The 60303-nt window shown below is 45.3% G+C and overlaps 2 protein-coding genes across 2 annotated transcripts; both read left to right on the top strand.

Annotated features, from left to right (window-relative positions):
• Positions 1 to 4347: 4347 nt before the first annotated feature.
• CHIC1 (cysteine rich hydrophobic domain 1) lies at positions 4348 to 28934 on the top strand. The gene is made up of 6 exons (XM_075435328.1): positions 4348 to 4519; positions 11545 to 11599; positions 18385 to 18540; positions 21287 to 21343; positions 21583 to 21642; positions 22446 to 28934. The coding sequence occupies exons 1-6, from the start codon at positions 4356 to 4358 to the stop codon at positions 22494 to 22496; spliced, it is 543 nt and encodes a 180-aa protein (XP_075291443.1). The 5' UTR covers positions 4348 to 4355; the 3' UTR covers positions 22497 to 28934.
• Positions 28935 to 30560: 1626 nt separating this feature from the next.
• LOC104338521 (uncharacterized) lies at positions 30561 to 57929 on the top strand. The gene is made up of 16 exons (XM_075435256.1): positions 30561 to 30953; positions 31602 to 31641; positions 34622 to 34706; positions 35975 to 36081; positions 37143 to 37201; positions 38255 to 38365; positions 40963 to 41093; positions 41867 to 41991; positions 43901 to 44006; positions 45404 to 45602; positions 47518 to 47544; positions 49503 to 49560; positions 50271 to 50326; positions 51681 to 51879; positions 53872 to 54030; positions 56432 to 57929. The coding sequence occupies exons 1-16, from the start codon at positions 30860 to 30862 to the stop codon at positions 56562 to 56564; spliced, it is 1689 nt and encodes a 562-aa protein (XP_075291371.1). The 5' UTR covers positions 30561 to 30859; the 3' UTR covers positions 56565 to 57929.
• The last annotated feature ends 2374 nt before the right edge of the window (positions 57930 to 60303 follow it).

The raw sequence follows: 60303 nt of genomic DNA, 5'->3' as shown, positions 1-60303 counted from the left end.
TAGTGCTTTTATTTAATACTGTGCTTTGTTTTAAACCCTGTTTTTCCTGCACTCTTTTTTCATGTTTCATGATCTACATAAGAACACTTTTTATATCAAGAAAGGAAGCGGTTTGTGTGGAACAACATTGCCAGAGACCACAATTTCTCCACAAATCATTCAGGTTTTATGACATAATTGTTTCATCTAATAAATGGCATCCTAAAAATATACTGTAAATGAGGCATCAAATACTTCCTCCTGTGAAGCCATAAAGTCTGATAAATCACACTGAAAAAATTCCCTATAGTATTTGCATCTGGAACTTAATACTAAGCAGGCATTCTTCAAATACAGATATGGCTTACAAAAGGTATTTTTCTAAAATTGTCTATTTTTACTCCAGATAGTCATAATTCCTGCTAGGAGAGAACCCACACAAAAAGACAAAAAGTCTACTGAAACTTCAGCTGAACTTTAACTTCAACCTATTAATCAAAAAGGGTAAGATGTTAAATATGAAGCTAGTATAGCAAAGTATCTTTTTCAATTAAAGAGACTTCCTTTCTTGTTTTTTAATACCTCAGACAGTCATTATAAAGAAGTCATGCAGTATACTGTGCCAAAACTCTACACTCCACTTTATGCTTCAGTTCAGGAAATTATTTTACCACCTGTTTGAGCGCCTACCAGAATTCATGCCTTAATTCCACTAAATGCTCACTTCTGTCACAATGTCCATTTAAATGTCTGTAACATTAGCTTATTTATTAAATTACAACACAAGTTGCATTAAAATGTAGGCTTTTCAATTAAACATGCATGATACCGCTGCTGGATCTCTCACTGTTCGCCATACCTCTCCCTACCACCTGCATCTCATCGTTGTCACACCCAATGTTAAAGCTGTAAATCTTCGCAGGCAAGTACACGGTTTCTTTATTTCACTTCATAGGACGCGTACTGCTTGTCTCTCATTTTGTTTCATCCTTCTCAAAGTTTCAACAGCTTTTTATTTGAACAAAACTGAACACATGCATGGAACATGAAGCGGGCTTGGCTTTATAGCATCCAAGGCAGGTCCTAAGCACTTTAAAAAAACAAATCTATCACAAATCCTCTTAGAAAGCTTGATCCACCTCCCAAGTCAGTGCAGAAGCACTTATCCCAGTGAAAGCTGGATCATGCCAGTAGGACAGAGTGTCATGACCACGTGAAAGCCCAGGCTACACCCCTCACAAGTTGCCTCTTTCAGTCTCGTTTATTCACATAAGCAGGCTGTGGACTGTTCCTTAGCCACTTGTAATTGTCCATTCCCCTGGTTTACCTTTCTCCCTTACGTATCCAACTGTTATGCAGAGCAATATGCATAAATTGCCAGACAAGGTTGAAATAGGGTTAACTCCCTCACCCTCCCTAGCTCTGTGCAGCACGAAGCCAGGTCTGCCAAAAGACAGTGAGACATCTCAGTGGCAAACTTTGTCACCCTGCTATTCCAAATTATTTGGAATCATGTTGAACATCACTTAAGGCTGTTGGCCTTCATTAGTTATCTCTCCCTGTTACGAGGACTGTCTTTACCATTATCTTTTGTTTGTTATCATTTAACTGGTCATTAAGCTATTCTTCATTTCAAAACAGATTAGTTCCAGCAGTGAGACATTTTTATGGAAAAATACTCTGAAATCCAAACACTTTCTATCAATGGAATCACCATCAGTGTCATTTTAGTTTCATAACGACACATGCATCCTTTAGCAGGCAGGGACAGGATCTCTCAATTCATAACATTACAGAGATGCTTTTACAAGTGGTCAAGAAATTTTTGCTATTTCTTTCAACATTAAGAAATCCTTGCTACTGATGTACTCACAGTTCCATTAATGGCAGTATTGCAACGCTATAGTCTAGACGAAATGGTGATGATAATCAAGAAGTACAGATACCAATAGTTAGTTAAACACAGAAAAAGGTGCCAAATATCTTTACAACCATGCCTTAATCTATTTAAGACAACGCATTTAACATCTATCTGGGTAGGAGTTCGAAACCCTACCTGTGACTCCAATTATTCCTCCTTGTAAAAACTCATTTGTCAGCTTAAAATATTCTAAGAAATAGAAATACACCAGCAAGGTTTATGAAAATCAGTGGTCATACAAAGCTTTGAGAAAACAAGAAGTAGTGCAGCACTGTGAAGAAGATAAAGCAATTACGTTTTCGCTATTTTATTTAGCATTCTGCAGGGACAGTACTGGAAAATGCTTCCATAATAAACTAAGAACATGTTCCATGGACTGCTCTGAAATAGGCCCAGAGATGTCTGACTTCTGCTCAGCAACAGCACACAGCCTTGAGCCCAAGAGCTTGCGCTTAGCTCCTTCTCATAGCAAATGCTGGCCAAAAGGACAGCAGGTTACATCCCCTGTAGTTTTATTTTAAATATAATTACTTTTCTCATGGGCAGTTCACCAAAGCTGCCAAGAACTAACATAATCTCAACTAAATATTGAAGTCTACAATATAAATGCATGGCATCAGACCTATCATTTCTTAAGTGTTCTCAGTTATAAAGTTTTATCTTTTCGACTTCCACACCAGTTAAAGCAGACATCCTGAATTATAACTAAGAGTAAAATAAAGGCCAGTACCTTATTATTAACCCCATATATAACTTTATTTCAGTGGTTTCAAGACTTTCTTTCCATGGGTTATGAATGGCAATCATGTATATAAAAATGAAGATGAGTGGAAAAAAAAATTAGATACTCAGTTATAGAATTATTTTCACTTTTTTTACATGTTTCTAAATAGGGCATCTTTTTACCTTTTGGCCAATGGCAGTGAGATATATTCTGTCCCACGCTTACTTTCTCTGCAATTTATCGACAATATTCACTACTAAACAAGAAAAAAATATTTTGTCAAAAATGGGAGAAAAGAGAACACGTATTTTAATTCCATTTTATGACCAACATCTTGTCCCTTAGTGGTGATTTTTTTCCCAAGTCATTAGAGAGTAATTTACCTGCAACTCCACAAAAGATGGATAACGTGCTGAAGTAAGAGTACATGGCACCAATAAAACCGTAGCTCACACAATTTTTCTTTTGGAAGCAGCAAAAACTTTCACAATCAAGTCATCGGCATTTTGCTGCAGTCTAGAAAGTCCTGAAAAACAGCAAAGATGATTTATGAGGAAAGTCTTGTCCTAAAAACACCAGACATGGATGAAGACCCATTCTTCCTACTTTCAGAGGCAGTGAGCTCCCTTCCTCACAGTAGCTGTGGGCCAGGAATTCAGAGCTGGCCACGTACCAGACCCAACACATCCCTTTATGGCAGCTACGCTAATATTAAAAAGAAAAACCAAAGAACCCACAAACCCTCTTGGAATTTTAATTCCGGTCCAAATACTGCAATTATGATCATCAATACTTTTTTGGCTTACATTCCACTTGCAGTAGGTGACTTGTGAAGTGCTTAAACTTACCTCAGTAGTAATTTACACCTGTACGGGGGCAGGGGGGTGGGGGCAGGGCATTCCTCTGCTCTCAACCATTCTGAAAGATTTTTCTTCCCCAATGTTAGTAGTCCTCCCACGTGGATTTTCTTTAACCACCCCATCACCCTGCAAAGAACTCAACTCCATTCCCCAACCGACCAACAAAACCCCAGGCAACCATCCCAAAGCTTCGGGAAAACTCAGCAGCCAGCAGCCCCGTGGTGAAGGCCACCCCCTCCTCCCTCACCTCCACCTCGGCCACCTCGCGAGCTGCGCGAGTAAAACCCACGCAAACGGGCGACGAAAAAAGGCGAGGGGCAGAGAGGAAAGCATCCACCCGGCTGTTTATTAAAAACGCCACAGAACCGCACCCGGGAAAGGGGTAAAACCGAGAGGAGCAGCAGCAGCACCACCTCCTCCCCTCAGCACCTCAGCAGCCCCCTCCCGCCGGCTGGTGGCTGTCCCCCCCCCCCAACCTGAGGCGCGGCGGCGGCCTCCTATGGCGGGGCACCGCCCCCCCAGCGACGGCGGCGGCAGGGGACACCCGCGTCCCTTCAGCAGCCGCTCCCGCCGCGGGAGGGCGGGGGAAAGGCGGCGGCGGGGGAAAGGCGGCGGCGGGGGAAAGGCGGCGGCGGGAGGGCGGCCCGGCGCTGCCCCGCGGGGCGAGCCCGACGCAGCGTCCCTCGTGCCACCCGCCCCCCCCTTCCCGCCGCGGCGTGCTCTCCCGGCCGCGCGCGCGCACAAGCCGCCTCGGGCTGCACTGCGCCTGCGCGCCGGCCTCCCACCGCCCGCTGAACGCGCGGGGCTCCACCCCCCCCCCGGTGCGCAGTGCGCAGGCGCGGGGTGAGGCGGTGCGAGGGGAGGGGTTGAGATGAGCGTACTACTCCCCAATATGGCGGACTTCGACACTATCTATGAGCTGGAGGAGGAGGAGGAGGAGGAGGAGTCCGAGCCTGTGGTGCGGAGCCAGGAGCTGCCCCGGCCCCGCGATGCGCCGGATCCCGTCGCGGTACGGGGCGCCGGGCACATCACCGTGTAAGGAGTGGGGGGGCTGGCGGCGGGCAGGAGGCAGCGTGACAGGCCGGTGTGGTGTGGCGGGGGCGGGCGGGAGCACCCGGCTGCTGCCGAGGACGCGGTTCCCCACCGGGAAGGGGGGGGGATGACGCGAGGAGGGCTGAGCCCGGTCCCTTTCTGCCCCTAGCCGCTCTTCCCCGCGGAGGCGAGCTGCCCGCCTCGCCGTGATCTGCCCCCCCCCCCCCCCCCGTCACCCCTTCTGTGAGAGGAGTCTTGCTTTTAACGTCTTAAAACGGGAAACTCCGTGTTTCCCAGTAGCTCGGGGCAAGCCCAAGTCGCGAACGACCAACTGGAGTTCAGCTGGGTGCCGGAGCAGCAGCCGCTCAGCCTTGGCAGTCCTGGCTGTGCTGCTTTTTTCCAAACAAGCTGGTAGATCAAAAGTCAACAGCCCGGGGGGCGAGGACGAGCGGTCTGCTCGGGCGGGCTCGCTGTGACCCTGCTGTGTCCCAGCGGAGCCCTGCAGCCCTCGCACTGTGCTGCAGGGGAGGCACGTGGCCCTGCTCCAGACCAAGTTGTGAGTTTGGTTTAGGTTAGGTGGCTTTTTCATCGTTAGAACGTGACGTGAGCCAGAACGTTGGCTGCTCGTTCAAACAGTTGGAACAGGAGATGAGCGAACGGCGTGATCTTACACGTAATGCTTACTCGTAGGGATTTTCTTAATATTGCTACTCTTGCAAGCGGAGGAATTAATATAACGAAGTACATCTGTAACAGGTTGTTATGGATGACGAGGAGGGAGGTATTGAAATTTCTGTGTCGTGGAGATCCACCAAGCTTTTGTTGCTTTGGGTCTGTCTTTGGATTGCATAAAAGAATGCCCGTTTCTCTCTGTAAATAGGTGCAGTGTGATCTAGCTATCTGCAGCAAAAACACTAGTGGGGAAGGCTCTCTCATCCTAAGAGAACTAATGTTGGATTTGGTACTATGTCCGTCATGTAAGTCAAAATCAGGTTTGCGTTGAGCTAGTGCCAGTGGATAGCTGCTCTGCTGCACCGCAGTGTACTTGCTTGTGTTGATGGATTTTCTTTCTGTCCTGACCCCGAATAGCATGCGGCCCGACTAAAGGAGGGATGTAACACAAGCGAAATGATCAGAATAGCACACACCAATCTTATTAGTTATGTGGTTTTAAGCACTAAACTGGAAACAATCTTGCACATCTATTTGCTTTGTCTGCTGTGATGCTTTTTGTGTATTAGTGATGTTCCTTAAAGTTCCTTCTTGGCCCCAGCATCTTTTGGGGATGGGCAGGAGCATCTCCAAGAACTCTGTTGACTAGTGATGTCTACATCAAAAGAAAGCGATTATCGTAAGTGACGTGGAAATCATGAGCTAGCATACATGCCCTTGCAACTACCTGAACGGAGTTCCCATCCACCTTCTTTTCCCTTTCTTCCACTCCTCACAGCTTTCTTCCTGTAACGAGTATACCTTCCTGAATGGTAGAAGGCAGCCTTTATCAGTTCATAATGTATTTTTAAATCTCCCTATGTTAGTAAAACCAGTTAGTGGATGTTATCAATAAAATCAGATAAATACTGGACACTATAGTATGTAATCCTAACGTCCTTGTTAAATGGGAAATACTTTGCTTCCTAGAGTTTCTGGTTAGTATATATCAGCTCTGAAATTCTGTCACTTTTTGATCACAGAGGTGCTGCTGCTTTTGAAATTACTTGGCTTCAGAAGCAGCCTGCTCTAGTTACGGAAGTGAGATACATCATCCAGTAAAACTTGTGTTTGTTTTCTGAACCTGACTGGAAAATTGCTCATAGAAATTTGTGTCCTGACAAGTCAGACACTCTATTTGGGGGAAAAAAGAAAAAGAAAATAAGTTATTTTTAAAAAGTTAGTGTTTTCCTTGGATTTTAGTTTCAGATGCCTTCTGTTCCTTATCTGACACTGGCTGCCTTGGATACTTTTGGTGTATAGAGAAGGGATAATTCTCTAGTTCCAGGGTTGTCATCTGGTCCAGCTTTTCATGTACGCTCCTCTTGTAAAACTCCCAAGTAGATTAAAACTCTGTATTAGTTTCTTGCATGAGAGTTTTTATTCTTATAACCTTGTCAATGAGCTGCTGACGCTAACAGAGTTCTACTGCAGTATCGAACAGTACTAAATACAAATTCTAGGAATCTTCTGAGGGTTTTTAGCAGGATCTTGCTTTTTCCACTGACTGTTTTGCTAACCCTTTTACCCCTGTGCATGGTAAGAGTGATCATGTGAAGTGTATTTGTTTTATTTTACTCACAGAAAGAGAATGTGTGTGAAAGCGGTTAGCAAAATTTATGCTCATCTTGTTCAATGCTTTTTCACTCTAGAATATTCTTACTTTGAAAAAATTAACTATCATTCATATTTATTGTTTTCAGAAAGCTTTTGAATTTTAGCACAGAGAAATGACTAGGACCTAGTAAATGCTTTTTGTTTGCTTCTGAAATTCCATTTTAGTGAGTTACAAGCCCATTGTTCGCTGTTTCTTGCACAGTCAGTGTGACTCTGGTTGGTGTATCCAAATATCTCAATACAATTTTAGTGAAGACTGAGTCATATGCCTCTCAAAGCAATGGTGATAACTTTCAAAAACAGAGCAGTAAACAACCTCTAACTTGATAATAAGTTTTTATTTATCTGATGGAATTTTTCTATATCATGAAGTCCATGTGGATGGACAGTAAAAGCCATTAAGGGTATTTCTGCGCTTAGTGTGCCGCTTGTGATTCCTGCTTCAGTCTGCAAACCTGCTTTTGGATACAAGTTAACTTTTGTTACTCCATTGTTTTCTTAGGAGTGCCCCAGGGATCCACAGTCCAGGTGCTACTGAAAAGCGTATTGTCATCAGTTAGGGAAGGCAGGGAAGAACCAGGTGCTGTCCCTAGTGATAAGATGACATTTGATTATTATCTGATATTACTCCACCTTCTGCATATTTAAAATAGCAGATTCCACATATTTGGAATAGCAAATGACCTCAGCCTTCCACTAGTTATCAAAAACTTTGTTTTCCAAAAGGTCATCTGTGGGTAAGGACACTCTTCAGTTCCAGATTCTGTTGGCTTCATAGGGAAAGGTCCTAGACGAGGGAGGGAAGTGCCAAGTGTTAAAGGAGAACTCAGTTCAGGGCTCTTGATGAACGTCTTTATTCTCTAATGTTGGACAAAGCTAAGATGATTCCTTATAAAGAATAGTATGTAGAATCTGAGTTCATCTGTTCAAGATGGGCTAAACTTAACCTGGTTTAGGTGTGGGGAAAGGAGCTGTGCTGAAAGGAGGTTGCAGAGCCCCATCATACGGGAGTTGACTAAACAGGTTTAGCTTGTGTAGTCCCGTAAGGCTCATTACTATCTATAAATACAGTAGTGGCATAAACAAGAATGAAGGACTATTTAAGTCAAAAGGGGGAAAAAAAAGCAAAGCACCCGTAAATATGTCTGTTCTTGATATGAGAAAGTGTTTTCCAAAACCTTCCCTCTTCAGTTCTGGGGACAGGAGACCGTACTTCCTTGTGCTTTGCGAACTAATGGAAAGAATGTCATAATGGGATACCTTTTGCAGCTGGCGTTTGCAACTGATGATTGAGGGTGTTCCTTTCAGACTTTAATTCATGTGTGATTTATGAATGTATCTTACTACAGCTCTGTATGAGAAGTTGCATTCTGTCCACTTTACAAATGAGAGAAAATGAGATGACAGGGCTTGTCTGCTGCCATACATTAAAACAGGGAGAAAGACAGAGAGAACTAGAAAGTGAGGTCATCCTGGTTCTGTTCCAGTGTTGTTGCCTATGGGCAGCAGTGCTTTGATTTCAGAGAGGTTTGTCATCCGGCGAGAAAATCACAGCTGAGGTATAGGGGTGATTTACCTGAATTTCTGAATGATAGCCTTTGGGCAGCTTACAGTGAGGACGTGGAGAACTAGCCCGGAAGGAAGTTGCCACCAACTGATGTTTTAAATGATTTCCAGGACAGGTACTGGAACTCATTTTACATAGTGATTTTTAAATGTACTGAATTTTAAAAGACTTCATAGGCCAAGTCATGCTAGATTATTAGTCTGCTGTAGAAGGTCTAATGAAGTCTTAATCAAGACTTTCCGTCTTTTTTAGATTAAATATACTAGTAACCCTTCAGTACTCTTACAAAGTTGCTTACAAAGCTGTAGAACTGTACAACATTCTGCTTTAACAGAATGCTTTGGTTCTTGAATCCCCCCGCCCCATCTAAGAGGAGTTTTATGTTTCTGAGCTATGTGGTAAATCATCACGAGGACAGTCTGTAAAACTTCTAGAGACACTTTAGTAAAACTGTGCTAAAGGCCATCAGTGATGCTGACTAAACGTGGTATTCTAGTGTAGCACAGTCCTATTTTCAGTATAGTCAAAACCTGTTGTATTCTTTTAGCCATTTGCAGCTGTCAAAGAGTGGCATTTCGAATGTGTTATAGCTGAATGGAATGTTTTGGCAACTGATAAAACTTTCGGGTTTTAAATATGTGTCATGACATCAGCCTTCAAATTTAACATAATAAAATGTATTGCGGTATTGTATTCTTAACAGATTTAAATCAGCATTGATTTCTGTTATTCTTTATGGAAATGGGGGATGCAATGAGAAATTTTAATGAGTATGTGTGACCAGTGAGATAAAAACCACCACTTATGGCTTTGGAAGTTTTTGAACTATGAATTGAAGGTCAGAATAGTGTTCTGGGGAAATGCCACTACGCGTTTGCATTTTTTTTCCCTTTTGCTGTTTCCTGGACATATGCTGCTGGCCGCTGTAAGAGTTGTGTTCTGGGCTGGGTGGACCTTTGGCATCATTTAGTGGAGTTGGTCTGTTACACAGGTAGAGTAAATAATTCTGCAGTATTGCCTGGACTTTCCAGTAGTTCGTTTATTATGTTGTCTGGTTGCTGCAACTTGGTGAGCATTCCAGGTAGTTTTGTTGCTGATACACAGAAAAGTCTGTATTCCACAAAACAGGCTTATGTATGTGATTCATATCCTTAGTCTTCTCTGGATTTTTTTAAAGACTGAAAAGACTACCTTATTGCTTCTCAAGCTTCCTTAAAAATACAGTATAACAAAACTTGGATTTCAGCTTAAAAAGAAAAGCTGCAAAATGTGGAGGCTGACTTGCCAGATTAGATTCGCAGAGAATGGAAATGTGCTATATTCCTTATCTTTGTGCTTGCCTAAAATCTTATTGTTTTTACTGCTTTTGGAGCACTGATTTAACATCATGGCTCCCCGGTTCACTGGAATTTGCAGTAGGCCATGCTGTGCTGATGTTCAGTTCACTCACGTTCACTTCCAGAAACTTTTCAGTGAAAATACGTTGAATGAAACAGACACGAGTAGGTGGCAGTTGGTCACAGAGCTTTGAAGAGCACAAGAGACGAAGGTGGAGAAATACTTCAATTAAGATCCACGCGTTGGGGTTTTCTTTAATGTTTTACACAACTAGTGCTCCAACATGCTGCACTTTACAAGAGTCAAGGCTAAAATTAGCCAGTGAAGAACTTGATTGGATTTCACCAGTATTGTTGACAAACATTTTAATTAGCTTACTGGATTTCTAAAGACAGCACAAGTTCTTTTATTATAGTTCTCTCTTCTTAAAGGTTTATTTTACATTTTTGTGTGCTTCTAAGCAAGTTATATTGCCAAGTTCAGAACATCTGAATTACTACACGGTGCGCATAAGTAGGTGTGTGTTAGAGAATGCTGGGGGACTGATCGCCCTTCAGCAGTACTAGTTTTTGTACAAGTGACCAGTAAGGAGTACTTTAGGTGTCAGTTTGACTCGGAGCAAATCCTCTCTCTCCAGAAGGTTTGTTTCTACAATAAATGCTACAATACCAGATGTATTCATGCTCCTCTTTTGGCTGTGATCATTTCGGGTTTTTTCTTCTTTTTTTTTTTTTTTTTTTTAACAAAATTACTCAGGAGGTAATTTAGCAGAGCTGACAATGAACTTGATGTACAGTATATTTAACTTTACAAACTTAACATTAAGCTCTGCTCAAACACAAAGGTTGTAGCTGAGATGTCAGCTGCTGTTGTATTTTGTTAAATTACTGAACGGCAAAGGTTAAAGCTTTCAAGTGAGGTAGAGAGGATGGGGCATCAGAGTTCTTGTTCTGTAGAAGCCAGCAGATTTAGCGGCAGAGCTTAGTTAACTTCTTGCTTACTTACATGCTTTAAATACAATGAAAAAGTCAAGTCATCCTGCACTGTTGGCATCCTGCTGATCTACACCACCAGCTTCTTGGAAATTTCAGTTGGTTCAGTGGTTTTGGAGCTAGTGGTAATGCAGGTTTAGCACCAAAGTCTAGCTCCCTGTGGGTTTCACTGGTTATAAAGAAGACTTACCTCTTGCTCAATAAAAAGAACACTTCAATGAAGAATAGCCACAGTGATACCTACAACTTATTTTCTTGAAGTTGGGAGTTGTTTTAACACTGTTCTCTGTGTAGGCTTTTACATGTTTTGCATGAGATAGTTTAACCCAGCCCAGAGCAATTTTTTAAAACTATATGGTTATGAATTTCTAATATGATGAATGGCTTCCTTATAACTAGCTTGATGTGTTGCATGTGAATAAACTGCATGAGTAAGAAAATTAGCAGTAAAAGGATTATTGAACCTAGTAAAACTGAAATTTAATAGCTGGAGCTTTTTTTCTTAAAGCAAATGTTGAAACTTAATGCCATCCAATCGTAAAAAATTTTTGTGCTTTTAGCAATTTGAAGGTATTGAAGTAAGGAAACAAGCTATATTGCTCTGTCTTACAAATGACCTTATGAATGATACACGAGACTTGATATAAACTTAGATTGAAAGCTCGTGAAATGATGTAAATGTAAGGGCAAAAGAATTTAATAGTGGGGGTTTTTTTTAAGTACAAAATCTATTAATTTTTTTTATTAAGGGAATCAAAGTAAGTTAGGTGGAATATATTTTGTTTGTCTCTTTTGTTTTCAAGGTTTGGCTTGAGCAACAAGTTTGATACAGAATTTCCTTCTGTTCTGACAGGGAAGGTAAGTGTGAGATTAAACTGTTCTTTTCAATGGAAAGATGCAGTGCGTCCAGTGGTTTCTGTGTTACAGATACGTGCTCATGACTCCACCGTGCAGGCCAGCATTGCACTGAAGCCTGTTGAATTAACTCTGTCCGGTATGAACTCACTGGCTGATGAGCAGTCCCTGCGGTGTGCTTAGAAACAAGAAAAAATGATCTGCAGCGATTGCTGTCGTTACTGATGTTCCAGAGACAGCAGAGCTCAGCATGGCGGCATACTGCTTGCATGCAGGCGATCTGCATGAGAGCAAGACTCACTTAACCTTGCTTTATAGATATCGGGAGTTTGCGCTACCTCCTGTGTGAATTCAATTATTGCAAATACTAAGCCTCGCTTTTTAATATATCTGTCAAGCCTTGAGTTTATATTTAGACAGATCTCTGGAAGAGAATCTGTTTTATCTGAAACTTTAAGGAACAAAACATTATAGTGATAAATATACAATTTAAGTAGGTTTTCAGTACATTTTCAGAAATATAATACTTGCTTAGTTCTGAAAATCAGTGGTGACAAGTCTTGTTTTCTCTGGAGTCCTGTCATCTTACTAATTGCAAGTTTAATAAATATCCATTTGTAGGTATTAATTAATGAGATCTTGTAGCAAACTTATTGGTTATGATCCTACATTATTTTCTTTTTTTAGACTTTTAAATTCTTATTTCTTTTTCTCTTGGATTTTCTTCTTTCTGCTGTTTCACTTTTTAGTGCTTTTCATTTGCTTCATTTTATATTGCCTTTGTGTATCTTTTCCAGAATTCGTGAGGAAAAAAATTATTTGGTTCTTCCTCCTTTCTCTAATGTCATACCATACAACTAGGCTGCCTCTGCAGCCTCTTGCAGTAGCTGTTGAGTCATATGGACAGTGTACTAAACTGCAGCTGGATGGCGGCTCTTGGTTCTGCCAAGTCCATCTAGGGTTTTTCTCCTTCATTTTCACCCTAGAGTATAATGCATGAAATACTTGTGTTGAATTTGTCCAGCTTTTTTGACAGCAGTACAATTGAAAAGCAGGTTGCTGTTTGGAGTTTTTGATTGTTAAAAGTCAGCCTGGGAACCCTGGCCTTGCTTCAGAATCTCACTGAGCTCAAAAGGAGGAGTCCGTACTGATTCCACAGTGTCTGATGTGAGGGCCAGTTGCGTTTCATTGCCTTGCATGTCTAAGGCTTATTCTTCTCTGTGAAGCTCTTTCTGATCACTGAAAAGCCACAGAATACCTTTTGGAAATAATAGTTGTTCTGTTCTTTTAGTCAAGTTGTGATTAGTTGTAAATAAGCCTGTAGAAAATACCTAGCAGGATGTGTTAAAACCTAATTTGATTGTATCATTTCATCTCTTCTTGTCTCTCTCAAATAACTGCTGTGTATTAGAAGTAACAAATCTGAGCCTCCGTAGCTACACATTTTAGTATAGGCATTAATGTCTGTCACATTTTCTGCTTGATTGTCCTCCTCTTGTTAAATGGTGAACAAAAGTTCAGTTGACTGCTTGGACGTAACTCAGCAGCCAGAGGAAAGAGGAAGTTCTTTTCTTCTACTTGGCATTTACCCTGCTAGCTCTGTGGATCTAATCAGTGACAGCGTAAGCCACGTGAGCAGGGATTTGCCCTATACGGGTATGCTTTTTCTGTTGAGAATCCTGATATCCTGTTATCTTTTTCTGCTGTGTGGATTTGAGGGGCTTTCTGAGTAAGAACACCTTGAAAATAAATTAGTTCCTTTTTGTGAGGGGAAAACACCGATCAAATTCTTACTGCCTGCCACACGCTGCCATGAAAGACATTAAAAACCGCAGTTGTGGGTTTTTTGGTTTTTAATACTTTCATGAATTGCAAGAAATGAATAATCTGCTTCTTCCACTGGTTGCGGCAGTCAATCACCTTTATTCCTCCTGCAAATGAAAGCTCAGTCAGTTTTTTCCAGTAAGTAGGTTTTCTTCAAATGCCCTGATAAATAATTCACAGTAATAAGTGTTGTAGTCAATTGATACACCACTTTTAAGATCTTTTACTGTTCTTAAAACACAAAGTTTGACTTTTTATGAAATCACAATTTATGAGTTGCATTGTGACTGTTTATATTAACAGTTTGTGATTAAAATGTTTACTGTGAACTTGCATTAGTACACAGTATGAGGCAATGTCATACTTTATTCAGAATGTCTGTGTAACATTATGTTTAATGGCTTTGTTGTCCACTGTGAATTGATAGTAGTAATATATCCCACCTGCTAATGGAGTGTCAAAGATGAAGCTGTTAGGTGGGGTTGGTAGATTTCTCTATGGTATTGTTTTTCTTTTTAATAAATACAGATGAAGATCTAGGTTTTCAAACACAGGATGAAATCTTTCCAATGCATGATAAAAATCCTAAATAAATAGAACTAGCTACACCTTTCTCCCGGAAGCACTAACTTTTTGGATTTATGATGCTGTGTAGTCTTAGGAATTTACTTAAGCTTCCTGACCCTCAGTTTGCCCATCTACAGAATGATGATAGTAAACCTTCTGCTAATTTTCTTTTTGTGAAATCTGAAATACCTTTCCTTCTTCGCCCATCTCCCCTACCTCCTCATCTCCTGGTTTTTACAGAGTCTGGGTAGTTACTGTAAATTAGTCTAGAGCTAAGATGCGTGTAATTACATCGTAAATATTGAAATCAGACACATTTCGTGCTTTTTGGGGAAAGGTGAATGTGTATATTTGAGGATAAAACACAGACAGTAAAACAATAAGGGAAAGGAAGATACCAGGTAGGTCAGAGGCTGGGCCTAGCTAATTCAGCTAGATTAAGTTAATATTTATCTTGCAGGATGAGATGCAAGCTTCAGTTGGTTTACAAATACTGAGCTAGGCTTTCAAACAGTGCATGCTTTTCAATGGAATATTTTAAGAAAAGATTCAACTACACTTAATACAGAGGCATTATTTAATTTTCAGTAATATGATTGGACTTTGGCCTAAATTTAAATTCTAGCTATATTTAAATTCTGTATGCTACAATTTTATAGGATTATTAATTCTTTTAAAAGAAACCTTTAAAAGCTTTTAACAAAATACTCTTCGTGATCTATAGCACAATAGCACACACTGCTCCAGGTGACAAGAAAATGATGGAGGCAGTGAACCTTAAGGAAGAAAGTGGAGTTTCCTGCCCTGATCTTAACACAATAAGGGTCCTACACAGAGATTACTGTGCGAGGCAGGGAAATGTAAGCCATAAAATGTGGTCTTGGTATTGTGATCCCATTGCAACATGTGATTGATAGGGTTTGTGATCACGATGACTGAAGGAGAAAGATCAGGCCTGCTGGGCTTTACTTGCTGTCTTCCTGTGTTTGTAGATTCTCTTGCATCCTGTTGTAAAATATTATGACACCCCCTCCTTTCCTTTTATGTTTTTTTTTGTTTTTTTTACCCTCCCTTAAAGACCTAAAAGGAACTAGTGTCTCTTTACAAGGTGTACCGCACAGCCAGGAGCTATGTACTTATCTCATTCTTTTCAAGACCCAGACAGAAACTCTCCAAGAGATTTCCAAAATTACTCAAAAACTAGACTTCGTAGGGAGCTTTCTCTGTGCAGGAGGCACTGTGAATTCTCTGTTTGTTTAAAATACGTTAGTCGTTTCATATTAACCTTTCAATATCTTTACCTGTAAGAAAGGCAAGATTTAAAATTATCGCAGAAAATCAACACAATTCCTTATTGACTGCTTCATTTGGATATAATTTTATTATTAAGTTAGAACAGTTGTTTTATTTACAGATATTTCATTCTTTGTCACTGTGTAACAAAGTTTAACTGTTATTGAGCTGTAAACTGAGTGCAACAAAACTATGTTTTGCTTCTGTTTTTCACAGAACGAGACTTGCCTTGGTCACTGGTTGCTTTCAAATGAAGATGTGTTATTGACTGACAAATATTTACTGTGATTACCTTTCATTTTTCAAAGGGAGAAATACATCTAATAGTTTGGGTTAGCCCATACTCTCTTAAGTAATTTCATCTTATGTTACAACTAGGAAATTCACCTTTATGTGAAAGTATGTGGTGCATTAGCAGGTAGTAGTGGTGCTTTTGTAATACTATATCCAAGTAAACCTCATACCAACGTTTCTGAAGTAGGAATTTGCTCTGTTTCTTGGTGGCATCCAAAGTTGTTTCTAGTTTAGCCATCTGCAGTGCTGTGTTCCGCAGGAAGGGGAGTACTCAACCTTGTTGTTCTAAAATATCATCAAACTGTTACCCTGATGTGTACAGTGACTCCCTGAAAAGTAGCACAGAAGTAGGGAATTTGACCATCCCAGTGCTTACTTGCTGTCCCAGATTTTTTTGCCAGCTGGGATCTAAGAATCTGGTTGATTTCTTTTCATGTTGGATGCTGTCACTAATGATAAGGTTTCTCATGTTAAACTGGATTCTAGACTGTGCGATTCCATTGTCTTTGGTAGATCTATACAGCTGTACTTTGGGGTTGGGCTGTGTTGTTGTCAAGGTCCAGTAAACTTTACATCTAATAGAAAAGGAAACGTTCTCTTTTCGTAGTGGAATTCACTGCAAAAGTACTAATGGGGACAAGAAAAAAAAAACCTACTTATTTTTATTTTTCAAATAAACAGAATTGTACGAATTTTAAGAGACTTATCAAAGAAAGTGCCATTTGTGTACATCTACATGTTAAGAACATGTAAACTTCCTGAAGAGCTGAGAATGCTGATCTGTTAAAGGACATAACCGCAGTTTACTTTGAAGCACGTCTGAGTGCAGAGGCTGTGCAATGTAACTGGTACTGCGTGCAAGCACCCCGCTTGTACTTTACCGTAAAACCTGCTCCCACATTGAAGATGAAATGGTCTTGCTGACGTACATCTGAGACTTGGGGTATCCTAAATATGAGAGCCAGCATTGCCAAAGAGATCTGTAAAACCTTCTGTTCAGGTACATGCAAGTGCAGGCTACTTTTCCACGTTACAATGTCATTTTTGTTCCATTCATTGAAAATGTCCCAATATATGGGATTTCTGGTGGTTTTTACCATTTTCTTTCTTTCCCCTTTTTTTTTTTTTCCAACTAAGATGTCTTTTGTAGAATATATTTAAGTGTTGATTTTCCAGTCACTGTTGTGAAATATATGTAAATGTTGATGTTCAGTCAGTGCAAAGAAAATTTTTTTTACTAGCTCCATTTGTGTATGTAAGAAGCATTATAAGTCTAATATGGCGGAGGGGGTCTGTATAATTGCAGAAGAAATACTTTCTGTGTACTTATTTATTCCAGCTATAAAATAATCACAATGTTAAATTATGTTCTTGTATTGCTGACTGTAGGCCTGGCTTGTGTACAAACCCAGATGACCTCTGACTCTGTACCGCATGGTGATCTGAATGGCCAGGAAACAGATGTTGTATTTATTTACTCCCTTTCCTGCAGTGTTTTAATGAATTTACCTCTTGTGAATAGGCGGAGGCAGCAGGATCAGGTCCTCTCCGTTTCCTGTCCCGTAGTTTTGCTCCTGTGGTGAAAGGAGTCTTTGTCATTAAATTAATGCTGCTGCTGTTGTTGCCCTTGTTTGCAGAGTCAGATGAGCAGAGTTGGGCTGGCGTGGTTGGAAGGGTTATGTCGTAGTTGCACAGCTTTGTATACAGACTAAATCTAAGGGTTTTTTTCTTCAACATGGCAAGTAGTTAGGAAATTTTTTTTTTTTAATTTATTATTTTTTTTATTTTTATTTTTTTGAGTAGTTGTGCCTGACTAGTCCAGTGTGAAGGTGGATCTGATTATCCTGCTTTGTGTGTTCGAATGCTGGATTGTGTTACAGTTAAGAGTGCCATCTTGGAGTCAATACCACTAATCTATACTTGACTTGTCAGATATAAGTTATTTAGGTTCTGTAGAGAGATGAGGGATTTGGGCTATGTAAATAGGTAAGTGCTCTCACTCTTGTAAGAAACATGCTGCTATCAGAGAAAGGAGCTTATTTCTAATAGAAACTGTGGGTTTCCACCGTGACTGCAGTGGCAATATATAGAAAATACTATTTTGAGTAAGCTCTGCTGAATATTCCTTAATTTAAATAAATTGTTTTTCAACAGCTACGCTTTATTGATAGCCCTGTACAAGATGCATTTCTCTGCCTTGAATATAATCCTGTATATGTCTTTGCGGGCTTCCCTATTTTAAGACGCAGCCACAAGTGACGTTGTGGCCTCATGTTGGTATGGACCATTTTAGGAATTTGTTTGTGGACAGAGGTCCACCTTCACCCAGGCACAGTGTAGACTTGCATTGGTATGAAATTAATTTGGACAATGTTATCCTTTTTTTCCATGTGATGTGTTTTTACTGCAAAGCTGCCCTGCATTCTCTCAGAAACCAGATATCTGTCATTCTTCCATTTTTTTGGTCAGCGTAGCCAGTGCATATGTTGCACAGCTGTGTCCCACTTCTGGTTTTGTTTGAGGCCACTGTGTCATCAGGACAATTGATTTATTAATGGTGCAACAAATGAGGATGAGGGTGTTCATCTAAGCAGTGTTTAACTTTTTAGCGCAAGTTTTTGCAAAGCGTAACACCATAAATTGTTTCAGGAAAGTGACTTTTCGTGCTCACTGGGTGACCAGTGTTTCAGAAGATAGGGTCATAATGTGTGATGGTATTACGTTTCATTTACCTTTTAATCTGTAGAGGCAATTTTTGAGAAAATACACCTGTAATGGCTTTCCACTGAAGTTCAGCACTTCTGTTGCAGGTTGCCCCAGAAGAATTCAAGACCAGCATCAGTCGTGTGAATGCCTGTTTAAGAAAGAATCTCCCTGTCAACATAAAATGGCTGCTTTGTGGCTGTCTGTGCTGCTGCTGCACACTGGGCTGTAGCCTGTGGCCTGTAGTCTGTCTGAACAAAAGAGTAAGTACGTGTTTTGGGCTTCTTTATCTATTTTGCAATTACTGGTAACACTAAATAATATTTAATAGTATCATCCCCATTTCAAAACTCCTTTTTTTTGTCTCACTTGCATTCAAAAGGTTATTCTGTTTTCCATTCCTTAGAAAATAAAAAAAAAAAATTGTTAATGAAGTAAATGATACCAAATTATCAATTGCATTAATAGTCTTAGGAGTAGCTAATCCCGTCTCAGTTCAAACAACAGGATGGAGTACCTGTTCAGTGATAACCTGAATTTCCAGGATTACTGAAGGTCTAAGAATTGAATTAAATGAGTGCAGAACTGGACATTGACCTTCAAAGATTGCCTGAACCAGAGTGAAAATTACTTTTCACCCCCTCACCCGCCCGAATAAATATTTTTTTAAATTAAAAATCACTTTTTTGTATGTAATAGCTACCATAACATTTCTGAGCTGTAGTTTATTTGATGTGTTTTACTGTGCTGTTTGTATTAAGAGCAAGCATAGATTTGTTTTCTATTCAGGAAGTTTAAAGACTTCCCTTTACTTGTTAATTTATTTATTTTCAACAAAAAGTTGACATTTCTTGTAATGAGGTGCAAAGTAATAATTCTGAAAAGTGCTTTAGGAATATCAAGTAAGCATGATCCTGATTGCCTCTGTGGTTTGCATTTAGAACTGATTTATCACAGCAGTAAATGTCTAGGAAATACGTAAATTGATCTAGCGTAATGATAACTCTTTGCAGCTACATAGTTTGTAAGACTTCTAGCCATAAAATGTTATTATCCACAAATGTAAATAGTTTGTAGGTGCACCAGGAAAAAACCTCTCACACTTGTCAATTTAATTATAGAAAAAGATTTCAAGTAGAAATCTGTTTAAAAGTAATACTTCTGCCTTCTGGGAGTTTGTGATCTTCAATAAAACAAGTTGAAAGCAAAACCAAGAGATAGTCATCGCTTTTCAGAGACAATATGACAGAAGCGTTTTGCCAAACTTTCCAGCTTGCTCCAGAAGACCACAGTTGCATTGACTGGCATTGAGTCTTTGGTTTAAAAAAAAAAAAATGAAATGCACTAACGGCATAGTGACTTGTTGAACTGCTGATCGCTGAAGCCTGTATCACTAAAAAGTTACAGGACTTGGTTTAGCTCATTTTAACTACCTTTATAAATGTTCTTATTGTAGAGGAATATGACTAAGATACACAGATGGAATATTTGCAATTTTAAAACCATATTTAATATTCTTATGCCAGTGAAAATCTAAATAAATGCCCATGTGATGTTGCAGTGCTAATGTAATTCTCCAAGGTACAAATAATAGGTGCCAAGTAGGAGTAGGGAAGATCATGTTACTTCTCTGGGGGTGTGTGTGTGTATAGGCTAGAGCGATTTGATCATCAACAGTCACAAGTATAAAATGGTTCTTAATTTTCTCTTGTGTCGGGCTGAACCCAGCCAGCAACTAAGCACCCACCAGCCACTTGCTTACTCAAACCCCCCCAAGCAGGACAGGGGAGAGAGTCAGAAGGTCAAAAATAAGAAAAAGTCACATGCTGAGATGAAGACAGTTGAATAAGTGATGGAGGAAAAGGGAAGAAAACCCAAGTGATGCAACGGCAAATCACTCGCCGCCTCCCAGCAGCAGCCTGATGCGCAGCCTGGCTCTGGGCAATGGGCTGCTTTGGAAAGAAGAGCCCCCGGTTTTATTGCTGGGCATGGAGTGTCCCTTTGGTCAGTGCTGTTCAGCTGAAGCACTGACGTGGTATCAACACTATTTTAGTCATAGATCTAAAACACAGCACCATACAAGCTGCTGTGAGGAAAACTAACTCCAGCCCAGCCAGTCCCCATGCACTCACCTAGCAACAAAAGGCATTATGGGATCCAAAGGCTGGAATATGAAACGAAGGCAGTTGAAACGGGAGACAATGTGTACGTTTTAATTCCAAGGATAGCTTTGTCACTGGAAAAACTTACAAAGAAGTGGTGGGTTCTCCACCATTAAGTCTTTGACTCAGGATTGGATAGCTTTGTATCTTTTTTTAATGAGTGGTGTAGCTCACCTACCATTATTAGCTTTAGGAAAGAAATTGGTGGATGGAATTCTGTGGCATACCGTGCAGGAACTAGAGTAGATCATCTTTTTGTGACCTTAAAAATCACTGAAACTCCAAAAATCTTCTCCTAACCCACAACTGTGGAAGGAGCAGAACAGGAAGGTCTGACTTTGGTATCTGCGAGTTGAAAATACAGGCACGGTTTGTGAGCTGGAGTCCTGTGGTATTGAGATTTTTTTCAGGATTCAGAGAACAATTACATGAGTAAAATCTGGAAATTACAGGTATGTAGATTATGTGTTGTCAGGAGACCGCCTGTGGTGAGCGCAGTATTTGGCCAAGAGAATGTGGGAGATGCTGTTTTATTGGCTTGGCTATGGTGGGCAAAAATACTAAATTCAAAAGGATCTCTTACTAAAAGTAAATTAATCCCGGGAAAGTTGCAGTCCTGAATTAACAAACATGGGTGGGTTTTTTTTCTGAAGAAGATCTTCAGAAATTAATGTCGAGGAGTGGGGAGTAGAAGTGGTAGGACTTCCATTTATAGTTTTTCTTCTGCTCAGTTCTACTTTTATAAAACTAACTTGTTTTAAATTAAGCCAGAAATGCAGTAGTAAGATTCTTCTGTGTGAGGCTGGCTACCGAACCATTTATAATACAGTTTTGACTTACTTTTTAGACTAGAAGATCAATTCAGAAGTTATTAGAATGGGAAAACAACAGACTATATCATAAGGTAAGAAGTTAGAGAGCTTGTTTTCTTCAGCTTTAAGAATAGTAAGTTGTTTTTTCTTTTGCGCAACTGACATGTAGGAATTTTACAGTCTTGTTATAATTCCATACTTTATACTGATCTTAAAGCTGTGTCTGAAGTGTTCCAGAGCCTAATAATTTGATAGTGCTAATACTTGGTACGTTGCTTATCAAGACAACGCTCTGTGGTACGCATTAATCCTTTGATGATTATTTTCTTAGCTTGGTTTGCACTGGAAGCTGAGTAAAAGGAAATGCGAAACTAGCAATATGATGGAATATGTAAGTATTACTTCTGTTACTTACTTGGTATTCAACATACCTATGATTTTATAGAGAAAAATCCTTAACTTACTAGACTGTCACCTATCCAAAAAAATCTCTCAGTAAAACGTGCCGTCGTGTTTGATGCACACCCGTGAAGGCCACTTTTAACAAGTGCTGCCATGGCGTATATCGAGAAACTGCCACCACCGAACATGTTTTCTCTTCATAACAATTCTGTGTGTGCACTGCAGGTGCACTTGGTTTGGTCTGTAATTAGTAGTGAGGCAGACCACTGGGACTTTGTCCACTGGTGTGACTCCCACACCACTCCGTAGTTCTTTAATGCTTATCCACCTTTTCCATTGGTATTCATAATTACTTTGATTCAAATTCTTTGTGCAGAAATACTGCATTTTTATAGTAGTGTTGGTTTTTTTGGCTGGATCTTGTTTTTTCTTTTTTGCTAGCTCTGAATTTCATAAAGTTTTAACCAAGACGGACAGTCCATTTAAGAAAGCAGAATTCGAAATATTTCTGTGGTCGTACTGTTCCCCCATCCACTTTCATGCATAGCCGTGAAGATTGTGTAGGCTTAAAGAAAGAGATAGTCACCCCAAAAAAGTCAAGTGTCCAAAAGCCCTGTGTTTCAAAATGACTGAAACCTCTGCTTTGTTATTCTGGGAAACATTCCCTCCTTACAGAAGATCTCAGATATGTTTAGTCTTGTGTACAAGCTAATGTTGCATGGAAAGTGTGCTGAAGGTTTGAACCTTTTGGTTACTGTGTTCTGTTCTTGTCTTTTCTCTCTTCTCCAACAGGTAATATTAATAGAGTTCTTACCAAAATATCCCATATTCCGACCTGACTGAGGAACAGCATTTGATCTTTCACGTTACCTGTCATTTTCTACCCTTAGTGCCTTGTAGATGGTTTTGGAAAGAAGATGGTCTACTTTGCTGTGACTTAAAAATGTTCTTTAGTAGAGTATCTTCCTGGCTATGTTACTTTCTTTTGTTAAGAAAAGAACAATTTGCACATTTTTTTTATGTTAAACGAGGCTTCTATGTTGCACTCTGAATTTTTAACATTAACTGATATAGTTGCCACTAGGGATCTAACATCAGTGCTGCTTAAACTTGTTCTGAGCATGCTGCCTTATTAATTTCTATGTTTGCTGTCCTCAAACATGCAACCTAATGCCATGTCATACTCTATTTCATTCTAAGCATCGCGATCCTAGAAACCCTCAGTAGAAATGTCCAGGTAAGCGTCTAGTAGTAATGATTTTAGTATAACTTGCTTGCATAGGACTTGCAATCAACAGCACTGGTTTTGTCCTGCACTTTGCAAAATCATCATTTACATTATGGGGTTAATTATTTTACCCACTACGCATTTGTAAATATTGACTCTTTGCATAATGTAAAGTGTGGTATGCCAAGGTTTACAGAATGTAATATAGCTCTTATTCTATTGCCAACAGTCCGACGTCATTTTATTCATGGCAGTGGCTAGTATCCCTCTGATTGTATAGACCATTCACAGGCTGCTTTTATGGTAAAGCCATAATGAGTTTGTACATACGATCAGATGTGTAGGGCTCAGTTGCACTTTGTTTAGTAAATGGATGAAAAATGCATAGCATTTCTGTCCTTTTTTTTTTTTTTTTAAAGCATTTCAGGTGTTGTTTGTAGCACCTGAAATAGGAAGCTTAAATACTGTTCACCTGTGAAAAAGTTGCGTTTGTGGGGTAGATGGTGGCTGCTATTAGCAAAATACCCTAAAGCCTCTGTTTAAGTTAGGAATATATGTATGTCAAGTTTTGTTTTTTTTTTTTTTAAGTAAGGAAAAAAATGTTTCATAATTGGAGACCTTCGTTACTAAGGAGAAAACTTTGGAACGGCCAAATCAAAGCTGAAGTAACACTTCCATTATTTTTGTAGTGTGATAGTACTTCAACATTGTAACAGTTAACTGACACGGCATCCCTTCCGGTGGAGAGAAATTTTATCTAGATCGGAGTATTGTTTCAAAATACGCAGCTAGGAGGAAGCAGATCAGCTGAAGGGGTTCATGCATACGTTTTGGTGTTCAGGCAGTCTGAAGAACCACAAATGCCTTGTGGAATTTGCCAGTATTTTTGGATTCTTTCCTGTTTGCCTGATCTCAGGAAGGGAAGGAATTGTAGAAAAACTTCCTGTAATGGCTGACCTAAGCAAGACCACTTGATAGCAGTAAGCAAATGAAAACCAATGCAAGTTCCCTCCCTTTCCTAAGTAGAAACAAGAAAGCGGAGAAGAAACAGCAGACGACCGAGTATCTGCAGGTTGTGATGAGTACCATTGTAAGTGTCCAGGCATCTCTTTGCAGCAGCTTGACTCCTTGCAACATCATCCCAAGCTGCTTTTTAGTTTCAGGATGACTTGGGATTTCCTCCGAATGTATTTGCATCTTATCAGTATGCAATATTGTATTAAAATACAGTATTTGCAAGACCATTGCATTCTAATAACTGTAGTAGGTCAGATTTCTTGTACGCAGCATTTACTGAAGGCCAGTTTCATGCAAGTTGTGACTTCGAATCAGATTTTGTGCTGTTCTTACTGTACAGCTGAGGAGTGTCAGGCTCCAGCGCTGGCAGTACATTTCCATATCACAGGCTGATGCTTCGGATTCTGACATCAGTACACTTGGTGCAGTGTTATCGTTTGACTGGTAGATTGGTGACAACTAACTCTTTAACTGCATTTGTAACGTAATGGATAAAAAACTACTGTGTTCTTTGAATTTAATTTGCAGCTCAGATTTCTATCACAGAACCAAGCAAAGTGTTCTCTCCAATTTATTTTTTTTAGGATGAGTGTTAAATGGAAGCAGAGAAAATATTTAGTGGCAGAACAATGCAGTGTAAACCAAAACTGAAATAGCACACATATTTCTATGTATTTCCTTTACAAATAAGTTTCTGGAGTAAATAAAGGGAGCTTAGCTTAATTAACAGAACAATGGAAGTTTCTTTCTGTTATGCCAGAACTTTGTTAGTAATTTTCATTTTTTGTGTGAGAAACTCAAGAAATCTCAGCAGGTTCTTATTTTCTTCTTTATGTGACTATATTTTGAAAATGTTCTTTTCCAACTGAGAGAACAGGCAAGCCTAAGGACAGTTATAGTACCTGCCAGCGGTGAGTGCTGAGCAGTCTTCAGTCTTGCTGCTAGAAGAAATCCTCCTCAGTCTGTGCTGAATTCATCGCACTCCGTTCAAAATTTCTCAGCCTGATTTGTCTTGTTTCTGTGAAGTGCTGTGTCGAGCTGAGAGACCACCCTGAGCTGCAGGAGCCCCCAGTCCCTCTGGGCTGCTCCCTGGCTACCCCGTGCTGCCACCTGCCCAGAGATCCAAGACGGGAGAAGATCTCCATTCTGCTTTCCAACCCTCATCCCTTTGTCCCCATCCCGAGGGCCTGGCCACGTCCAGTGCCCCAGCCTGCTCTGCCAGCAGCAGATGGTCTGCCCCTGGGTCTCTCCTAGGCACCGCGAGGGACTTAAGCACAGAATATTAGTCTTTAAAGTTTACATTTTAAGTATGTAAATTCTTTACATTTTACTTTGTTCGTAATTGTTAATTGTATAGTCTTCAAACCATGAAAGGGTCTCTTCTTTTTGTGTTTTCATAGACATTTAAATATGTGGCCATAAAGCAACTAGTAAAGAGCATGAGAGCCAAACCTGCCATTTACAGTAAGCTCCATGTTTTAGTAAGTAGATAAATTTGTATTAAAATGCAAAACCAGCACACAGTGTTATATTTGCATCTGAAAGACACAGGTTCCGTAGCTCGTTTAAAGATGAAGGCAGCTGTAAGTACTGCTGTGAACTCTGTGCACTTCTGTTCTGCCAACAGGTTCTTTTTTGCCTGGACTATCCTTTGCTTTAACACAAAAACATTCAGTGGGTGATTATATCTTACAGGACCAAAAATCTCATTTTTGACAATAAGAAGTCAGCATGAATTGGTAGACCTGTTTATGGAGGATACTTGTTAATTGGAGAAAGAATTTGTAGCAATATAATGGAGATTAATTTTAGCAAAGTGTAGTGGAAGTGGTAAAGAAAGTGCCTTGACTGGTTCCAGCGACAGAGAAAGCATTGTGTGGAGAGTAAGGAGAAAAGGGAACTAGTAACCATCAGTAGTGTGAGTTTGCAGCAGGTTTTTGAAAGCAGTTACTGTCTACCAAATCAGTGTTTAGTTTTTCATATAGACATGTTGACACTAACTTTCCTTTCTAGTTCTTAATCTAGGAAATACTTGGGTTTGTATCTAGTAAGTTTTTGTATCTAAGGAGTATTGAAATATTAAAGAATACTGGCAGAGCATCAAAGCTCTTACCTACTGATTCCCCACCTGCATCTGTGAAGTTGCTTTACCGTGGGAGGGGAGAAAAAAAGTGTTCCAAGACATGCACAGACAAGTCTAGGAAGTGTGGATTCAATTGTAGATGAGTGACTTTAAAACAGAAAACATTTTTGCTAAATCTGGTGTGGTCTTGATAAATAAAAAAGAAGTTCCTGTGCTTTCCTTATAGGTACAAAACTCCATATGCAAAAACATAAATATATGTTTATTATTGTCCCACTATGACAGTTTACTACAGTTGCTTGTCAACACGCTACCATTGGAGCAATAAAAATGTCAAGCTATTAATATTCAATGTAAATAATTTATCATTTTAGTAAGTAATGTTATGTGATTCTTCTGCCCTTTTTTTTTTGTTTTCTGCGCTTGGTGTTCTTACGGTGTTGTTACATTACTTGTACTGCTTAAGAAAAGTGGGTTTGTTTAAGCTGTATGAAACTTTGTGTTCTTAACATTTTTATTCTGTTTACAAGTGAATGGCCACTTTTTTAATAGGACCTCACATCTTGAGTTTTCTTTTTTTTAATTAAAACAAAATTCTAACTGAGCTCGCTTTCTACAGTTTACTGCACTGGCTTGTGCCATTAAAAGAAGCTGGAAGTCAGACATGCTTAATCACTTTGAGACATTTTTCTTTAATTAAATTTAAAGATGAAAACCTTTTGACTAGTGCAGTGTGTTTACAGAAGAAAAATCGTTTGTGCGTCTCCCTGTAGGCGTGTGCTGGTCAGCTGCGAAGGGAAGGGCAACAGCGGGCACTTTCCTTTAAATGGCTGATACGGCCAGATCCGGTGCTTGCGTTGGGACTTCAAGTATGGCTTGGCTGGTTTAAAGAACAAGGCTTGGGAAGCTTAGGAAGGCTTGCCAAAAAAGAAAAAACTGCGGAATTATCATCACATTTAGTCTTCCAGATAATTCGTTTGGTTGGCTTACAGACCCTCTGTTGTAAGGACTTCTTGTAGGAGTCTCTCGCTGCAGCGTTCCTCTCCGAAAAGTGGAGGGTTTTCTCCTGTGCTGTCGTAGTTGCCCCTCAAAGGGAGCCAAACCTGAGCATGGACAGTGTGCGTTAGCGAAATAAATCATTGGGTTACACAGACAGGCTCTTGTGTGTGTTGACAGGCTGGCGTTGTAGCTGTGAAAGCAGGACTTTAAGCCTTCGGCTCATCCCTGCGGGAAAAATACTGCATTCCTGCAGCGGGCACGTGTGGTGGTTTTGTTGAAAGCTGGTGTCCTCAGTTGTTTTGGACAAATACAGGAGCAGCCAGGCTGACGTGCTGCTTCAGCGTGGAACGGTTACTGAATACTGTTGGAGAAATTTAGAGAATGTTGGGGTGGTGTTAGGCCAGGTACGGGAACGTCAGGCTGAGTCATGAAGTCAGTCCCCTGTTAGGGTTTATGAGATGTAATTTCCTAGACTATTGCAAATGTCAGTTTTAGAATATTTGGGATTTGGCCCTGACTTCTGCTACTGGAAGGCAGTTTTAGAACTGTTTGGTAGTGAAATAATGTCTTCGCTGGTGTATTTATAATGATCTACGTCTGTCATGTCAGAGTTGTTCTTCAGCATAAATAGCTGAAGTGTTCCACTGAGTTTATTTTTCTAGTTAAGCTTACAGAGACTTAAACCCTTTAGTCTTCGTTTGCTAGACAAAAGGAAATGTTAGTCTCCTCTCAAAAAGCAAAGTTCTCCGTTTCTGATCTTCCTATTGCATTTGCTTGCATTTATTGCAGTTTGAATTAATTTTCCTTGGATAGGGGTGACCAGAAACAATCGGATATTGCAGATGATGGCTTGTGGCCAAGGCACCAGGTATTTCAATGTAGATAGTTCCCTCTGCCGTGAAAAGAGTGTGGTCCATTAAATGTAAAGGATCCCATTTGTCTCCTTAATGGCTGTATCGTGTTTCTGATTCATAGCCATTCTGTGATAAACTGGGGACTCTTTCTCTTCCATCACTTCTAGTTTATACGAGCACCCAACAGACAGTCTCATTACTGGTGCCATCAGCCCAGACTCATCATGTGACACTTTGGGCTGTTGAACTTCTCCGTACTTACGTTACAGTAGTCCTCCCAGCCCTCCAGCTCTTCTTGTATAGTGCTCCCATTCCTCCTGTAAAAAAAACAAAACAAAAAAACCCCAAAACAAAACAACAAAAAACCCCCAGCTTTGTCACTGACTGATTCCATCTGCAAAGTTAACAAAAAATCTTTTCACTAAAAAGATTCGTTCCAAGATTGATGCCTGAATTCTGCTTGTAATTTTCTAAAAGCTCTTCTACTTAGTTCCTTACCCGATGTAAATTTTTCTATTATTTCTCTGACTGAACCACTAATTTCCTTGTTGTAGTTTATGTGGTAGACTTCACCTATTTGGACTTTGCTGATTTACACCTGTTTATTTTGTAAACACGTGAACAGGGCAGATTTGGGTCTAGGCTAAACTACTGAATTTTCTGTGTTTTCTCTAATCACTGGATCTGTTCAGAGGATTATCTTTTTAATATATATGCATTTTATTTCACATTCTTTATATAAACCATATGATCCATAGTAGCCTTCTTTGAACAGTAAATTAAAATTTCTGCAGGAAATAGATTTATACATCTAAGTTCACTGATAACAAATACGAGCTGAGGTTTCTGCAAAGAAAAAATCCACTTCTTAAGAACGCTCCGGGTTACATGAATATCCAAAATTGTAATAAAATTGGGAGGAGGAATTACAGTAGCTCTTAGACTAAAAAGAATTTAAAAATAAATTAAAAGGCATATATTAAACAAAAGGTAATGACTGATCTGTATTTAGTGTTAATTATGGGATGTGCAAGACTAAATGAGTAATTGAAAATTACTGGTTCTCCAGACAATATCTACAGGGATATACTTGGACTTGGATGACAAATCTAATTAAATCTAATTTAATTCCTATTGGGTTTGCGTTTTTGGTTTTTTTAGATAATTCTCAAGTGTTTGTAAGGTTCACGTGCTATTTTGGGACCATCTGAGGAAAAAAACCCAACAATCTGTTCATAGGCAACAAGAGTTGTTGGCCACTGCTGGGGCTCTCGGTAGGAGAGGCAGTTTTCCACCTCTGCGCGAGTTAATCCGAGACACCCGGTGGTGTACGACCAGGGGATCTCGGGGGTCACCTCTCAGTATACTTTGGGGGTCTGGTGGAACAGTTGTCTAGCTCCTGTTCTGGCTGCTGTTCAGGGTTTCTTTCCACCCGTAGCACAAAGCAGAGGACGATGAGGAAGAACGGATCATAGCCAGACTTGAACCCCAAAGAGAAGAGACGCTTCCGAGGTAACTTCTGATGCAGGATTTTTTTTGTCGCCGTTGAGTGCGTAGAAGAGGTAACTTGCTTTATGATTCTCTGTAATTTTTGGTGGTGTTGAGTAGTGCTGAACACTGCATTGCTGTAAGTTTCCATGTAGTACTGGTGGAATTCAGAGCTTTGTGAGAGGGTGGTACAGCTACTCTGAAGCAGAAGCTACCAGGTGGCTTTGAAAGGCAGAAGAACAAGCAGGCGCTGCATCTTGGTGTGAAACGTGAAATTCTCTCATGAGCTGCATAGCCGGAAGTCGGTCGCGTAAATCCCGCCCAAGAAGCACCGAACTCTTTCACAGCATTGCCAGCTGTCCTGCACACACCGCTCCAGCGACAGAGCAGCTGTTGGGGCTCATGAAATGAACACCGAGAGCAGCCGCCTTTGCCTGCAGCCACTTCCAAAAACCTCTCAGGGAGCTCTGCCGCACTCCTCCAGCCCGGCGGGGAGCACCCAGCCTGCGTGCCTGGGGCACAAGGGCCGCAATGGCTCTTCGTGGTCTTCGCTCCAACACCTCGAGCTTGTTTCAGTCACACAAACTCTCCAGAGTCTTTAATCTTACCAGACTCGTTCAGAAAGGTTGAAGAAAATTTTAGTATTTTAGAAAAAATGTGGTGCTCGGCCCCACGTGGGAATCATAGAACGGTGGGGGTTGGCAGGGCCCTCTGTGAGTCACCCAGTCCAACCCCCTGGCGAAGCAGGGTCACCCAGAGCAGGCTGCACAGCACCGCGTCCAGGCCGGTCTGGAATATCTCCAGAGAAGGAGACTCCACAGCCTCCCTGGGCAGCCTGGGCCAGGGCTCCGTCACCCTCAGAGGGAAGAAGTTCTTCCTCGGGTTCAGCTGGAGCTTCCTCTGCTTCAGTTTGTGCCCGTTGCCCCTTGAAGCGGTCGCTAACCCAAGCCTGTGAGGGCCGAGCCCTGCGGAGCACCCAGAGCTGTGTACGGCGCGGAGGTGGGAGACCCCCGGTGGATCCCGGCGCGGCTCACCTGCCGCCGGGGGAGGGGAGGCCCGAACCGGAGCGGCAGACACAGCCCCGCGGCTCCCGGGCTGTGCCCGCCGCGGCCCCGCCCGCGCAGCGCAGCATTCCCGCCCTTCCCGCCGCGCTCGGCGCATGCGCCCCCGCGCCCCCGCGCATGCGCGCCGCCGGCCCGTCCTGCGCCGCGGCGGTGGCCCGGGGCCCGGTGCGCGGCGCCTTTTGTGGCGGCGGCGCTGAGGGGCCCGGCGGCGGCCCCGCTCCCGCGCCCGGGGGGCCTCGCCCTCCTCCGCGCCTCCCTCTGCCCCCTCCCCGCCCGCAGGAGCCAAGGAGCGAGCGATGGCGCCGCGCTAGCCAGGCGTCCTCGGCGCGGCCCGACCGCCGCGGATGCGCGCCTCGCCTCAGGCCCCGGCGGGAGCCTAGCGGGGCCCCGGCGGCAGCCGCCTCTTCTCCTCCTCCTCCTCCGCCGCCGCCTCCTCCGCCTGCTGCTCCCCTCAGCCCCGCGGCGCGGCAGCCATGGCCACTGAGCTGGAGCCGCCGGCGGCCGGCGCCGTGCCGGGCGCGGCTCCGCTGGAGGCGGAGGAGGACGAGGAGCACTGGCTCTACGGGGGTAGGTACCGCCGCCCCGGCCCCGCCTCACGGCCGGCCCCGGCGCGGAGCCGGGCAGCGGGCCCTGGGCGGGAGGGACCGGCAGCGCCCGGAGCCGCCTTCCCGCTGGGGCCGGGGCTCGGCTGCGGCGGGCGCGGGGTGGCGGGGGCCCGCTCCGGGCAGCGGCGGGGTTCGCCTGGCAGCCCCCGGTGCCGACCGGAGCGATGCTGCCAGCCCCGGGGACGGGCGGGTGCGGGGAAGGAGCGCGGGACTTTGTTTAAAACAGACACCTCTGTCCTGCCCGTAGACCTTCCAACCGAATGCCTTTATGTTCCTCCTTCCTTGGCGTGTCGGAAGTCCCCATGGAGACCTTCCCAGCTGCCTTGGGTTCCCCGTGTGGGCTTGGCCCGTCTCCCGCTCTGGGGCTTGGGACGTGCGTTTGGAGTTCTGCTCGGTGCCCGTGCTGCGAGGCCTCGCTTCTGCCCGCTTCTGTGTTGATTTGGTTTGGTTTTTATTTCAGTGGTTCCATTTGTAGTTGAACTTTGTTGAAAAGAGAACATTTGGGTTATAACACCTCGGCACTACTCTGTATTTTTGTAGCTGTGATGCATTTTTTGCTTAAACTTAGCTTTTTCTTCCTTGAATGATTTTTCTGTTACTGTATTTGCAGATGACACCACTGGTAAGCAAGAAGATGGACCAATTTCTGGGTGAGTCCGGAGACTGTTTGTTCGTTATAACAACACACGCCGCAAAGACCAAGCTGCGTCCAGCACAGCTTCGCGACTGTGTTCGACCCGTGCCGTGGCCAGAACCAGCAGCCTGCCCGGCTCCCGTCCCCGGGGTCCTGCCCGGCCGCCGCAGCATCTGTGGGTTGGGAAGGCCAACTGGATCAGTCGACTGATTTCACTTAAAACTAACTTCTAGCCCTTTTTTCCCACTCCCCGGTTAGTTTTAAATCGGATCTGTTTTCCAGTTTAATTCCCTGGGGAAAATGGTACCTTGAGGACTGGCCGTTGTGCCGGCCTGGCTTTGGTAAAACTGTGGCCTGGAAAAGCTAAAAACCTTGAGCCTGGGTCGAAATCTTGACGTGGTCAAATCAGCACATTATAGGAGATCTGTGAAGGACGTGGCTTGGGTAGGGCGTTCAGATAAAAGCGTTGGGGACAACTCAGTGATCAGTTTTGTTTTCTGTGTATGGAAAGTGTTGTCTGTCCTTTGTCACAGCTCCTACGGATTTGTAGCCGTGTGTTTTGCAGAGTTCTCTCTTGGCAGAAATAATATCTGTTTGCCATTTTTAAATGCAACACAGTTTTTGGAAGGCCTGATCTCCACTGGACTTCCGTGCACTCAGCGCCTTCAGAAGTTCAGTTTAATATTTATTGTCTTTTAAGGTCGTTGTGAATTCAGTATCTGGAATTTGAGGTTGTTACGGATACTGTCTTACTGCTGTAGTAAGTGTCCTCTGCTTAGGGAACATGGAAACTTGTTCAAAACCAAGTTTTTGGCAGTCTTGGTGAATTGTTCCCTAAAAACATCCCATGAGCTTTGTGAGAAGGAGGAACTTTAGGCAGAGATTTGCTGCTAACTTGTGTAAATCCATTGTTCCTTGTCACTTTCCTCTGAATGTAATTTTACTTTACAAACAGGATTAAAAATCTGAATTTCCAGCAGCTGTCTGAAATAACCACAAGATGCGTGAAGGAGAAGTGTTAGTGGTCACACTAGCGCTCCTCTTTTTTTTTCATTTTTCCTTTTTTTCCCTTCTCCCCCCCCCCCCCCCCCCCATTTTTTTGTTGCACAATGAGAATCTTCCTAAATGAAGAGCTGTGGGGTGTTTTAAGAAAAATGGCTCTTTGTTTGCTGTGTTGTCGATGGCTGCAGCTCCAGGGGTACGTGGCTGGCTTGTCCGGGGTGTTTGTCTCTACCCGTGAAGCAGCAGTCGGTGCAGTGCGGGATGCAGTGTCCGTTACCGCTCCGTAGCCTAAGGGATGCGTTAAATACCAGCAGTCCGAGCAGGGTGCCGTTACCCCAGCGAGGCACAGGGTTATGTTGGCATTTTGGGGAAGCTGAAGAGCTGCACTGTGTTTTTGGGTGCCGATGGTGGCTGTGGACCTGTCAGGTGGTTCATTCCCGGGAAGCAGACAGGTTAGGGAATGACTGTTGCTTAGCTAATGTTTATTTGAACTCCCGATTCATAAATTTTAATGCACACCCACAGATACTTCATGTGACTTGAAGCTGAAGGTAATACTTGTCACTCTTCCTGCATTCAGTCGTCTTGGATTCTTAAGCACATTCTGGGGTTGAGGTCAATGTTACGAGCTGCTTGGTTTGGCAAACAAAAGGCGAAAGGTTCTGGAGGCACCTGTGAGATTTTCTCCAGTGGTATACCTCTTGTGGTCCCTGTGGACTAGCCTGTGCCTGCAGCTTTGAAATACTTCTAGGGGCTGAGTTTCCCTGAGACGTTTCGGGTACTTTTTATAACTTAAAGTGTCTTCAGCTGTCACCACAGGAACTTGGCGAAAATGGGACCTGTGCTTCCTTGGCTAACTGCTGAACCTTCATCCCTTCTTTCTGATCTTGGCTTGATTGTTGAATTTCTTTGTCTATGGGGCTTTTCTAACGTGGGAGCTTCAGCAAAGGCTCAACTTGTTTGTTTGTGGTTTTTTTATGCTCAAATATCTGCTTTCTGAGTTGTGTTAGTGTGATCTTTTGGCTTACTTGTTTGGTGTCTCCTTTCCCGCCCTCCGAAATGGCTTTAATCTGACCAGTGTTTGGATTCTGTTAGGTGTTAGGTTTGTTTCTTTTTGAAGATAATCTTGTGTATGTTGATTGTTCGACATGGGGTTTTAAATTAATAGCAGCGTCTCCACAAAGCACTGGTGGAGCATGGGGTGTCCTGGGCCTGGGCTATTTGAATTTTCTCTTTTGAAAAGCCAGAATTATTTTGAAGTTCTGCTAGGTTTTGCCTATGACATTAGAGAAACGCAATCTCTCTTTGTATTTGAGTTTTGTAACACTTAGCGTACTCTTTTCTAGCGTGTGTACACCAGTGTGACTTCCTTGCTTGGCTAGTGCAATAAGCAGCGTTAAAGTTTGTATAAACTCTTCAACTGGAGGTAAATCAGAGCCTGACTGTTCTTGCATTAGGACTAATTCGTGATGAATGAGAAGATTAGGTGGAGAATTACCTGTCGTCTTTGAATTTTAACTACTCATTAACATAAGCTATTTGTAGAAACAATAAAATCGCATTTTCCTTCATTTCTACGGGACAGATGCCCGTGCTGCTTACTAAACAGATGTATAATTATTAGCATCCTGAAGGACCCGGTGAAGTTTTGCTTATTACGATTTTACTCCTATCAGTTGCGATTGTGCTGAGCGAAAGCTGAAAGCTGTTGCAGCTGCCACACGTGTTAGCTGTGGAGTGGTGCTCGGCTGGGCAGCCGTGCTGCCTGGCAGGCGCTCGTTGGAAGCGCTAAACTGATTCTTTCCAACAAAAGCAAAGCCAAGCAAGGATGATTGATTTTTTGTCGTATAGTTGAGCTAACTGCCAGCAGAATAAACACACTACCTGAATAAAGCCATTGTATGAAAGTCACCTGGACGAGTGCTTTAGAAATGTTTACGGGTGAACCTCTAGACTGGGCTTGTCCATTTTCTTCTGTCTGTCACCTTTACCAGACATGCAGAATCCTCTCATCCTTTGCAAGATGCTCCTCAGGAGAACCGGCCGGTCAGCAACGAAGACCGAGAGATGTCGCAGCATGTACGTGTTCCACTGCAAATGGTAGACGCAGTTATTTTTGTGCTTCTCAGTACTCGTGAATCATAGAATCATAGAAAGTTTTGGGTCGGAAGGGACCCCTAAGGTCATCTAGTCCAACCCCCCCGCAGCGAGCAGGGACACCACTAACTAGATCAGGTTGCTTCTCTCCTCAGCCTGCCTGGTGCAGTGGGTGGTGAACCCCGATCCACGTAGTCTTGTACCCACCAAGGAGGCAGTCGAGGGCCTCTGATGCTGCAGTCTGACAGGAAAAGCAAAATGTGCTGTTACCTCCAGCTCAGTATTTGGTGTGACTTCTCAGGCGTCATTAAAATGTGGGAAACACTGGGATAGAAAGCCCAAAGTGCTTAGAATCAGCTTTGACTCAGGCTCAGGCCTCGTAGAATGCAGTCTAGTGGCTTGGTGCTGAAGGAGCAGGAGGAGGCTTGCTTCTCCACCCCCTCTCCCTCCAGTTTTGTCAACGGATTGATTTTCTGCCACTGTGGTACGTCAAGAGGGCTCACGCAGAGTTCTGTCAAACCTGTGTGCAGTGGAAAAGAAGGGAGGGTTAGGAACACCACCTTCATACCCTTTTGTAGCGGTGAGCTGTTAACTCAGCTCGTGCATCTTGCAGAACTGCACTGCTGGATGCCTGGAAGGCTTCCTTTGCAGTGGTGCTGCACCGGAGTCAAATCGGCAGCGGTAAAGTTAAGTGACTTTTGGGGACTGATTGGGCTAAATGAGCCAAGCTGACCTCCTCAGCAGCTTCTCTCACTGCAGCTTTTGCGGTAGGAATATTTGCTCCAAGGTTGTTAGGTGAAGCCTGGTGATTATATTTTGGTGATTTTTATTTGTGATTGTATACTTTCACCGGGGACCTGTGAAGGGGATGTGTCAGAAAAGCCCTAGCTCTTTGAAAATAGTAAAGGAGAGGAACTGTGAGACATGATGGAATTCTTAGAACCGAGCTAAACCTTCCCTACCTGCAGATGTCTCATCCTGATTCTCACGTAGGGTCACTTCTTCAAAGGCCACAGCAGCCCGCCTCTATGTGGGCACCTGCCCGTTGACGTAGAAAGCTGGTTACTCCCATGGCTTTCGCCTCCAGAGACAGCTTTTATAGCCGTGGAGTGCAGTAGAAAGTGACGTCCTTATGTCAGAGTCGTTGTCTCTAATAGTCCTTCATCATACAAGCTTTGTAAGGTTTGGCTTTACTGTCCCAGGCAGTTTATTAGTGTTAATGATCTCCTGTGTGCTTTTATTGTTGCTAGGCCCTGCCAAGTGGTGAAGATGATGAAGATGACAGCGATAGCGACAGCGATGATGATGACGTGAAAGTTACTATTGGCAACATAAAAACGGGAGCGCCGTCGTACATGTATGTATTGCTGATTGCGGTGTCGGTTTCTGATCTGAGGTGGCCCTAGCGCTTTGATTGGGATTGAAAGTGGGGATGAGAGCTGGTCCGTCTTCTGGGAGACGCGGAAGTAATGGCTACAACGCCGGAATGGGGTTAGAAGCTGGTGGGCAGCCCTGTCCTGCAATTGCTTGTTCGAGAATCCATCTGTAAAATAGGGATGGTAATTCATGGGTCTGCTGTTGGAGAATTAGCCAAATAATTGCTGTGCTTCGGGTGGGAAGTTACATTTAACTCATCATCTGTGAAAACTTCAAGAACCAAAATTTGTGTTGATAAGAATTTGCATAAAGCTGCAAGTTTACTAATTTTCAGCTGTCTGATTTGTCATAATTCAGAAATGGTGAGGCTGGATTTGCAAGCCAGGAAATTATGTCACTGACTTAAAATTCTACCTAATTTGCATTGAATAAAAATTATAAGACAGCATTTTTGCTTGCTGCTAGCAGCCTTCCTCTGAAGGAAGTGACTTACTTGTGCTTTGCAGCGTATTCCAATTTTTCCGCTCTGTGGATGATTTCCTTCTCTCGTTGTGGAGGTGGTTTCAGGCTGATGGATTACTCTGAATAGCAATGCTCCACCCGTTAGCAGCTCACTGGATTTTGCAGACATCCTTTTCGAAACCTGCTGCTTCTGCCTTTCTCTCCTCGTTCTGTGATCTGGGTGCGGCTGTGATTTCCGTGGTGTTCAGTTCCGTTTGAATGCCAGGTCCCTTCCTGGGCAGAATGGGAACTGCCACCTTTTGAAATGACCTTGCCCTTCACGTTCAAGCCAGTCCTCTCGTGTTCTGCTGTTGGTCAGTAAGTACGTTTGCTGCGTTTCTGTAGGGTTGGAGAAACCCGTGGCAAACAAATCTCACTTTTAAGGTGTTGAGACCTCATAATAAATATCGTAGAGGCATGAATAACCCCGAGTGAGCTAAGCACCTTCTGAAGGATGTCAGGGCTTGAATATATTTTGCATGAAAATCTTCAACCAAGTAATTTGTTCAAATACCAACGTAGCGATTCTCTTCCATATAGGGGAACTCCTATGAATCTAAACTTAAAAACGGGTAGAGGCTATGGAGCATCTGCTTCAGGTATTGCTGTTCTTTTTATCCTTCACCTTTTGCAATATTTCACTCATCTGGCACTGACAGCTGGAGCAGCTGCAAATCTTGGTCTCTGTTTGGAAGGATATAAAATTAGTGCATCTTATTTAAACTAGGAGTAGCAAGTGCAGTTCCTGAAGATAAGCGCCGCTAGGACAGTCTGAGGGTCCAGGGAGCGATGGAATGATTTAATTACCCGTCGCTGAGCAAACCGATCATAATTCTCTTTAAACTAGGAAAAAAAAATACATTTATGGTTACTTTTGTAGTAAGAAACCCAGAATATATCTAAACTATGTTGTTGCACTGGGGCCAAACATTCTAAATTGCCTGGAGGAGAACTTGAACTCTGTGGTGAGTGTACTGAGCTACTTGCAGTGTAAGATACTCAAAGAAACAAACTCTGGCTGTGAGTGCATGTTTCTGCAGGTTAAATTCTCCCCACCGTTCAGTTGAGTTTATATTGGGACTTGGATTCTGTCCTTCCTCATACGTGAGACTGTCTTTCATGGGTTTCGTATACTTCCTTCCGTTAATTTCTTTATGCAAATGGCTTATCTTCTGATTGAGAAAATCAGAATAAATTCCCCTGGAAGATTCTGTACCCAACGGATTTTTTGCTGACTCCAGTTAGTATACGGTCTGCTTAAGACTGATTCTGAAAAAGTCTCTTGTTGCAAGAAAATGTGTGTATCTTGGGAGGGAAAAACAAGTATTTTTGCCTGGGGAGAAAAAGAATTTTTTCTCATTTGGGATAAATTTCATGCATGCTCTAAGAATTTACTCTGTTTGTCTGTAGTACCTGTCTGGGTTGAATTTGCTTCTCTACTGTTCAACTGCAAGCGCTGCATAGCCGGGCTGTTTGTTCATAGCGCAAATGAAGTAATTTTTTAATAAAAGTTGCTTGTGGTTACCTACGTGCTGTAAAGCCAGCAGTGAATTCACAGCAGCGCTTTATTTTTGACTGGAGTAATTTGCTCAGCAAATTAGTGGATTAAAGGCATTGCATTAAAAGTAGTAACGGTTTCTCTCTCTCCAAAGCCAAGCTGCAGCCCAAAGGTATTGACTTAGATGCTGCAGGGAATATAAATGGATTGCCTGTTATAGAAGTGGATTTAGATTCATTTGAAGACAAACCGTGGAGGAAACCAGGTGGGGCCTCACAGTTTCTTGTGGTAAATATTTTCTGCAGTTTTAATTGTCTCTTTTTAATTTCACGTGTGATTTCTGCCCATTTATTGCTGCCAGGAAACAGGGAAGGCGGAACAATGCATAACGCTCAGCCTGTGCTGCCTGTCTAGGCAATCAGTGACATTTACTGATTGATAAAGCCACCCTTCTGCCTAAAATTGGGTTGTATTTACCCTATTAATTTAACTTCCCTAAAGGGAACAACTTTTTTGTGTTCTATTTTATTAACACCCTAGTTCCAGACAATATTGCGCTGAGATCCTTACGATAATGTTTGCTGGCCTTGAAGTCAGTGGAGTGGGATGAAGGCTTGGCTGCTGATGATGCGTGGTCTCCTCTTCGTGCGCCTCACCATGGCCAAGTGCAGAGTCGTCCCCACGCACCCTGCCCATCTGGGTCATGTCCACCCTTCTGCAGGGAGGTGCCCCTTGCGGAGGGCAGCGGTGGTGGGAGTTGCCACATGAGCGCATGTCATGATAGCAAAGGCGTCTTCTGTGTTGAATTCTCCTGCTGCAAACAATTGAATAAAAGGACAGAAACCACTGTCTACTCTGACAAGGAAAGCTTGGATTTTCCCTTTGGAAAAGCTGCATTGCCTCATTCTTTGCTAGATTCTGCCTCTAGGTGCATAACTGGGAGGGAGCAGGCCCCTAGTTAATTCTTCTGGGCAATATTGTCTAGACCATGTCCACACGAATAGTGCTTTGCACAGCAGGTTTTAACATGTATACGGTCTCTCTTGTGTTCCTGATCAGTATTAGGGAGATTTCTACTCAGAAGCCACTCTTGCGTGACAGCTGTAGGATGCTACAAATAAACTTCATCTGAAGTTGAAGTTTTCATCTGAATTTGATACAAAAGTGAATGAAGGAACCAAAGAGATCCACAGTTTTGCTGTGCTACTCTCCTAAAACGTGCTGTGATGAAATGTTAACGGAAGCAAAAGGTCCACTTGCCTCTGCTCAGAAATAATTCTTCTCCCCCCCAGCCCCTGTACTTTGTTTATCTTTCGGACGTACTGCTGTGCTAAGTCAGTAGTGCTTTTGTGAGGTTGTCCGTGGTGTGGTTTGGGTGTCTCTTGCCCCCCTGAGATGAAGGGCATCGGAGTACGTGACAGTGCTAACGACTGCATCAGTGTGTCGTGGTACCAAGCCAGCACTAAAGCACTCTACGATGAACACTAGCTAGTACAGACAGAACAAAACACGGCCGTTCTTCAGCAGGGGATTCCCCATCGATGGTGAAGCGAGGAAGAGGGGGCTAGGAAGAAAACAAGTTAGAAGGAAAGCAATGAAGTGCAGAGGCAGAGCATGGAAATCGTGGTCATGCTGACACCCCTGGACCAAAATGAAGCCGGCTGGCCTTAAAGCAGTGTTGCAGTACGAATAGAGGGAAGATGGCTGCAGAGGCCTGGCCTGTAACTTTATTTTAGATCGCAAGTAGCTTGTTACTCAACAGCCTGTCGGGTTTGTATCCTTTGCAGTTAATTGTTCAGCAAGTTGGTATCTCTTTAAGTGAGGGAGAGGAGGAAGAAATACGGTGTGGAGGAACTGATACAGGGCTGAAATATAGGCTGATAAAATAGATATGTGAGTGTCATGTTGCTGAGTCTGTGTTGGAGATGTTTGGGTGGAACAACAGGAAGAGCAGCCTGCCTAGAAGATAAACTTCAACCTCGCTGTGTAGATCCAAGCTCAGCATGGCCAGAGTGTTTTGCTTCACCCTCATCTAGCAACTCCTTGTTTTAGAACTGGCCTGTCTCACCGTTGCGAGGGGGATGTTTGAGGGACACCTCAGCAGAGCCGGGAGACGCGTTGTAACGCTTCCTGCTGTGAGGTGTGCCTTACGGAGTTGATTGCAGCTACTTTTGTGCCTCTGCATCTACGTTTTCTTGGCAAGCAGCTTGTGGCCACCTCTCTTACTCAGAAGTGCTCATGCCAAGTTGGCACATGCCACAGAAAACTGTCAAAGCAAGATAACGATCTTGGAAGGCTATAGTTAGGATCGCAACTGAACTGTAATTACTTGTGTAGTCTGAGATGTATCAGTAAAACACTTCCACGTTAGCCCTGTTTCACGATGTGAGCGAGTCCCAGGATCTCTTCTCGAAACAGCAAAGGTGGTCATGGTCAGGAGCGGAACATGTTTGCGTAGCTCTGCCAGGAAAAAGGTTCTGTGGCACCATCTCGTTTTTGTGGTGGTAGCTGGAACGGTCATTCCTGTGCTCTCCCCAGCGCTCAGCTCGTTTGGACAATTGCAAGAAACCAGCCTGAAAAAATCCAGTTGGTGAGTAAGTGGTTGCAGGCATCTCTTAACAGCCTGCAGACGTGCCGTATTCGGTGGGCCAGGTGGTCCCACTGCTGGTCAGGCTGCCGTCCCCCTCCCGCCAGCGATGCAGCCGTCTCCGCCCTGGCACGCAGCAGCTTTCTGGCAGAACGAAACAGAGAGTAAGCTGTGCTCTCTAGATATTTCTTAACTCTTCATTTAAGCCGTTAAAGGACGATTTGAGAACAGAAATCTGCAGGAATCCCTGTGCTAACCTCTGCTCCCTTTGTCAGGTGCTGATCTTTCTGATTACTTTAATTACGGATTCAACGAAGAAACGTGGAAAGCTTATTGTGAAAAGCAGCGACGGCTTCAGCTTGGACTGGATCCTGCTCCTCCTATCAGCACTGAAAATAAGATCACGGTAGGTGAGGTTACTCCTGCATAGGGCTACAATAGAACTGGGACTTGTTTTTGTAATTGCAGAGATGAGAGTATAAGAACAGAAGTTACCTTAACACCTAACTGTTCTTTGTTCCTTTCAGTCATGAGAAACACAAAAACTTAACCTTTAAAGATTAAATCTCTCGGCTAAAAATGTTTTCTCTATGGAACGAACAGTTCCAGCTGCCTGGCAGGTTTGAACCACTACAGTAGCAAAACTGGAGTGAATTCCCATTGACTTTGAGGCTCTCTGGCTAGAGGGGGGCTTGGCTGGAAGATCCTGTGGGGGTGCGGGGGGTAGAGAGGGGAGCTGAGCGTCCGTGGCTGTTGCGCTTGTTGCTGATGAGTGTTGCGGTTGTGTGGCTGCCTTTCGTGTTTGGAGACTGCTTTGGCCATCAGCCTTTGCAGAAGTCCCTCGGGTGGCCAGCGGCTGTTAATGAGAACTTCAGCCAAAGAGTCAATACCCAAGTGTTACTGTTTCCCATTGTGGCTTAAGGACTACGTGAAAAATGATGTGAGATTGTTAAACTTTTGGACTAACAACAGGGGACAGTGGACAGCAGGCTGAGGGTGGAAGAGCCAGCTAGTTTACAGAAATGTCTGCTGCCTTGACTGAAGAACAGGTTGCTTGTTTGCCAGAGCCCCGTGGTTGTTCCTCCAGGGAGCCCTTTTCCTTTGCTGAGGGTTAGTTAATCTCTGCTGCTACGTTTAGTTGAAAGTGAGGGCGTTAAACCTGTGTGTTGTCTTCTATAGGTTCAGCAAGGAAGAACAGGAAATGCTGAAAAAGAAGTGGAAAACAACATCATCAAAACAGAATTCAAAACAGACTTCCTGGCTCTGGTGGGAGGACGCATGAAGGCTGGGCCTCCTCCAAATAGGTAAGGGATGATGCCGGCATGAAGCCTGGGGGCACTGCGTCCCTCACAGGGGTGGCTGGGATCCACCTGGGCTGTATCTAAATCTCCTGCAGCTTGAAACAGAGAAGCTTTTAAACTCTGCAGGAAGCTGCTGTGGTCACTCGCTAACGGTCGCCTTCAGCAGTGCTCTCCTGGGGGTCGTGCAGCCCCGACCTACCCGTTTGCCTCTCCTTGGTGGTATCCTCATGTAGTGCTGCCCAGGGGGGGAAACCTGCGTCCCAGCGGAAGGGACACGTCTCTGGGAGTAGAAACAAACAGGCATGTACCTTTGAGGGCTTCCATTGCTGGCTGCTTGTGCTTGCTTGGCTTATTCTTACTCCCACGATGTTAATCTTTGCCTTCTTCAGTGGAAGTGGATTACGTGTTTGGCAGCTGCTAAGAGAAGCTCTTGGTTTCTGAACCAGGATGCGATGCTGCTTGCTGCCTGCTGATTAGTTCTTCTCTCCAATGAGAGAGAGGATCCACAAGGCTGGACAAAGCAAAACAATTAAGGAGTCGTTTTGATTGGCAGCTTCTGCTGGGAAAACCACTTTGACCTTAGGAGATTGATGGTTGCTTTATCAAAAGCTTCAGAAAAGCAAAGCTTTGTGAAACCAGAAGAGCCAGAGCTTTGGAATCTGGGTGTTTCTTTATTCACGTTTCACCTTTGGCACGCCTGTCCTGCCGAAGTCCGTCTTGCATTCCAACTTTCCACTTTGAGGAGAGAGCTGACCATGCTTCGGGTATAAGCTTTAAAGCTCTCCCTGGTCTGTTGGCGTTTGAGCGCTGTGCTGGGGTTTCTGTGCCCTGTCCTGGCGCCATCGGATCAGCCAGCTTTGTTTCCAGCTGTTACGTGCATCTTGGGACAGTTTTGAAAATTTACACCGCTGCAAAATCAGCTGGTGCTGTGGTAACGATACAGTGGGTTTGCCCATTTTAACTTGCGGTCTGGTTTTGAAAGGACTGACACTCGAGGTTCTGTTCCTGCAGCAGAAAGAGTATCTTCATACACCGCAGCAGCGTCAAAACCATGGGCTTAGCCACGAGTTGTTTGTTGTTTTGAATTATTTTTTTCTTAAACAAAGTGGGCACATTTCAGTGAGGGAACTTGATCTTGCCAACTAGCCCGCGTTTTTATATCCACTTTGTGTAAATTTCCTACTGAGATAGAAAATTCTGCAGTCTAACTTGGAAAAGTGCTGACGTTTTTCCGTCCTAACTGCAGGAAAACGTATCTGAGGCTGTACTTACATAAATCAACTGTTGTATGAATACAGGGTGAGGGATTCTTAAACTTCAGTTGCGGGTGCTTCTCTCTCTCACAAACCTTGACTTGTGATGACCTTACAACGAGCTCCTATAAAAATGTTCTTCCCCTAAGAATGACCTGGGGATGGAGACAGAAGAACATGGAAGATTGTAGGTTCTGGGACTGATCTCCACTGGTGCATAGACAGCAGTGTTTCTTGGCTAGCTGAATATATTTCCCTTCAAGGATCTGGCCTTGATTTCATTGAAAGCAGTGGCAAAAACTTTCATAGAAACAGAGTAGATGCCAGGGAAGTGGGCTAGAAAGTGTCTGAGAATCTGATTTGTGAATAACTTCAGTGATATTGGCAACACTTGGAAGACTGGACAGAAAGTAGGAGAAATCTGGGCTGATAACATTGAAGGCTTCTTCTGGTGAATATTCTCCACTTTCTCTGAGCCTGATCTGGGAACGATTATTTGGATGTGGAGAGTGAGTACAGGATTTCAGCTCTGAACCTGAATGCTGCCTCTAGAGACTTTTCCCTGGTGAAAAAGAACGTACGAGGGAAGTCTGTCTAATGGTGGGGAAAACCGCTCCTCATGTCTGTGAGCCTAACGAGATCCGTCTGCTTTGTACCAGGAAGCTGGGTGGGACAATTGATGTCATCGGTGGCCAGGCAGGCACAATTAGGAGAGTCGAAGGAAGACGTCGGGATAAGCATGCCTCTGAGGAAAACCCAATTCAGGTAAATGTTTTGCGCCGTCTCGACAAATTGCCGGTTTTATTGCACCTCCGGTGAACGCAGAGCTGATGCCGGTGCATTCCTGACCTCCCATGTCACTGTGTCTGTCTGCAGAGCAGCAGGCAATAGAGCAGCCCTGTCAAGGCGTGTGCGTCGTTCCCTGCTGCAGGTTGAGTTCGCTTCTGCGTTAAAAGCTTTACCTTGCTAGGAGCTAGGGACTGTCCCTTAAAGATGAGCCTTCCCATCTGAATGATCGGCCCAAGTTCCTTTTCTCATCAGCTCCCCCAAAGTATTCCTCGGGGCACGTAGCTGGGAGGCTCTTAGGTCGAGTTGGAATCTCCAGTTCTGCAGTGGAGGACTTTCACTTGGGGCTTGCGTTGCTTTTTGCTTTGAAGTAACATTTAGTCTAGGCATCGCTAGATGCAGCCCACGCTTCAGACTTCGGGCAGGCCTGTGTTGCTGGGTCTTGTCCTTTGTAAGAAATAGAAGTTGGGGGTTAAAACTGGACTCGGTTCTGATCTTGCGTGTCCAGCGTATGACCATAATGTTCTGGTGGGAAGGGGCTATGGGTAAGGTTTGAGGACCATGTGCTGAAAACTCTTCTCTTAACCACCGTCCTCCTACCACCCACTCCGAACTCACCCAAAAAACCCCAAAGGTGGAACCTTTCCCCTGTGTAGACACCAGTTCCTGAGTTTGTTTTCACACGTGGTTTTATGCTCTGTTTATTCTTGTTAGTGGTCAGTTTTCCAAATTTTGCCAACAATGGCCCAAAAAAAGAGTTGTCCGAGAGAAAGAGTTTGCTGGGAAATGGCTGCTGTTCCGCCCGCTTACGAGCATGGGTACCTGTATTTCCAGGTCGTTCTGGTATCTCCGCATGCCGAGCGTTCCTTCAGCAGCAGTGGGTATGTGATCTGCTTTTGTCAGGCAGACGTGAGCCTGGACTTCCTTTGACCTATGTGGGTGCAATCTAGAGCAGAATTTGGCCTTCTGCTGCCCTCAGGAAAGACAAATTGGGTTTGAAATTAAAAAAAAAAAGAGGAAGCACTACTGTGTCACCCCCAAATATGGCAGCTTTGAGTCTGAATTCTGCGTCGGTGGTAGTTCCCGTGAGCAAAATGTGTTCGTAACACTGAAATGTCAGCTGTCTTGCACAGTTGTCTGTACAGCTGCGATCTAGTCTCGCTGCTGCTCTGCCTAAGAGAAGCTGTTGGTTGCTTTGAGCAACCTTCCTGTTCTCCCCAAAAGACTACCCCCTGGGTATAGCATAGCCTGCTCTGTCCAGGTGCCACCACGCTGCCTGTTTTGGTGACACGCTGCCTTTCTGCTGACACAGCGAGGTCCTAGCCGCAGGAGCAAAGAGATTGAAATGCTCTCTTCTTGTTCCTCTGCCTTCTAAGGTCCTTGGAGACCACGGAAGTAAGCCACAGCCCCCCCAGCAGCCCCAGCAGCCATCACAGCCCCAACAGCCACCTCAGCAACAGCCGTTTGCACCACCAGCAGGCCCACCGCCTCCCCCGCTCGCTGGGCCACCTCCACCACACTTCCTCCACCCTCCTCCACCAGTTACTTCTGTTCCACCTCCCCTGCATCCTCCAGGTAGGTGGTCACATGGTGATACATGGCAGTCCGAGGCTGCGAGTTAGGATGTCCAAGGCTTGGAAGAAGGTTGACTCGTTAACTGCGGTGGGACAGTCGAGCAGTCAGGTAACAGGTCCTGAGACCTGGCCAGTCTTTGTTCAGTGTCTCCATCAGCCTGTGTGACGTTTGCCCGAATGCTTCAGAAATGGCAGCTGTTCCTTGGAGAAAACTCGAGGCTTTGTCTCCATGAGAGAGCCTTTGGGTGCTGCCGATCCATTTGCTTTATTGAGCCAAAGAAATGAGTTCCTGTTTTTATCTGTGGACCAGAGGACGCAGAGTTGCTATCCTGTGTCAGATCAGCAGGCTGTCTAGTTCAGGAGCCTGTCTGGCTCTGAATCCAAATGTTTTGAGGGTGATGCTGGAATTGGCAGGTCTGCGACAGCAACTCTAACAAACAGTTTTCCTCCCAATCCAGGTCAGTTCTTGGTTGGTTTATGCCTTGAAATACCAAGATTTGTGTCATTCTCTGCGCGTTTCATTGTACCAGCTGCCAGTGCAGGATGATTCTTACTGCTCCTAGAAGAGTCTAGCGTCCAGTGCAGACATTAGAGCAGTGCTTCATTTTAAAGACAAAATATAAATGATATAAATGAGGCCTTTACTGTGGGTTTCTGGCCCGTTGGGTGGGGTCAGTCCTCAGCATTGGCAAGTTTGTGTGCTCTTATCGATAACCAGCTGGGTTTGTGTGGTGCTGGGAGCACCTGCGACTCAAGAAGATGCTGTCGAGATGAGTCCTGCATCTGCAGGAGTGCCCTTTTCCTCTGCAGTTACAGACCGAGCCCTGAAACCGACTGAGATAGCAGGGGCAGCATTTCCAATTTTTTTTACTTTGTTGTCTTGAGCACCGTGTTGAGGAACAGTTTGACTGTCTCCTGGGCACGTCATAACTCAGTTTCCACAACGTTTCTTAAAGCATCTGCAACAAGGAGGCCAGGAGTACTCTTTCTGGGGACAAGGCAAAACAGGGCAATACTGGTGGAGAGAACAAAGAGCTCTGCAACTGAAAAGGGCACATGTGCGTACTTCTGCAGCGTTTTCCGGGGGCCATGGGGTCGGTTTTCTGCGTACCCTTTGCAGTGCCAGCTTACAGACGTGCTGGCCGTGGCCTAAGACACATTCTGCTGCCTTCACGCCCTGCTGAGTCTGCACGTCTCCAGACCCAGCCTGAGTCAGGTCTGTGCCTGGTGCTTGTGGCTTCAGTAGAGCATCAAGGCGGAAGCGAAGGCCGCGCTCGGGTTTTCCCTGGTCCTGCTGAGAAGTCACCAGGAGCACATCACACAGTAACTCCTGCATTTTTGCACTGGCTCCACATGCAGGAGATACTGAATAAAAAATACAGTCAAGGCTTTTAACCTGAGGAGGATTATTACTGGCTGGTGGACCATGGTAGCTTTTCCTACTGGCTTTCATTAGAACGATTGGCAAAATCAAGATAAATTGTTCACTCATTGTTTTGGTTGTTGACCACGGTGTCTGACTTCACTATGCAGTCATGACTGACTTTTTTAAAACAAAGTTTAACAAAAACCAACCAAGAACAAACAAGCAAAAGGATGCGCTGGCATCTGCAGCAGGTTCCCCTCTCCAGCTCCTTCAGTTGTTCTAAGGCCAAATCAATTGTTTGTGTGTTGACACCTGGAAAAAGGAGTTCTCCAGCAACATTTAAAATTATAATGTAAAGGTAAAGAGATGCTCATTTAGGAAAATGATGTAGTCTGTAGGCTAGTTACTGCCTTGGGTTTTTTTTTCTGCTGCTCTGTTTGCTCAGCTGTGTGAAATTTAGTCAAAAGTGTGCTTTTAGGTTTAGCTTGAGGTACAGAGATGACATGCTTTCCCTGCTGTCCTCACTTGCTTTGCTTCTTTATTTCCATAGGTCTGCCACCACCCGGTCCTATTCCAGGTAGGTGTTCGCTGCTCTCAGTAACGGCAGTGATTCTGAGCGCACAGATGGCCTTGGCCGAGCACTGGGATTAAGTAACACGAGACAGGACAACACCAAGACCCGTTTTAGAGCACGGTGAATTTAAGGCTCATAAACTCCAAAGCAGCGCTGAACTCCAGCTGCTTATCTTACATTCTGGACCTAGATAACAACCTGTAGGGCTTCTGTCTTCTTTGTCTCTGACGAGCAATCTGGAAAGTGAAACGGAGAACTTCAGATGGCAAAAGCCACTGAGTTAAATCTGAAGTGGTTTAGTTCTGCTCAGGGCATTTGCACAGCAAAAGTCTGAGTGACAAATGGGTGCTATGTGTAGGAGTTCGGGGTGTGAGACTGAGCAGAACAAATGCCATTGCCATCAGAAGCCTTTGCTGCCTGGTGTGCGGCAGGGATGGGGAATACTAATAGAGATGTAACAACCAATCTTGTGCCTAAGTGAAGAACCCCACTAATTCAGAGCTACTATAAAACTGAGCTTCCTCTAGCTTTATAATTTTTTTTTATTCTACTGGAAATCTTTGCCTAGTCCAGGGAAAACAAATGCAGCTGTTTGTGTCGCAGAGTGTTTGGAGCGATAGTTCTGAGCGGATGCTGTACATCTGAAAATCCAAGGCTGGCGGTGACCGCGGCCGTGCAGTCGGGCCACTGCCTCTGCGTTGTACTGCGTGCTTGAGTCGGGTACTTGGGAAAGGCCTGCACCCAGAGCACCTTGGACTTCGTGTGCTTGTCCTCACTACGTCTCAGACGTGTTGGACTGGAGTTGCAGCTTTTGGGTTCAGGCTCTGCCCTGGGCTTCCCACATGGAAATGTGGAAAACCCACACCAGCTGGGCTGTCCCTCAAACTGAGAAAATTGCCGCTTTTGGTAAAATGCGGCTTTTCATGCTCCTCTCAATGTACAGTAACATTGCAGAGCTGGTTTTCATTGTTGTACTAGGAGGAACCTGCTCATAGCAAGCTGGGATTTAGGACGACTGTATCGTAGTGAAACTGAATGCAAACTGGTCTTGACTGTAGACACTGCAGTGCCCAGTTGCTAGGCAAGCGCATTTAGATTTCAGTTGTTTGTGAGGAGCGAGGTGGACAAAATGACCAGGCTGTTGCAAAGAACTTAGGTAACTGGGTTGGAAAGGGAGATGAGGGAGATTGTCTGCTAATGATGGTGGTGACGATGATCCACCACCATTAGCGTTAGGTGCTTGTAACAGTCATACTTGGGAGGACTTGCGCTTGGTGAGCAAGTGTGATTGAAATGCTCAAGGTATGGCATTTTATTGGAAGGTCTTAGAAAAAGGAGGCGGGGGGGGGAAAGCATCGAAGAGTGAGACGTGTCCCGCAGCACGTTTGCAGCGTAGAGCTCCACTAGCTGAGCTGGAGACGTCAGGTGCTACCTCTTCTTGCAGGGAGATGCTTCTAGGGCAGGGTTCTCCCACCCCGCTTTAGGTGTTCACTGTAAGAGGTGAGGAGTTGTCCCACGGTTTCACTGGCTGTGCCAACTCAGTCTCCATTGACTTCCAAAGGAACCTGGAGCTGCTGGCTTCACTCCGAGTGTCTGCAGAATGTCTTTGCTGCAGTTGCAGCGTGTCTGCAACCCAAGAACCAGGCTTTTCCGTCTTCCACAGGACTGTAAGGGTTAATGTTTGCTTCTTAATGAATCTTATGTTTAAGATGAATAAGCCAAAACAGACAGTAGTTCTTCCTTTCTTTTTCTTTCCATACCCCTATAGAACTAACATAGCTGTTGGGTTTTAATTTTTGGTAGGAGATAGAACTCTGAAGGAAAATGATTCCATTACAAACAGGGCCTTGTTTAGAGTAAAAAAGATGCTTTAACTGCTTTTAACTGCAAACAGCAACGAAGTGTTGTTCCCTCATGGCAAGCGGTGAGATCTTTGTGATGACTTGCGCTTCTGTGTCTAGGGTTGTTCCCGCCGCCTCTGGCACCACCACCAGCGCTCCTCATTCCCACCTTGGACGGGTAAGACCACAGCTGGGCTGAGCCGTTGGTACCACTCCTCCGTGGTGGGGAAGGGAGGAGGACAGTCCTAAAATCAGCACTGGCAGCTCTCAGTCTGGTTGTGGGTTGGGGTGGGGGGCGAGAGCAGAGTCCATAGGGAGTCCTCTGTGCATTTACCTTGATTTATTGTGTTCACGACACAGGAGGGAGTCAATAAAATCTAGGCCTGTGCTTAGGTCTAGTGCAGAGTAGTTGATAGCGTGTTATGGTACTGCAGATGTTTTGTGTAGAGATTCTGCAGGTACTTTGTAAGCACGGGTGACTTCCCAGGAAGCCTGCCCGATTTACAGAAGGAGGGGTAAAGCAGGGCAAGCAGTTGAGTTGCAGCAGCTTCAGAAGCTGTGGCGAAGCAGCTGCACCATGTGCATTTATAGAATCCTAGAATGGTTTGGGTTGGAAGGGACCTTAAAGATCGTCTGGTTCCAGCCCCCCTGCCATGAGCAGGGACATCTCCCACCAGCCCAGGTTGCTCAGAGCTCCATCCAGCCTGGCCTTGGACACTGCCAGGGAGGGGTGGCCCAGCCGGCGAAGAAGATTCACTGAAACCCTGGGTTTCCGGTCAGGATGGTCCACAGGGCTTCAGAGACAGTTGGGTGAGCGTGCAGCGCAGACATACCTGCAAGGGCTCGCTGCTCTGCCAGTAACGTGGGTCCTTTTCTCTCTCTCCAAAGCCAGCCAGCCAGCTACAATAACAGGCAGCCTCCTCCGTTCGGCTACAACTCTGCAGGTGAGCACTGAGGGTAACGAACAGTCGAACTGCTTACACCTCTGGTAGCTCAGGCTTTTCTGAAGCTGATGACATCGTGCCTGCTTTAACTTTGGGGTCTTGCTTGTGCCCCAGGCCGTCCCCATCACCAGACGCACATGCTGAGTCTGAGTGCGCCCTGGAGCCTCCTGAAAGCTGAATGGCTTGCAGCAGTGGCGAACACTTTGTCGCTGAGCGCTAAGCCTCATATCCCTGATTTCAGTGCAGATACCCAGCAACAGAGGAGCTTCCCGTGTGCTTCAGCAGTACATTCTTGTGCTTGTTTGCACACTGGCTTGCGCACACTCGCCCACACTCTTGTCCTTTTGCCCTACTGTGGGGGACAAGCACAGCCATCAGCTTCGCTTCTCCTCCCTGAGCTTCTGAACGCCCTCTGCCCCAACTATCATCGTCCCTGTCTACAGGCGCTGCAGGCATCGGTCTCCTTTTGCTCCGTCGTGGAAGAGGCAGTGCCAGAACTGCAGCAGATTTCCTTCCCTGTTGCAGCCGGGGCGGCAGTGCCCGTGTTCTCACCGATTTCCTTAGTGACCAACGCTTGGAGCGGCACCTCCTCGCTGCGCTGAGCAGACGGGATCGCGGCACGCCGTGCCGTCTCCTCTGCGGGAGGTGGCTGCAGGAGTGGGCACGTGAGGCCTTCCTGCTAAGCAGGAGCCTCGGGAGCTGCCGCGTGTGCAGCTTTTCAGCAGTCGGCACTGCTGGACAATGAGACCTCGCAGGGCCAGCTGAGCAGGCCCCAGCAGGGCAACGTCTGGAGGGGGAAGTGCTGGTGGCTCTGGGCTCGTCAGGTGATATCCTTCGTTAACCTGGCCCTCCCAGTCGCCGCCGTAGGCGAGGAGGTACCTGGTGAGAAGTGAGACCTTGTAGGGCTGGCCGGGAGCCCAGGGTTAGCTAAACTCAGCTGGCTCGGCCGCAGGAGAGAGGAGCCTCGGCATCGCAGGCACCTCTGCCACCGAAGCCAGGATGTCCGGGAGGGGTGGAGACCTGACAGCATGCCCTGTATAGCAGGACCTGTAGAGAGCAAGAGCTGGGGGAGTGCGTAGCCGTTGTGGAAATGTGCCGTGTAGGGGGCTGGGGAGATTTTTCAGCAATGTCTGTAAATTTCTGGTCTTATTTGCATCTTCCTCGGGGAAAAGGTGTTCACGTGTTTATAGCAAAATGCTGAAAGTAAACAGGGAGAGCGAGGACAGGAGGGAGCTGGGCCGTCGTCGTCTCCTTGGATCCAGCTGCATGTCCAGAGGGTGTCTTTGGAGAGGGAGGGACAGAGAGGATGCTGCTCACGCTGCAGATGAACAAGGATTCTGCTCTCTCGCTGCAGATTCAGGTTTCATTAGCTACCCACCCATCTCCACGTCCCACACGCCCTGGGTGACGACGGTGGACAAAGGCACAAGCAGTTCCAGCAGCAGCCATTGGGAGTACTCGGGCTCAAGGCGCGAAAGGGAGCGGGAGCGCGAGCGGGAACGGGAGAGGGAGCGAGACCGAGACCGCACTCCAACCACTAGTGAATACAACAAGTGAGTACTCCAACACTGGTGAATACCACAAGCGAGTGCTGGTTTTGGCAGCTTCTGCTCACAGCTACCCCGTGGGGAGCTCTGGCATTGCCCTGGAGCGCAAGGTCTTTGGTCAGGGGATGGGATTCTAGATTACACCGTTTGAATTTGCTGATGTGTCTGGGGAAGAGGCCTTTTGGATCAGTAAGCAGAGGACAAGCTAGGAGCCGATGTCACTGGCTGATGCCCTGTGTCTGTTTTTTCGTTTAAATCCAGCAGAACCAGTTACACTTGCTCTCCCACCTGTACCTTGAGGCCAGTAAAGGAAATGGCCCCTCAGTTTGCTAGGTATTTCACAGCTCAGTGTGAAACATTGGCCATAGAAGCTGCTGCTTCTTGTCTTCTGAATGCAACTGTCAGATCAAAGGAAAAACCACCCGTGCTTTGCTGAGCTCTCCTGTAGAGGCTTCCAGGGCAGGGAGTCACCAGGAGTCAGCCGTGAAGTGGAAACCCTTCAGCGGGCGTTCCTGCGAGACAGCCACCTTGGTGGGAACAGATGTGATCTCGGGGAACAGCAATGCTGGGAGCACTGGGAAAGGAGGCTTTTGGCCTCCCAGTGTTGATCTAGAGAGCTGCAGTGAAGGCCAAGCTGCAAAGGCTTTTCCTAAACCCATCACTTTTTTTGTTCTGTCACAGGCAGCGTCAGTGTTTTGTAGGCTTTAGGCTCAGAAATACCAGTAGTCACTCAAAACACGATCAGAATGCACATTCCTGGCAGAGGGGTGCTGCCTGCCGGGGAACTTCCCGGCCCAGAGGCTGAGCAAACAGGGCAACGTTTTCCTGACCTTTTGGGTTTTTCCTCTCCCCGCCTTTTTTTCTTCCCTTACAAGCTTGTGGGTGGAAGGGGGAGGAACAGAGCAGAAGACAAACTTGCTGCAGTTTGAAGAGCTCGGACTCCCACGTGTCCTGAGCAGCTTCGTGCTGCGGCCAGGTCCTGTGATCGGCACTCCTGAGCGCATTGTTAGCATTTCTGAGCGCTTTCAAGCACGCTGACCTCTGAGATTGCCCTGGCCAAAGCAGGGCACGTAGCCACGCTCAGTGGAGTCCTTCAGAGCACTCGCAGATGGTTGATATTGGACATTTATTTGCCTGCCTTGTTTCCATGGGTCTTAGACCGATGTTTCAGACTTCCTTTCTCTCAGAGTCTGAGTATTGTTTCCCACAGTGGGAATTGTTAAACATTTAGATTTTGGTTTTCCGAAGTTGACTAGGGCCTGTGAGATGTAGAGAGAAGGGGAGCGTGGGATTTATCTAAATTTGGGGTACATCATGGCTGCTCCTGTATGTGGGCTGAATGAGGAGCCTCGAGCAGAGCGTTAGGTTTAGGCAGAAGCACCATGTCAGCTGTATTCACAGTTTGAGCTTTTGAACTCATGGGGAAGAAAGCAGTCACTTGGTCTAATGTGCACAGAACTATTACAGGTTGCCAGGGAGAACAGTGTTGCGAGGTAACATCCAGCAGCAGGGGAGGCAGAGTGATAAGAGGAGCGTGTTTCTGTTGTTTCTGAACAAGGTAGCTGGGTGTCGTGGACATATTCCAGAAGGATTGTGAGGGCAAAAGCCCTGAGATGTGGCCACATGCCTGCTGCTGAGGTACTCCCTTGGCAAATCCAGAGAATAAATTTTGTAAACCCTTTTCCTTGAGCGGCCAGGAGAAAGCCACGATATCCTACTGTTGGAGCTTATGGGCTGTGTAAGAGGCAAGTAGAGAAAGTTATTTCGGTGTGGTTAGAAACTGGGAGTGGGTTGCAGCCCTGGGTCCCCTAAGCAGCAGCAGCTTATTGTTACGGGTTTTTTCAGGAGCATCGCGCATACCTCAGCCTGTTGGTAGAGGAAGAGGTGGCAGGTTTTGTTGGTGAGAATGGGGCTCTGCAGTCCTGTAAACACGGCTCCTGTCTCTCAGGTCCACGAGTGGTCTGTTCCTCTGCCTCACTTCTCCTTTCTCTTCTTCAGTGATGATGAACGATACCGCTACTACAGCCGAGAGCGCAGCTATGACTTCGAGCGCGACTACCGCCGGAGCCGAGACCGCAGCAGGGAGCGAGAGGATCGTCACCGAGAGCGCAGGCACCGAGACAAAGAGGAGAGCAGCAAGCATAAGTCTTCGAGACGGTACGAGCTGTCTGGGGCTGAGCTGGGCTGGCGATGGGAATGCACCTTAGCTGCAGACAAGAAGCTTGGTGCTCTCACAGTGAACTGTCGCCCTGGGTTGTACTGGCTTCTTGTGACCTGCTGATGTCCTGAGACGTGATGCCCAGGCAGAGGAAGCGCTCTCGGGCACGTACCTGGGCAGGAGGCGGAATTCGTAATAGGGAGCAGAGTCCTTGGTGTTCGTAAGTTCTCAGGAAGGCAGCTGGCAGGATGTCGAATCGCTGCCGACAGAACTGCAGCACTGACAAAGTAGGGGTTAACCTGTGCTAAACACCACATCAGCACGGCCTGACTCCCACTGTTGAGAAAGTACACACAAAGTAAAATGCAAAACTGGAACAGAAGCGTCAGGTTTTGGTATTGGGTGTTCTTGCACAGAAGAGGCGAGCTTTCTTCAGCCCGTAGTCTGAATTTTCCTCTTGGAGCAGGAGGTTGAGCACCGGGTGATCAGAGCTCCGTGCCCAGTGCTTCTGGTAGGGAGACTGATGATGCTCTGGACAGAGGTGAAGCGCTTCTGGAGCAGAGCAGGATGTCCTTAAATCCCAGCTTTTCTGGAGAAAATGTATTTGCAACAGATATCTTCCTGTGAGAGCATTCTTCTAGCAAAGCAGCAGGTCTGGTCTCTGGTCTGAGGCAAGGCTCCGTTGCTGTGTCAGTTTACATCCTGGCAATGACGTGAGCAGACTTGCTCTCTCTTTTTGGTGCTTCAGCTTCCTTCCTTTAGATGAAATTCACGTCAGCTCTGTAGATAATTACTCTTACTTTGAAATTAGTATCAAAGAATCTCCTACATAGTGACTGGAGGCGAAAGGCTGTTTTGTCCTTAAGGAGGTGAGTTAAGTTTTCAAGGACTGATTGCTGAAGGGTTGGAAACAAAGTGATGTGAGGAAAGGCCAGGACCATAATCAGAATCGAATACGAAACAGATGGAAGCTGAGCTGATACTGGACTAACAAGCCGATAGCTTTAAGGGTTATTTCTTGGCTTCCTCTACTCGGAGTTGAAATCTAGCGTTTGACACCTGGCTGCACGAACAGGCTGGAATTCACCAAAGCAGTGTCAGAATCTGCTCGAGAGCTGCGTTTGCAGGGCTGGGCTGCTGCATGAGGCGCCTGTTCCTCTGCTCCTTAAACCACGCGCCGGTGCTCTGTCTTGCTCGGAGTGGTGGGATGGGAAGTGTTTGTTACCTAAAGCAAACAGAGGAAGACTTTTTGTCGAAGGCCACTTGAGTGCATATCGGAGTCCCTGCTTGAGGCACTTTGAGGTTTGAGCCTGCTGAAGGCCTTTGGAGGAAGATGAAAGGGTTTCGCTGTAGTTTCCAGTTTACTTCAAATTGACCAGTCTGAAGGAAATCACTGACGCTGGTTTAAGTATTAAAGGACAGTCACATTGTTCAAGCACAAACCACTGCCACATTGCTGTCTGCAGGGTGGCTCAAGGGGTGCTGAGGAGAAGCAGCAGCCTTTTCTTTTTCTTCTTTTTTTCCCCCCTTTAATGACTATTAGACAAGTCAGAAAATTATTTGAAGCCAGGAGCTTTTCAGCCAGGGCTTCAGTGGTTCAGCCAGTTACAGAAAATCTCCTCCCAGGAGGGGCCAAGAACCAGAGCGGGCAAAACCAGAGCTCCCACCTTCCCTGCCGGGAGTCAGAGGGTGGTCTCAGAGTGCGCGGGTTGCGTCCGGCACGCTGCGGGTACGCGGAGCAGCCGGCTGCGGTCGGCTATCCGCCTGCGTCCGGGAACCAGGCTGGGTGAGGAGATAGAGGACTTGTACAGCACAAAGCTAGCGAAGTGCCAGGTCGTTTAGGTGTAAGCAGAAGTAGGAGCAGGCTCTGCCTCCCATTAGGAAACCCACGGTTCTCTAGTTACGCTGATCCCTGTCTTGCCCCTAGTCCAGGGTTTTCCCCAAGATGTTCAGAACAGTGGCAGTTTCAAGCACCTCTCTGATTTAGGACTCTTCCTTCTCTTGGCAGCCTCAGTGCTTCACATTGAAGCTTGAGATGTGCCAGAGCTCCCTTAGGAGTGGGAAGGACAGAGAGATGTTGCATCCTGACAGCGGTCCATCCAGCGTGCTGCGTGCCGAGGCCGTGTGCTGACGCAGCAGCTGGTGTAAAGCAGCCACCTCCAGCGGCTTCTGCAACCTGCGCTTGGTTCAGCCCCATGTGATGGCCAATGGTCCCGAACGAACATGGGGAAGCCTTGCCATGGCACCGTGATGCCCTCAGCGCTTCTCATCGGTCTCCTGTTTATTCTAGACCAAAGCGCTCCATCCCCGCGCGTGCCATGGAGTCGGTGTGTGTGGGTCTCTCCTGCGCTGATGCAGGCTCTGATGTAACTTTCTTCTCCCCTTTCTTCCCCGCCACAGCAAGCAGCACGAGAGCGAGGAGGGGGAGAGTCACCGGCGTCACAAGCACAAAAAGAACAAGCGCAGCAAAGAAGAGAAGGAGGCCAGTGAGGATGGTGCCCAGGAGGGAGAGGAGCAGGACGCCAAGGAGTAACCCCGGCCCACCGTCAGCCCTCAGGAGGAACTTGCTCCTCATGAACCAGCGTGGCATTGGTGATGTTTTGCTTCGGGGGGGTTGATTATTTTTGGGTTTTTTTTCCCAAGGGAAGAGAGGCTGACTCTGGGTGAGCAGTGAAGCATGTGGCAGTGGTTTGGGAGCTGAGGCTGCACATGCAGTTAAACTTCTTTTTTTTTTTTGATACAAGACGAAATACGGCAGTACTAGTATACAAAGCACTGAGCTACTCATAAACATCCCTAGGGAGAACTTCGTTGTATCAGATCCTATGGTTTCTGATGGAAGATGGCTTCAGCTGAAACTAACACATTTAGGTAATAGTTTTTGTTTATTTTTTTTGTCATCATCATCATTCCATTTTGAAAAATAGGACAGTAAGTGCGACTTGAAATTTATTGTCCAAAGAAAAGTGTGATTTAGATCCCGAGAGCCAGCTTAGAGTCTGGCGTCTAGTAGTGAAAAGTCTCATTCCCAAATAAATTTCTTTGTAGCTACAAAAATATCTTCTGATTTCTCTGTGGCCAGCCGGGCAGCATGTGAGGAGGAACTGCTTTTACAGGTGGGTCACAAGATCCTGCTTTGGCCTGACAGCTTTGAGAACCTGTCGTGTGTGTTTAACCAGGGTGGGCAAAGACTTCAAACCTAGAGGGTTTGTTTTTTTTAATATCCATTGCAAAAATAGTTCTATCATATATTATACCTGCAAGTGGGAAAGCAACGGAAGACCCATAGTAAGAGCACGAGTTTCTCTTTAATTAGTTTTAACTACTTCCGCCCCCCCCCAAGAGTTGAGCTGAATAATCTAGCACAGTACAGAACGTGAAGTCCCATCGAGCAGTTTGCCCTCACGGGGCTCCCTTATTGCTGTTCGGTTGTCACCAACACTCCTGCGCAACGCATTCCTTCGCCCTAGACTTCCACATAAATTCAGTCAAATTCCAGGGTTGGTTTGGACTTGGTTTTGGTTGGGGAGAGTGGCAACAGAGATGTTTCTGGGTGGGAAGAAGGGGGGAAATAATTTTGAGGGTTTTTGGTATTTCTAGTACTTAGGATACTGCACTTCTGTTTGTGTGAGTCCACAAGTGTCTCTTTTTTAAGCATCTTCCACTACTTTGACTTGTTATTTAAAACTGTCTTAAATCTTTGCGCTAAAATAATATGATTCTGAAATTGTTACATTTTTTTTTTGTATTGTAATCTTGCAAGTCTGAGTGTCACATGAAGCTTACAGCCTCAGAGACGTGAGCCCGTGTAGCACTGTGGTAACAGTTACATGCTCTGACAGGGCATTGGAGGAGTCATTAACTGCAAAACCTGTGCGGAGAAGAAAAAAGAGTGGCATTTTTGTTTGTTTGTTTGTTTGTTTTTAATGTAGCTTTTTAAACCTGCTTTGAGATCGTGGGAAACGTGAGTGCAGCAGGGAGGTGCGTTCAAGGGCAGAGCCTGGAATCGGGCTTCACAGTGTCCCTCTCTCTGCAGCCGTGCCAGAGTTCTGGCGCAACACCACGGTTTATCACAGAATCGCAGAAGCACTAAGGTTGGAAAGGACCTCTAAGATCATCAAGTCCAACTGTCACCCCAGCACCACCATGGCTGCTAAACCATGTCCCCAAGTGCCACATCTACATGGTTTTTGAACCCCTCCAGGGATGGGGACTCCCCCACTGCCCTGGGCAGCCTGGTCCAGTGCCTGACCGCTCTTTCAGTACAGAAATTTTCCCTAACATCCGATTTGAACCTCCTCTGACACAGCTTGAGGCCACGTAATGTTTAGGACCACGGCTTCTCTCATTGCTTTGAGCATCAGACAAGATGAGAGGCGAGCTGCCGGAATCCCCATGCCTGGCACTGAGCTGGTGGAGCGAGGGGAAACCCCCGGCACGCTTCTCCTGGGGTCAGGGCGGTGGGTTTCAGCTGCAGATGTCCAATAGCTTTCAGGAACTTGGGATGAACTTGCTTTCATCCAGTTGAGGCGTGGCGTGGGCAGAGGAGAAATCACCACAATGTGGGTGAGAAGGATTCAGGAGTGCTTGGTACGTGCCCTGGGGAAAGACACCTGGTCTGCAGTGCAATGACAAATGCTCCTGCCCTCTGCTTCCTGAGCACAGGCTCGCTTGCACAACCCGGGAGTGTCAAGTGGGAGAGGGGCCGAGCACAGAATCCCAGAACCGTCTGGGTCAGAAGGGACCTTACAGAGCATCTGGTTTCAGCCCCCCACCCTGGGCAGGGACCCCTTCCACCAGCCCAGATTGCTCCCAGCCCCATCCAGCCTGGCCTTGAGCACTGCCGGGGAGGGGGCAGCCACAGCTTCTCTGGGCATCCTGGGCCAGGGCCACACCACCCTCATGGGGAAGAATTTCTTCCTTAGATCCAGTGTAAACCTCCCCTCTGTCAGCGTAAAGCCATCACCCCTTGTCCTATCACTCCATGCCCTTGTCACAGCCCCTCCCCAGCTATCTCGCAGGCCCCTTCAGGCACTGGCAGGCTGCAGTAACCCCGCAGCCTTCTCTTCCCCAGGCTGAGCAGCCCCAGCTCTCCCAGCCTTTCCTCCCAGCAGAGGGGTTCCAGCCCTCGGATCATTGCTGGGGCCTCCTCTGGCCCCGCTCCGACAGCTCCAGGTCTCTCCTGTGCTGAGGGCTCCAGAGCTGGACGCAGGACTCCTGGGGGGTCTCACCAGAGCAGGGCAGAGGGCCATCCTTGCCTGTGCCTCCATGAAGAGCCTGTATTCTCTAAGCAATCTGGTATTTTTTTCCTCCAGAACATGAACTCTGAATTGCTAGGGCAGCTAGCACCAAAGGAAAGGGCAGGTAGTGGCCCCCAGACCAGTGCGAGCTGGTTTTTGCCTGTCTTGAATCCGGGGAAAGCGCTGGCAATAGTTTTGCACTAAGGTAAGTCTAGGGTTTGGCCCCCAGTCAGTACCGCTTCCTCCATGCCAAGGTGTGCTTGGTGCCTCGCCACGGGCAGATAGAGCTGTTCTGCCAACACTCCCCTGGTCTCTTGTTCTCTGTGGAGGTGACAGAAGCTGCTCCACCTGTAAACAGGTCTAATGAACGGTGGTCACATCCAGTTTGCACCCCTCTGCACCTGGGCTTATTGATGGTGGTGTGGGAGAGGGGTCAGAGAATCTTGTACTGACGAGTCAGTGCTGCAGCCTCTCCTTGTGTTCTTTGAATGTTTTTACAGATGGACTCCAGTCCTTCGCTGATGGTAGCAGGCTTACACTGCCAGAAGCAGCTGTGAATTTAAGGGAAATACTTTTGAGATGGTTTTTATTTTAATGAAATAAATAGAGGTGAAATGTTTGCCTTTGATGTGTTAGAGAAGTGGGGCTTGGGAAATACTCTTTACTTGTATCAGGTTTCGTGATCACGTTCCCTGGGGATACCGAATGATGACTCTAACAATTCTCAGGAAAGAGGCCAGTTCTTGGGCTGCTGGCACATGGGACCAAAGCTGGAAACAAGGAATAGACCTGTGCGTTACCCAGTACAGAGTGCCCCGGGTGCCGAGTATCGCTGGGAGGGTGAACTTTGCAGCTGGAGATGAACACTTGCACAAGTCTTCCTGCGCAAGTGCCAGCCAGCTTCCTTGGAGACAGGGCGCAGGGCAGCTTGGGGAACCTCCGGCACGTCCTCCAGCTCCTGCCAGCATGGAGCAGAGAGAGGCTGATGGCACTGCGGTTGTGCAGCATGTAGTTAATGGCAACGCTGCCTTT

This window comes from Opisthocomus hoazin, chromosome 14 (assembly GCF_030867145.1).
Source record: "Opisthocomus hoazin isolate bOpiHoa1 chromosome 14, bOpiHoa1.hap1, whole genome shotgun sequence".
Lineage (NCBI taxonomy): Eukaryota > Metazoa > Chordata > Aves > Opisthocomiformes > Opisthocomidae > Opisthocomus > Opisthocomus hoazin.
Note: the sequence above shows the minus strand (reverse complement) of the source record. Positions and strands in the feature narration are given on the sequence as shown.

Coding starts and splice junctions, on each gene's coding strand:
- CHIC1 (XM_075435328.1), top strand. CDS start 4,356: ATGAGCGTACTACTCCCCAATATGGCGGACTTCGACACTATCTATGAG. Junction 11,600..18,384: donor CTTCTGTTCTGACAGGGAAG/GTAAGTGTGAGA, acceptor CTTCTGTTGCAG/GTTGCCCCAGAAGAATTCAA. Junction 21,344..21,582: donor ACAACAGACTATATCATAAG/GTAAGAAGTTAG, acceptor TTATTTTCTTAG/CTTGGTTTGCACTGGAAGCT.
- LOC104338521 (XM_075435256.1), top strand. CDS start 30,860: ATGGCCACTGAGCTGGAGCCGCCGGCGGCCGGCGCCGTGCCGGGCGCG. Junction 41,992..43,900: donor GCTGGGCCTCCTCCAAATAG/GTAAGGGATGAT, acceptor GCTTTGTACCAG/GAAGCTGGGTGGGACAATTG. Junction 51,880..53,871: donor ACCACTAGTGAATACAACAA/GTGAGTACTCCA, acceptor TCTCTTCTTCAG/TGATGATGAACGATACCGCT.